This window comes from Drosophila hydei, unplaced genomic scaffold (assembly GCF_003285905.1).
Source record: "Drosophila hydei strain 15085-1641.00,03,60 unplaced genomic scaffold, DhydRS2 tig00008119-arrow-pilon, whole genome shotgun sequence".
NCBI classification, from domain to species: domain Eukaryota; kingdom Metazoa; phylum Arthropoda; class Insecta; order Diptera; family Drosophilidae; genus Drosophila; species Drosophila hydei.
In genome coordinates this window covers 2,781,898-2,843,012 of record NW_022045830.1, presented here as the reverse complement: position 1 = coordinate 2,843,012, position 61,115 = coordinate 2,781,898, and the positions used below count along the sequence as shown (strand labels likewise).

Genomic DNA, 61,115 nt, shown 5'->3' with positions numbered 1-61,115 from the left:
ACCAGCAGCAAAATCAATATGTTTATATTATTTGTATCGCTGCGGTGCCCATTAAAACATAAATAAAACTTGCAGCTAGCTGACTAACAGACTGCCTCGACGCTATCTTGCCTGTACATATGTAAATGATTAAGCTAAATAAATATGATTTAGAAGGTGCTGTTGCTGTGGCTGCAGCTGCTGCACGGCCCACGAACCCAACTACACAACTACCCAATATCTCGAAGTCCGCCTCTGTTTGCGCCCATTTGTGGCAGCCATCAGAAGCCACGTAGTTAAGCGTCCGGCAAACACAGATGATAAGCGCCGTACAGGAGGTGGGCAACGTGTTGAGTGATCCACCCCAGCAGCTAAATTTATAGCAGCAACTGTTGCCAAGCCTTGGCCAAGCGAGCTGTCCAATAATGATTCAATAGAAATGTTTTCTATGCAGTCAAATGGTTGGCTGAAACCTTTTACAATGACTCGAATTTGAAGAAACTGATGAGCTATGTGAAGCATGCTCACCAGAGAGCACTTAAGAATGATAAATGAAGGCTACAGCAATAACATATTTATATAAAATGTCTGCTGGAAGTTGGCATATTTTCAGTTAAGAACTTTAGCATTTCTAATCTATTTCATCAGTGAAAACATCTCCTGCTACACAGAGCTCATTCGGCTAGTTAATATAAAATATATATATCTTCAGACAGAAATTATCAGTTCAGTGAGAGAGTTCAGCTGCAGTCCTAAGGCAACATGTTTTAGCTAGTTCATCTTGCTGCTCATTTCTAGGCAATATAATTGGAGATAAGTAAATTAGCTGCGTAATGCTGTGGGCAGGGGGCAGGGAGTGTATATACTTTTGCCGTCGCGTTTACTTTGGTTACATAAACTTATAACGGGTCATTTAAATATGGTTAAATATAGTATATTAACGGCACACTTTACTTTTTAGTTGTCCCGTAATATAATGATAAAGACTGAAGTGACGTGATAAGATAGAGCGTCATTATATTAGCTAGATCGCTGTTGTGAGCTTGTCTCAGTTCTCAAGCATCAAGCGGCACAACATGGCTAGCTGCGACTTACCCAGCTGGTTGACCAAGGATTATATGCAAATTCGGCTGAAGGCTTTCCACAAGGATCCTCAGCTGAGTGTCCGCAAATTGTGGTCAAATGCAGCCACGGGCAAGGGCGAAAACTATGTGGGCGTGGTGACGCGCATTCATGCAGAATTCGAGCTGACCGGTGGTGCAGTGGAGCAGCGCACGTATTTGTTAAAGGAAGGCTGCCCAGACGATACTCCCCAGGCGAGCGTGTTTGCCGAATACGGCGTATATACGCGCGAGATGGATATATATGAGTTTATCCTGCCCAGGATGCAGCAGCTGCTGCGAGAGGTGGGCATCGAGGATAAGCTACACGCGGAGGCCGTGTGCATCGATAGGGAGCATGGCATCATGTTGCTGGAGGACCTAGCTCTGCTCAAGTATAAGAATGCGGATCGTGTGAAGCAGCTGGATTTGCCACACACTCAGCTGACTCTCCAAATGCTGGCCAAGTTTCATGCCTCATCCCTGATTCTCAGGCAACAGCATCCCGAGCTGTTTGCTCAGGGCTTTAATATCAGTTTCTTCAGTCGCGGACCCAAGGGTTATTCAAAGTTATTTACGACCCTCTTCAAGGGACTCATGCGTTACGTGAAGACGCAGCCCAAGCTATCAGCGGGCTACTATGACAAGCTGGAGCGTCTTTTGGCCAACCTCATGGAGTACGCCGCACGAGTGTTCGATGTGACAGACGAAGATTTCCAGGTATTAACCCATGGGGACTGTTGGACTACGAATATTATGTTCCAATACGATGCGAGAGGCCAGCCCATCACAGTGTTGCCCATAGACTTTCAGTTCAGCACCCTCACCTCTCCAGTCGTGGACCTGCACTACTTTTTCAGCACCTCGCTGCAAGAGGAGGTGCGGGCCAGAGAAACGGAGCTGGTTCAGTATTATTACTATGCCTTAAAACGTGCCTTGCAACAGTTTAACTATGAGGGCAAGGTGCCTAGCTTGCTGCAACTCCAACTGCAATTCGAGCGACGCAGATTTCTTTGTAAGTGCTCGATTGCTATTTAATATTTATGAATTGCTTTCTGATATCAGATCTTCTTGATGTATGCAGGCGTCATAATTGGTTTGGTCTTTCAACCTCTTATGATATATACCGGCAACGAGAGTCCCGACTTCTGTAAGCTGTACTTGGACACCCCGGAGGCCATTAGTTTTCAGGACTCGATATACGAGAGTGACAGAGCGCAGCGCATTGTAGAGCAATTGCTGCCCTTTTTCGATGCCAAGGGGCTGCTCGATGAGCAGTGAAAGCATTCATGTATTACTTTAACACTAATCCATATTAGTCAATGAAGGATTTTATGTAGATATTTTTATATAAATTCACAAATTTTATTTATTTATATACCTGTAATAAATGCTGTGAGCCATCAGAATAATAGGTTTTGCCTCACTGTGCTGACAGCTTTTCGGGCAGCTTCAACCCCTAGCTGCGATGATAAGAAAGCTCGCACAGCTGTTGGTCCAAAACAAACCCGAAAGCATTCGCCTTTAAGCAGACAGCGTGCGCGGCACGTTCAGTTGCAAGTTCGGGCTCACGCAGCGTATACGCAACGAGCAGCACTCGACGCTTCCAAATTGGTTTAGGGCCAACGCTATAAAAGTTAGGACTGTGCGCTAAAAGCCAACAGATGGTCGCCGGCTGTTCACCCGCCGAGTTATCGGGATCGACAAATCTCAACTGGAACGCTCTAAGTAATTAAAAGTGGAAATCAAAGCAAAACATATAAAAAAAATTGAAAAAATAATTCTAAATAAATATATTTTATAAATATTCAGAATGCTGAATATTTATACGAATAATGTTCGCAGTTGGAAAATGATTGTACAAATCAAGAAAAGGTAATCCACCGAAATGTGTGAAAATGTTTTTTGTTTGTTTTTGCATTCGCCGCCATTAAAAAATCGAAGGCGTGAAATTTTCAGAGAAGACCTCGAGTGGTACGCGGATATTTGCCAATAACAGTCCGGACGCCACTTTTCCAATTGTGAATTGTGAATTCTGTTTTGTGTACTCGAGTATCTATTCGAATTTGTATTCTGTTCTCTGCCCAAGTGCCAAATGTGTAATCAAAATGGGAATCGCTCGTAATGCGAAGCGACGTGTGCGGCAGGCAAACCTCATCATTGCGATTGTAACTATCTGTGCGCATTACACAAACTAGTGGAAATTGGCCCAAATATAAGAAAAGCTAATCTTGAAAGGAAATTGTAACTCAAGCGGAATAAAATTTGAGTGCCGGAATTTATGCAGAGTGCCAAATAATGGAAAACAAACTGTCTGCGGGTGGTTTTCTGCTCGGTTAATGTGGATTTGCGGAAATGAAGAGCGGAAATTCATTTAAGTGAGCTAAAAGCATTTCGCTTGAGAAAAATTATGAAAACTGAGAGAAACGTCAAGCATTAATGTTTTTCAATAAGAACTAATTGTGCAATAATATCTCTGTTCTGTACCCATTAAGCTAATGAAAAATGCCTGCTTTTAGCGGATGCCTAAAATCAACAATTAAAAAGTTTTCAAGATTTTCAAAGTTTATCAGAAAAATGTTTGCTTTTGCTTGAATTCCCTGAGGTAAAGAAACAAAAGTTATTTAAAATGTGCTAATGCCAGAGACATGTACCTGAAAATTTAGTTTTCTTTATAAAATATTCAACAAATACGTTGAGTTGAACAAAAATCGTTGTGAATGAGGCTGAGAGCAAGCCAAGCTCTTAAAGTGAACATTTCTGAGTACGAAAGTTTTGCCTTAAGGTAGCTTCTTATCATTTAACTGAAATCCAAGAGATAATTTGTGCAAAATATGGTTTAACGTAAAGACGTTAAATTTTTTTTAATTTTGGGCAATGACCATCTGCTGCTCATCCTTATGTCCGCCAGTTCGTCTCTCTGTTTCTATGAAAGCCATTAAACTAAATAAAATCTAAATAGAGTATCTAATATCTGATTTCTGAGATTTGTCCGTGTCGCTGAGCGTGTTAAAAATAATGAGTAAAATTCCAAAACATTATCTTCAACAGCTCTTAAGTTATGGCATTTATGTTGCAGGGTATAAAGTAATTAATTGCCAAAATAAATGGAAATTTTTTTTATTATTTGGAGAAAAGAGTACTTACTCGTGTGCTATCTACAACTATCACTACGCTATAAAGCTTCATCAGCATTTAAATTAGTATTTGGACCACCTCCATTAAGTGATATTTCGAATGCTCGTGTCACTCCCATTTGAAAATATTGATTCTTAAATAATTTGAGCTGTTTCTGAACCACGAATTAATATTATGCAGCTATCCACTGCAGTATTCTTGATAAAATACAGGCTTTTAATTAGAGTCAACAAAACAATGAAGCCCCTATCGAGCTTAAATCCCAAACTGGAATTTGAACATGGCAACTTAAGCTTTCTGCTAATTATAAATATTTGCTTTGATAGCTTTGCCACACTTGTGAAAGCACTTGCCCGTGCTGCTGATCTAAGAATGAGCGTTATGTGGACTTCCTCAATACACGTTAAAATGCTGGCATATTTCAATGATAGTTATCCCTAATGAAACTTCATTAAAAATTAATTTCGCAAATTGTAATAATATTTTAGCTTCCACAATTGCGTAGCTCAGGCACCGCTGCTAATAAATTAATATGAGCTCGCAGGAGTAGAACATGCTGCCATTAGTGCCTTAATTATATTAGGTGAGTGTTAATTTGAATGAGGATAGTAGATAGTGGATAGTGGATAGTGGATAAGGTAGTTTAGCTAAGTGCTGTCGCTGTTGTCGAGGTAATTGTATGCAAACAAGAAAAGTTAAAACTCAGCAAGAATTTCAATTCGTTTAGCGTCATTCAGCAGTCGCCAGTTGCCATTCGCCATACGCCAGGCAATGATGTAAGTATTTTCCATTTTATTTGACATGTCAAAGAAATGCATTTTCACAGTTTGTTAACTTGTCGCCTGCTGCTAACATGACAGCTTTATACAACGCAATAGAATATGTACTTATACATATATATATTTCTATGGCATTGCTAGAAAATAAAAATTAGAAGCTGAGAGTTGAATGCATACATATAATAATATATAGATCCCGGAGATCCCCTATGTGGAAGACCTCGGAAGTCTTAGAGCGAAATCCTCTTATTTGCTCGCAACATGCAGGGATTTATTTGAAATGTTTGGAATAACATCATTCGCAGCACAAGTGCCATTCTGTGCCTTGCAGTTGAAGTAAAATATGGCAGGACACGGATTAAGGCAAAAAGCCAAAAGGACAAACAACAACAGTAACAGCAGCAGCGACAGCTTCAGGCATAAGACACAAGTCCCTTGCGTGCATTTCACGTTGCAAGTTAAATGAATGTGTCCGGCCAGCAGCCAGAGACAAATGCTAGTGACAACAGCAAGTGCCACAACTGCTCAAGACAGTTACAGATAGTTGCAGCTAATAACGCATACTTAGTGGCAGTTGGCAGTATAAAGTAGACAGACTTCGAGAGAGAGAGAGAGATAGAGAGAATATATTATATCTGTAATTGCAATATAAATACTTGCCAAGAAGCCCTCCCGAATGAGATGTCAGCTGGAAATATAATTCAACTTTTGTTTTTCAACAGAAGGCGAAAACTTTTCGCTTACTTTGCAATTTATTTGCCTTTCTTGGTAGGGCATCCCAAAACATACTTGGCCATATGGCAGTTGGCATAATTTCATTGTACATTCATAGAGCCTCTGACAAGTTGACAGCTGGACAGCGGCACGTAGATGCTCATGGAAGCTGCTTTAAATTTAATTAATTAACTTCCAGTTGAGCTTCATTTAGTTAGACGTTAAAAACTCTTTTTCACAATTTTTTTGCGTTTTGCAACCACAAAATGGGATTTCACGTTGGGCCAAATCCAATTTGTCAATGCACATTGTTGGCCCAGTCGAAATTGAATTAATTGTTGGTAAAACATAAAAATCATTTTTACGACAATCTGAAAAGGATTTTCCCTAACAGGCAAACACGTTCGCAGCCAATTAATAAGTCGCGTCGATTCAAGTGCTCCAGCTACACGAATGAATGTATTACATTTCCCGCATCAAATTGGGACATTTCTCATGTTTAAGCCAACTGCTGGGCTCTAAAAGGCTGTAGAAATAGCATCGAAAACGAAACACCGCCCACGCACACTTGCCAGCATATCAGATAAATCACAAACGCCACTGAGCTAAAAATGGCAGGACCAGAAAGAAAAATGGGTTAACATTTTGTTTATTTTGCTTTTCTTTTTTTTTTTGAGGGTGCCTTATTTATTTGTATTTTTATTTCATTTATATATATTTTTTTTATTTTTATTTTTATTTCTATTTTTAATTTTTTTGTGACATTTAAAATCTTTATCTTTATCACGCAGCTTAACATGGAGTTGGTTGTGGCTGGGTGGAAATGCAAATAGAGCCACACAACGCGTCGGCAATGCTGACAGCTTGAGAATTATTCAAATTCATGACAAGTTCTATGAACTTGAGGCTACTTTACATAATTTCCTTGTCATCAACTTTGGAAAAAGTCATTTCGCAAAGGTCCCCACAAGCTACAGTTAAGCAAGAGCTAATGTAAAAAGCAGACTCAAAGATAGAAACTGAAACAAAATTTTAGAAAGAACTTGAAGCGCTTTTGCCGACATGAAAACTCAATTTCTATCCTGTCGCCCATCTATGCGATTCTCACGAAATGACTAACTGAGCCCCAAGAAAATACCCCTAAAAACAATTGGTCAAACTTTGTACCAAACTTTGTCATTCTACTGTTGTCTTGTTGAACATTCCTAACAATTGTAAATATTTTGTTCTTTTTATTTTCTTGCGAATCGTTTACAAAGCCCCAGACAGTAAAAATCTTTAATGAAAGTGAATCTATTGGTCAACTTTGTAGCCGCTGCAGAGGGCAAGAATTTGTCAATTGTGTTTTCTCTAGCGCACTTTAAAATTGCATTTTTTGAGCGACTTTTGTAGCAGCTGAGCCGAGGGAATGCGAATCAATATTTCTATTTGTAGAGCGCTGCAGATGAGCAGCGATTACAAACTGTACCCACATTAACTCTTTTGGGATGGCCGTGAGTCCCTCGAGTCAGGCGAAGCAACCAACCAACACTTGATTTATGGGCGGCACATTAATCGCATCAACCGATTGTGCTGCATACTTTGGGGAATCTGAATAATGCGTTGCTGTTTCGCAGCTCTCGGCTTATTGATGTTGATAAGTGCGCACTCATCTGGTGCATAAAATTACGCAATTATCTTAAGCAATTGTCTTCATTTATATCCCAAGTACAAATCGAATGTCTTCTAACTGACGGCCTGTCTGCGATAAAAATGAGAAGCGGCCTCATTGCGTATACGCAACACTTCAAATAACTCGAGTGCCGTCCGCATCTCCGTCACTTCACTTAACATTGTTTGTGTAGCACGAATGTTCGGCATAGCAACACATCAAAATGGAACTTTAATTTAAAACAGAGCTTTAGTTGGGCCGTCAGTGAGGGGGCCTCGCATAATTGATGACGCAAATGATGTAAATAGAGCTTCAACCATTTCATAGAAATCTAAAGCTAATTATAAAATTCACGCCCAACTAGGAAGCGGAAATAATGGCGATAAGTCGAGCATCCACGACTGCCAATGCTCTAACCTACAGAGAAATCAAATCGGCATATTTCGCTTGCAAACTATATGAAAGACATAGATATAATTTAATGGTTATGATTGTGATCATAGCTGAGAGATGTTTGCTTGACAGGGAAGCGTGGCAGGGTATTTGAAGTGCTGTCATATGTCACATATTTTCGATGCTGTTGTTTGCATAAATTTAATACAGATTACTGAACAGTGAGTGCTAGGTATAAGAGGGAAAAAATGTTTGCAGGCTTCATTTTTCCGCAAGGGAAACTTTTTTAATTAAAATCAGTTTTCTCTCTTGCTTTGTTGATATGTCTTAACTATAATTATAGATTGCCAAGCAGTTTGCTTGGCAATATAACAAGCGGCAAACGACGAGAAACCAAATGCTTTAGTTTTATTATTGTAAAATAATATGTCATAACTTAGCCTTAAGTCTTATTAAAAAACTAGCAAAGTTTTATAGACTAGCTAAGCTTTTGGTTTATCACCGTCAAGGCTCAATTCCTTTGGCTCATGTCAAAAAGCAATAGAGGCAAAAAGTTTTGGTATAAACCGAACGGCTGGCACTGCATATCCTTTTTGCTTTGGCTTCAGGGGGATGGCTGCATATTTTTAGTCAAACTCGTTGCCCCTGTTTTCGGGCGTGTGGCATGTGCGTTAGAGGCAGCACTTAAATCACGCTTAGCACACACGCAAAGCCTTGAGGAATGACCTTTTTTTTGGTGGGACTGACTAAAAGGCTGTTTGCTTTCTTCTTTTTCTTTCACAGATTATCGCCATGAATCGCAGTGAACTTGGCAGCCAAATCCTTAGCTCAGCCGAGTTGTTTAAAGTGCTTTCGAGCGACGTCAATTTTGATACGATTGGCGAAAGTCGACATTTGGTTAATTACCCTGGCTTTAATGCAGGCGTAGCTTACAGCAGGAGCAACAACTACGACAAACTTAACAACTACGACGACGACAGCATCAGCAGCAGCAACAACAATCAGCCCAACATGACTATGTTGCTGCTGAACAGCACAAATAACGGGAGCTATGTGCCCGCAGGAATGGACCCGGTGCTGATGGACCAATATCTGCACAACCGCTCCATCGGAAGCCCGTGGTACCACTTGCTAATCGCTATGTACGGTGTATTGATTGTATTCGGAGCCATGGGCAACATAATGGTGGTAATTGCAGTGCTGCGTAAACCAATCATGCGCACGGCCCGCAACCTCTTCATTCTCAATCTGGCCATTTCGGGTGAGTTGCCAATGTCGTGTGCGTGTGTGTGCGTGTGTGTTTGCTACGTGTTATGTAACTTAAAATTCACTTTTGCGATGGCGGCTCGTTGGACATTTGCAGACCTGCTCCTGTGCTTAGTTACCATGCCGCTGACACTGATGGAACTCCTTTCGAAGTTCTGGCCATACGGCTCCTGTGCCACGCTGTGCAAAACGATTGCCACGCTGCAGGCCCTGAGCATCTTCGTGTCCACCATATCCATAACAGCCATTGCCTTCGACAGATATCAGGTTAGTAGCTTTGTTGTACATTAACCATAATCATTGCCAAATGCTATGACAACATCCGAAAATCGATAGAGGGGACCTTGAAGTGTTTTGTCGTTTCTAATCAAAAGTCAAAGAGCGTGAAGGAAATTGTGTTTCGGGAGCAATGTGGCGAAAGGTTTAGCAAAGATAACTATAAAACTGATGGGGCCATCGTTAAGCCAGAAAACAACAGTTCCTGATAGCATTTTATCCCCTCCAAGTGGGCGGCAAAAGTTTAGACATTCCGATGTTAACTTGGACACAAGTTTCAAACTTTGCTTCCTGTTGCCTGTTTCCTTTTATCTTTGCCTAAGCACTTGCTTTTTATATTCCGTAAATATATAGATAAAACTTTTAAATATTATTTTTAGATCTTCGATTAGCGCTGAACAAAGCAGAATTATTTTAGCTTCAATACACGTGTCAGGCTATATGGGTTACTTGATGTTCATAGTTAGCTTTTAATTATGGAGTTAGGTGGGTCAAAGTGCTTTGGGGTCGATGTATAAGTGTTCATATCTATGAATTTCTCCCCTTTTACCACACTAATTCCTCACCCCTTGGCCAGGTAATTGTGTATCCTACGCGGGACAGCCTGCAGTTCGTGGGAGCTGTCACCATATTGGTCGGCATTTGGACCCTCGCACTGATACTGGCCTCGCCGCTGTTCATCTACAAGCAGCTGATAAACATGGACATGCCGCTGGTGCTGCAAAAGTTCGGTGTGCCACACAGGATATCGTACTGCATCGAGGACTGGCCGCTGAGCGATGGCCGCTTCTACTACTCGATCTTTTCGCTGTGCGTGCAGTATCTGGTGCCCATAGTGATTGTGTCGATTGCCTACTTTGGCATCTACAACAAGCTGAAGAGCCGCATCACCGTGGTCGCCGTGCAGTGCTCGTCGCAGCGGAAAACGGAGCGGGGCAGGCGTATGCAGCGCACAAATCGCCTGCTGATTAGCATCGCAATCATTTTTGGGGTCTCGTGGCTGCCGCTGAACTTCATCAATTTGTACGCGGACATGCAACGGCCGTCGGCCGTCACGCAGAGAATGCTAGTTGCGTATGCCATTTGCCACATGATTGGCATGAGCTCGGCCTGCTCGAATCCGCTGCTGTATGGATGGCTCAACGATAACTTCCGTAAAGAATTTCAAGAACTCTTGTGTCGTTGCTCTGAATCCACTAATGTTGCTCTCCATGGTCACACGACAGGCAGCAACGTCCAGGCAGCTGCGACGCGCCGACGCCGCAAACACGAAGCCGACCTGTCCAAGGGCGAGCTGCAGCTGCTGGGTAAGAGTGCCAAGCGGGGCATGGCGACCTCCGACGGCGACTGCCTCGGCGGTGTGAGCTTTGCGGCCACCGACTTTAACATACGAAATGGAACGCGCAGCGCCGTAACGGAATCTGTGGCACTCACTGAGAATCCCATGCCGTCGGAGCTGATCATCCTGGCGCCGCCGTAAACAGTCAACAAATCCGCATAATACTAACCCAAGTCAATCTCCGCCTAAGCAATCCGGTCTCTGTGTTTTGTCGTACGTATACATGTGTGCATATATGTATCTATAAATAAATATACGAAACACAGACCCTATTGCAGGCATGCCGGAGTTTCGAAGCTCCCAGATAATTGAATTTGCATGCAAGACGTTTCATAAACAAGAGCCGCAGGTTGCATGCATTTGCATTAGAGATTTTGTATCATTTTTCATTTATTAAGACGCAAGTAAACAAAAGTGCATCTGATGTGCTTTTCGTAGAGACCATTTCAATATTTGTGCACAATTACAGCTTAGCAACAAAACTAAAATGGCAATTTGCAGCGTTGAACTCAAGCTCACTGCATCTCACTCTCCCCTCTGGGCGGGCAATGCCAGCTGAACTATCCAGAACTCTAAGCGCCGGAGCCAAGGAGCCGTGCAGCAACTATAATCCCAATTCAAATTTAAATTTAAATTTAAATTTAAGCCTTGTATTTAAAATTAGCTTAAGAGACTTACGAATATTGTGTACGAATGTTGACTGATTGAAAGCAAAGCTGACCTACATTTAAGTCTAGGCGCGATAATTATGCGTAAGCGTATCTGGCAGCTATAAGATGTATTTATAGATACTATATAACTTCATATTGTACATACTTAAGTGTCATTCATCACGTAAGCACACAATACACTTAGGTTTCATCAAATACTGTGATTTAATTGAACGAGCCCTTCAATTAAATTTCGGGTAATTGATAAACACACAACTCCCTAGAGATGTAAGCATCGATAACTACATATGCGTAATATATAATAATAATAATAATAATAATAATAATAATAATAATAATAATAATAATATATATATAATATATATATAAACTAATGTATAGTATGAGTAAATATTCCACTTTGTTCCTATTTACGCTTTTCACTCTAAGGCTTTGTACGTATTTCGCTACTGAACTTATTTCCATGTGGTTTAAATTTATATAAATATATATATATTAATTCATAGTTAATATATCTTAACATCCAATGTGTCCATAGTTCTAACTTCGTGTCTGTTAAATTTAATCTCAGCGTAAGCTCAACCATAATGAATTCCGAGTATTTGCTGTATGGCAACGAATATTAGATAAATAAATGTTTTAATTAATATTTGTCCTTATTCTTTTTGGTAATGCAAAGATGAAAAATGCTGCTAAAGCTGCCTGCAACAGTTCCAATAGCTAAGCAGCTTAGGGTCGAGCGTGCTTAATGAACAGCTGCACTGCTAGCTTAACTCGTTAAGCATACATTCATCAAATGCTAGTTAGTCTAAAGTCTTCGAGAAGACTTTTATGGCTTGCGTAATGTGCTTAGCGTAAGTATTTCGATTTTGATCAACTTTGAATACATTTTTAAACATGCACCAAACTTGAAGCTGACAGGGAAAATATAAGCATTAAATGCCAATTAAATTCTTCTACGCAGAGTTCAGAGCACCTTTGAGAGTATACGCATGCTTGATTACAGCAATGTGTATATAACAAGAGTCTAAAGGTTGATGGCCCTAAAGCTGTTTGGAAAGACAATATGAAAACATAATATAAATACATATTTTATGAATTCGAGAAATGATAATAATATATAAAGAAAATATAGCTCGAGCATGTGTTGTACAATTTGCTAACATTTACAGACATCGCGCTGATTGCTTGATGCTAATTGGGAATATTATATGTTAGCTAGATATTTATGACTATGGACGCTTTTAGACATTCTTTTCTTATTAATTATTCTGGTCTTACTTTGATTTATTCAACATACATTACGTTGAGCTGCTTGGCTTGTCGTACACCTGGTGCACCTTTAACATTTGGCACTGGCTGGTGCCCTTTAAAGCTGTCGTTGGCCAGACTTGATATGGAGTCAAGCAGCCAAGTAGGAAAGCATAACGTTAAGAGCAATGGGCCATTAAATGGCGCAAATGTGGGCCCTCTGTGATAAATATAAATGCGAACGTATGAGAGTATATGGGACCTACATATGGATACTTATGTGACAGCCGAAATGAGAAAAGCGCTTCGAGACCGGGAGACAACTGGTTTTATGTTGCCTCACATCCGCATTTCCGCACTTTGGAGTTGAGGACAAATGTTAATGTCTGTTGCCAAATATGTATGTAAGTATATTGATAAGCCAGCCAGACAGAAGCTCATCAATCACAGTCGCCTCAGCTCAGGCATGTGGCTGAGCCCTTTGGATTGAAATTGGCCCAGGGCTCCGATTGAGCACTTTATAAGAAAGACTTCCAGTGGCAGTGGCGGCATTTTAATTGTAATATTGTGACAATTGCGTTAATTGTTGTGGCTGGAAAAGCGGCTTGCCGCCCAAGTTGAAGAGTCGTCATCATCATTAACAACGCATTTTTCTTAGCTGGTGAATAACACCCGTGCGACCCGAATGGGACGAGCGACACGCACCAACAAAAGGTGAGAGCTGCCCATATAATAATAACAATAATTTAATTAAATAATTTCGAGTTAGGGCATCGGAGCAGCAGACATGCCGCACTCTCTGCACTTGCAGTCATGTGAAAGTGTTTGTTTATGTGGAGGGCGTGGCCCGGTTTGGCTTAGCAAAATGATGTCACTAACGAGAGTTGTCAGCCATATGCTAAAAAGTGTCGGCAGACTCGAGAGATCTGTGGCCATGGTGCCATGGTGACAAGTGGAAAGTCGAAGCGGGAGAGCAAAGTTATTTAACTTTCTTCTTGGGCAAATTGCGTAACTCAATCTGACGGCCAAGGCATTCTAAAATTGACTAGACTGTGAGCCAACTGCCCTCAAGTGTCAAAGATAATAAACGCTTTGGCTAAGAGCTAAAAAGCAGTCCAATGATTTGTTGTGAAAATCAATTTGACAAAGCTGTCCAGCGGTTCGACTGAAGCGTGATCAAGTGATTAGCATATTTATGAGTAAAAGTGAAATTAATGAACAGAAATGCACAGAGACCGAAGGAAAAAATGGTTCGCTAATATTGACAGAATTCATTGCCAGCACCTAATACGACTTATTGCCAAGCCGTCGATGCATGCCAAAAGGTTGCCGGGCCACAGCATAAGAAAGAGACTCAAATCTGTCCCAGCTCATACTGAGTCATCGCCAGTTGCCACTTCAAAGCTCATAAGCATATGCCAGTTGCCGTGGATAAGCGTCTCGAGTGCTTTTTTTAGCCAACCTGCCGATTTGCCAACTGCCAATTGCCAGTTGCTCGCTGTCGGCTTTTGGCTAATACATGCTAAATGAGTTTCTGTCACTTTCTCAGCAGCTGGCCAATATTTGCACGTGCTAATGCCACAATTCATTTTCCTGCCCACATAGAATATGCCACAAACAAGAAAAACATTGCGAGGCCTTTGTTCATGTTTTCAGTTATTGAGAGCGAACTGTTATTGATTCTGCGGTTCCAAATACTAAGTAACTTTCATTTCGTTTTGCCATTTGATTTTGCAGCTTTTGAATTATTGTGGTCGAAGTTTAGGGCAGCAGGCCAACCGCCAGTCGGCTCCACTCAGTTTCTGGTCGTTGGGCACACAGCTCAATGGCCACGTTTGTCACCAGAAATTAATAACAATGTGCCGCTTAGTTGGACAATTCTGGGCGAAGACTTTCTCGTGCGTAAACCGGCCAAAGAAACTCGTTCGCCAGCCAATAAATAAATACTACACCCCACTGATTTATCAAAGTCTATGAACTAGTTAGTGAAACTCCGCAATTGATGGTTTAATGCATAGGACAACTTTTAAAATGCTGTCAACTACGAATGCTGACTAATGTCATTCAGCAGTTTTTCCACACTAAATATTTATAACAAATAAATATTTATTTCAATCTAAATGAAATGGATATTGAATTGATGCTTTCGTGTTTAGATTGCGTGCTTTGAATCGAAAGATATTTTGAAGGTGATTGATCGATGCAACATTTGAGCCTTAGACATTACATAGATTAACGTAAACCCAAAAATAAATCTCCTAATGAAATTATGCATATGCAGAGGATGTATTATATGATTGAAATTGTATTTAGCTTTGATCACATAAGTTCACTTTACAACACGACAAAATTATTAATCAAGAAAATAAATGAATAATAAAGGAAAATAAATAAATGTGTTATTCATCTATTTACGAGACTCTAAACTCTTTGTAAATGAAGAGCAAAATATATCATATCATATCAAATCAGAAAAAAGTGAGAAACTAAATTTAAAATGCAATAAGTGAGAAACTAAATTTAAAATGCAAATACGAGAGGGCTGCTTTGGTGATTCAATAATTTTTCCAAAAATTCGATTCGCAACTGATGATGTTTCTGCATTCATTTCCTATAGCGCTTCGATGCCTCTCTAATTTCCCATTAAGTAAATAGCTTTAGCAATGCACACGGCAATCACCTTTGTAAACATCATGAAAGTATCTTTTATAGCTTAGGGTGGTCTGAGAGATTCTAATTGATTGACTGTAATGGCTCGAAAAGCATTCGCTGAATGGCATCTTTTTGCATCTTTACGCTGGAGTTGCAGTTGCAGTTGCAGTTCGTTTTTTGCCCATGGAAAACGAAAGTCAACTTGACCGGCTGACAGGCTGACTTCGGCATTTCCGTTAATCTATGGGGCAGAGCTAAGGTACTTATTGTGCGCGATGATAAAGCACAATTCGAAAAGATTTATAATCTTCGGCGTTGCCGACATTGAAAAGCAACAGCCGCCCGGACACCACAGGGTTAAATGGAGTCTCAGTTTAGGTTTTCACACTCGCAATTTTCATTAGCATTTTAAATTTCCGTTTAAAAGAGAAAATTGTTGTCGCTGACACTTAGTCGCTGACTTTGTCACTCTGTTTACGACGGCAATGTCAGGTTTGAAGGAGATTGCTCTTAGTGGAGCGCCAGTAGCAGCTCCACTCACAGCGAACAGCTGTGCCTCTCTGCGGCGGCTAGACGTAAGGCGTTACGCTACGCTTACGTTACGTTACGGCAGCCAAACTGGTTGATCGCACCCGCCGCGTCCACATCACAGCCGTTGGCTTTCGCCCGACAGTCCAACTCTTGGCGAGCTGTAAGACAGTCGCAACACGCTGCCGGGTCGCGCACGAAATTTATGGAAATGAAAGCATCACTTTAGATAGCATCGACACGTTGTTCCGCGCTCTTATCGATTCAAATTAAGGAATGCTACATGAAATAGAAAATATATAAAAAAAAAATCTCGACAAATCATAGACATGTGCGCAAAGTGGGCAAAGTGAAAAGAGCCAAGACGCAACAATTGCATTGACAGTGTGTCCAAGAGTGATGAATCGAAGAGTTGGCGCAAAGTGAACGGGTTTTCGGTCGGTTTCGGTTAGTCGGTTAGTTAGTTGCTCGTTGCAGGCATTTCACCAACGCCGACTGCAACTCCAATTTCCGAACAAGCCAAACCAAAAGCCAAAAACGAAAGTTTCCACGAAATTCGTAAAGTCGAGCCAAATTCTTTGGCGGAATTCCGCAAAAGTTTGGCCAATCCCCGAGTAAGCACCGCTGTTCAAAACCGTAAAATGTGTAAAACAAATCAATTAACCGCAAGTTGCAACCAACTGAACTAATGCGCATTATCTAAGAGGTAAACTAATTAAAAAACTAAGCGGATTGAAAGTGAGTTTTTTTTGTCATTTTTCTGTAGCGGCGCTGAAAATTAATTCGGCTATATAATTACATGAGATTTGGCGGAGATCTAAGGCAAGCGTAAGCGTGACAAAAATAATAGCCCCGTCAATGGTTAACATTTCACTGTCGTCGAATTCACACCTCTCTCTCACACTCTCTCTCTATCTCTCTCTTTCGAGTGGACTTTGAATTGAAAGCGCGCGAGCGAGCTAGGGCTTGAGCTGAATTGTTAAAGAGCTTGTGTGTTATATAAGATTTAACAGCTGGCCTACCTCAATTAACAGAGAATCGAACCCGGTTACAATAACAATACCAACAACAACAATAACAACTGCAACAACAGCAACAACAAATTCATATGACACTTTCTATTCGAGTCAGTTGACTGTATGAGTCTGCGCCTACAAGAAAGTCCGCAACTTAATTTTATTTGTTTTCGCTTTGTTTCGTATTGGCTCTGGCTGTTTCCATCAATCAACTGCAAAATGTTAATAATTTCACAGACTGCTGCACCGAGAGCTCATCATTAATGCGGAGACTATTGATTACCGAACGTTAAGCAGCTGTAACTGAAACTGTCGCACTGTGGTGCTGGCCGGTGGTGCGTGTAAATGTGGTTGGGCCTGGTGAAATGTATCTGCAAGATACATTCAGTTCAGCATACACACAGCGTACTTTCATTTTGCTTACTTGCAGCAACTGGTAGCATAAGTGTCTGCTGCTGATTTCCAACTCTCGCTTTGAGGACGTGCAGCAACGGATGAGCAGCAACTTTCAAAGCTGCCACTGCAGTCGCAGTGCCGCCGGTTGACGAGAGCCATTTGCATCCGACAGATGGAGGCCATATGCACATTTGTCTGACAAATCTTCCACGCGGAAAGAGGCGCTCCTCCCCCTCCTCTTCCTCCTGCCCAAGGAATATGTTGACATGTAACTCCGAAATTGAGCTGTTGGGCATTGTAATTTGATGGCCGCAAATCATTCGCTGGGATTGCGTAATTTGTCAGCTAAGACAATTCAATTTGGATTTATGGGATGCCATTTAACGAGCGCACACGTTGCAGAGATGTAACTTTCGAAAGCATCAGCATCAAATGGCATTTCTGTTTCGTTTGGCCTTTTGCGACTGCAGTTAAAGTTATTTTTGGCCAAAAGCAAGGCCTACACCACGCATACAAATTACTCAATTTGATTGGCAGCCGACGCCCGAAAAGGTACAACCAAAAATGAAAAAAAAAACAATCAGTGCTTAATGGGCCCCGGCTGCAGGCGAAATTGGTAACTAATTGGCGAAAACAACATTTCACATTTGACGCACAGCGAAATTGCATTACACGCGCCAACAAGGCACGGCTCCACTCGGCTCGGCTCGGCTCAGGAAATTGATATGAATTGACATTCAAGCACGAGCCAAGAATAGACGAGAATTTTGTGTGGAGTAGAGCAGCAGCTAGGTGAATGCCAGGCCCGACCAGATTTAGCCATTAATCAGACTGCGGAGTATGACAGGAGCTCATTTAAGCCTAATTAAATTGACTTTTTACGTTGTTTTTTCTTTTTATGAGCGAACTTGGGGCAGACTTTAACTTTTGATTGATTGAAGTATTTCTTGGATGGATTTTACATTAAAGATAAATCCTTCTCTGCAGGAATTAAATATGAACAAAGCGAACATGTTATTAGAATAATTGCGAATAGGGATTTGATACAAATCATTTGTGTTGAATACTATGAAAATTGGCTCGTATTATTTAGTTGGCTTGTGTTTCCTTGGAATTGGAGTTAGGCCTACGAATTCAATTTATTTTCCGGCCCTGCAAATGACAAGTGAAATGATATGAGTACACAAAGCCAACTAGCATTAACCCCCAGCATTCCGCTTGCATTGCCATTTGGTATCAATAAAAGTATAAATGGGATATTTTGATTTGCGCTATGACTGTCAGATACACAACTAAAGCAAAGCTACTATTACTTAGTCAGGACAACTCTTTAATACTTAAGCGTATTTACATATATTATAACTGCTTATAGTAGATAATGAAATGTGTAGAGAAACTCTGTCAGGTCTCAAGAGTCCAGAGAGAGCTACCCGCTTTGACGTGGCCACAACTGCTGGGTATAGAATACAATTTGGCTTTTCCCCAGTTCTTGCGTCTGTTTGTGGCAAGTGATTCTGCTTAGATAGTTGATAACAGGTTCTCGACCACATTTGATCACTGCGGCTAACGGTTATGTCAGCCGTTTGGTCGAGGCAATTGCGGCGTCCAAAGTGTTTGTTTATGAACGCTTTTGACCGCTAACTGGAGGCCGTTTGTCAACTTGTTACACAAAACTTGTTGCTGTGGCTTAAGGCATTGTCTAACTTTTGTACTTTGTGCTATTACCATCAACAGTGAGTGCTCGAGCGTGTCGCAAATGCTGACAGCCAGCTTATTAACCCCACACACACACGTGTCTCTCTCTATCTCTCTCTACTGTCTGTTAGCCTTTTGTGCTTTTATATAAAGTTAATGACATTCATATGCAACAACTTGAACGCGACTTATGATCCAATTCCATCAATTTGCATTAAAGCAACGTAGCAGCGGCTGTCATAAGTTTCAAAAGTTTTGCGAATTAATTGAGAAACTTGCGTCTGCGACTAGAACAGAGTTTTGAGATGAGCCGAGCTGAGCTGGAAGCAGCAAAAGTAAAAGGCCACGAGGCCAGAGCTAAGCAGATTAAATGCTAAGTTGTCAGCCAACTGCACTGACTGAGCCAAACTTGCGCCACATATGGGGGCCAGAATATTAGAGCATGAAGCCAGGTGGAGCTAGATGAGAATAAAAAACTTGCAGCTGGGTTTGCTCCGATGCCCTACAGAGAGATGCAAACATCGTGATAAAGTCTCGTTAGTTGGTTCTGCCCGTCGACTTTTGGGTTTCATTTGAGCACTTTTATTCTGGCAGCTAATTTGCATGCAGACATCGCTAGACTATGTACCAATAGCTCGTGCAGACTATGAATAATTAAAGTTAAAACCCCTATGAAAGCAGATTTTTAAAATGTGAGGCAGCTCGAGCAGCAGCAGCAGCAGCTGTGGCAGCTAGAGCTACTGCAACTCCTGCGCTAAATGCGTATGTCAATGACAAATGATTGCAGCCAATGCCATTTATAAAAGCATCAATATCGTTTGCTTTTGCTTTGTTAGTACAGCGTGTTAATTAGTTTTACAACTGAAAACTGCTGCAAATGCAACAGAACAGTTTCAGTTGTTTATTAGGTGCACACTCGTCTTCTGCTTCTGCACTGCTGACTGTTAATATTTTATGGCTTCGAGCCGAAATTAGTCTCAGCTATAGCAAAGCTTTTGCTGTCAAATCACTAGAATAAACTAGTTAAATGCTCTGGGCGTTGCCTTTGTTCCGCTGCTGATTTTCATTTCAACAATTTCAATGTCTGCATCAGAAATGAGCCAAAAATAAAGCGCAAAGGCACTGCACACGTTGTGCAGCAAGTGTTAGTTGAATTATTTCAATAGACTCAACTATCTAGCTGGCAACTACGCATATTAAATGAAAATACAAGTTACATACAACTTGCCTGATGGCGAGTTCAAATGTTGATTAGCAATCGGTTGCCAGGCATTGTCCTTAAAGCGAGCAAATAGAATGCGCTCTCCGAGGCCCAGGAACTACCACTTCATATAATAGATTAATTATGATAGTGGCTACTGTCGCTCCCATTGCAATTATTATTGCCAATTATCAATCAGCCACATTTATGGTTTGCAGCTATGCGACAACTTGATACATTGGCCTGAGCTTCTTCATTATAGAGAGCTTGATTATTATAACAATTATTTGTTGATTTGATTTGCAATTGAATATATTTCATAACTCTCCATTGTACAACAGTTTGCCTGCATATGTGTAAGTATAGTTCGACACTGAGGTATATATTACACTTTTGTAATTATACTTTGTCACTTCATCAACTGAAACTGTGTGTCAAGCATAAAATAATATTAAATTTCATTAAATTTGGTTTGCCATGCGTTATTAATACACGAAGAGAAGTAAGATTTAATAGCTATGCCAAGATAAGCACACAGAATGTGTTTATTCAGTGTACATATTTCTTCATAAGGGGAAAGAGTTTTTACTCCTTACTTTTGTTGCTCTTTGAGATTGAATACCTCTTGATATTGATTCTGTAATACCTGTTTTTTCTCGAGCAGCGTTCATTATGCATCCAAGCAGCAGCTGCAGTAGAAATTGAAAGTGAAAATTCGACATGAAAATATCGTGAGCTGTGTTGATTTTTCGAACGCAGCTTCAGCTGAAATACTGAAATGTGGTGCAAATATAAACAAACTGTATACATTTTCACTTTTAAGACGCCTAGGGGGGCAAATGGGGGAATCTGGGTGCTAAAAACCGTCTCCGACAAAGACAAATAAAAAGTCCGCGACGTGCATTGCTTGCTTAACGCCTAACAAAACGCCGCTGGATGCGATCTGTGGTTGGGCGTAGGGGCGACAGAAAGAGTGTGAGAGAGAGCGAGTGGGAGAAGCTTGGGTAATAGACAAGCTGATTAACAAGCTGTTGGTTATGTGCTACGCTGACTGCTGCTGCTGCTGCTTCAGGTCGCATTCGGCGCGTCTGTCACGCACGTGCTGTAAAATGATTTATTCGCAAGCGAATCGCAGTTCTGGCCAATTGCTCAAACCACCCTCGCAGCGAAGTGAGAGAAATAACTTTAACGCCTTTGGCTTTCATTGCAGAGCGTAACGAACAGAACGTGCATCAGCGATCCAGCGAAACGGTGGTATGAAATTGATGCAGAAAATAAAAGGAAAACAAAACAAAACAGAAATATATAAAAACAAATTACAGCAGAGTGGTGCAGAGTGGTGCAGCAAAAGTTTAATGAAAATGCTAAGCAAGACGAGCGCTGTTGCCAGCCATCAGATCAAATTAAAAGCAAACACGCACAGAAAGCGACGATGCAGCCCGCTGCTGTTGCCACTGTTACCAATGCTGCTGCAACTGCTTTGCCAGCTGGGGCATGCCACGGTGTTGACACATGCCGGGTACAATAGAACATCAAGCAATGCTGGGCAGGCCTTCAGTCAGCCTTTGACAACGATGACGGGCGTGGCGCGCAACGATGACAACAGCTTTCGGCCCATCCTGCCCAGAGACATAAGCCCCGAGTTTATTTCGCGCAATGTGTTTACCAAGTCGGGGCAGTACCGTGTCTTTCAGCCGGTCGAAAGCGAGAGCGACTTGCGCCTGGCCGTGGCAATGCAGCGGAAGGATTACACGCAAGAGGATGCACCTGTCCAGTCGCGCAGTGTCCAGCCGGAGCCAAGGCCACAGCCAACTCAAAGGTCAACAACTACGACAACGACCACAAAGCCCTTTGAGAGAGCCAGCCAGCTAAACGAGAGCTCGACTGTGATGCAAAATGAGCTGCAGAGCCTGGAGGACTTGCTCATGGAATATGTACAGCAATTTTTCACCGAGGGCAAATACGAGCCGATGCCCGGACTTGTGTTTGCGCTCCAAAAGAATCACACAAAGGAGCATGTGGAAAAGCCTGTAAGGTTCGAACGAAGTGCTTTGGACTCGGCCAATGTGGAACTCAATGTTCCCCGCGCGCTGCAAAGTGCTCGGCTATTGTTTTTTGCAGGTAAGAAAAGACTTCAACAACGCAACTTTCGCTCAGTCGCTAACGAATTACCTTTACTGACAGGACTCAAGAAGATTATGTGGCCCTTGTACATGGTTTTGCAGATGCTAAAGAGTATACTGTTCGCCATGTTTCTGCCCACAATTATTGGCAGCGTGAGTCGTCTGATTGGCAAGGGTGAGTACCGAAACGAGTGTGTAGAATATGAGTAGCGGCGGGTATTATAGATTGAGCAGTTAAGGTTATATTAGATACTTATGCTTGCTCCGTATCAACACTAGAATGACACTGATAGCAGTGTATCTGCTAGTCGGTTACTGCCAACTTAATTTCTTTTAATTTCTACAACTGTTCGATTCATTAATAGGCATCACCTCGGGCTCGGCCAGCTCTGTGCCATTGTTTGTGCGTCCCATGGAGCCGCCGCAGGAGCTGGACTTTAGGGATAACAGCCTTAACTTTGAGGAGGACAACAAGTTTGCCATGGCTGATGATGGCAAGCCGAATGCAGGCTATGAGTACAATGCAGGTTTGTCCAATTGTCACACTAAATACGTTGGCCTATCTGACACCTTAGCTTTTGCAGAGGCCTCGCAGCAACAGGCGCAGTATGCGTCGTTCAATCCCAACTCGCTGAACTCGGCCACGCTCTCGAGGTACGGCGGCCAGCAGATGCAGGAGACGTATCTTAGTGCGCTGCAGAGCATTGGCGCTGCTTCCTTTAAGAACTCGCAGAGCCTCTCGGCCGGCTCCTCCAGCGGCATGGCGGCGCCCGGCATGGCCAAGAAGCCCGCCTCGCCCGCAAATATGAATACATTCCAGAGCTTTCAGAAGGTTCCAAACTCCTCGCTGCTCTTGTCCAACTATGATCCCTTCTACAGTCCCTTGCTGTCGCGCCTAGACTCGGTCTTTGCACAACTAAAGCTAAACTCGGAGAACGAGCATTGCCGCGAGAAGCTCATCTGCCTGATGTACGCCAATCCCGCAAAGTATGCTCCATACAGCAATCTTGTCTCGGCCCAGCTCAGTCGGTGAGTATTTCGGCGCACCCGAAATTATGCAATGAAGCGACAAGAAACGATGTGTGAAATTTGTTAAATATGTATGTATATTATTTTCTGATTCATTTGTCAGCGAGTTAAATGAATTGCGCAAGCCGACCTCCGATAACCCAGATATCCTGCGCTTCTTCAAGTATATGCGCGCGGCCAAGGATGGCCAGGACGGCGTCGACTGCGAGCAGTCGTTTGTGAAATGCAAAGAATTCAAGGATTTCGAAAATCCAGCAATGCTCTCCACTTACAACGACATCAACAAATTGGTCCAGGCTCGTAAATTGGCGTAGGACGACGCATGCCAAACGAGCGATGTGAGAGGTGAAAGCTCTCGCACCAGTCAAGACCTGGGCACATCAGGTGTTGATGCCTGTAGCTGTAATTATGCAAATTTAACTTTAGCCTAGCCATACATGAATGCATATGAGCGTCTATATATTATCTGTATATACTGCTATGCATAGCATATATATAAATATTTATGTAGCTTGAATATGTTGTCAGTAGACGATGGGTTGTGTGTTTCGGGGCTTTAATTAGTGTGCTGTAAATAGAGAATTTTTATGTTGAATAGTTTAATTAACACGCAAAGCAATTGCTGCTGTTACCTTTAGCCATTTAGTTGAGTTATTTAATGTATTTATTTAAACGGACTAATTTATTGAATATTATATTTAATTTATGTATTTATGTATTTAAATATTTATTTATTATTTATTTAATATTGTTATATCCACTTAGTCAGCCCGAATTGTTTAAAGCTGTTTAAGCTCCTAAATAAATCAATAAAGCTTAATCTGTATTATAAAGTTGACAACGAGATTTTCATTAAGCTACAGCTCAGGACTTCTCTCAGAGGCTTAAAAAAAGCAGAAAAATATGCGAAATGTGAGTATTACCAGAATATTTTACGAAAAAATTGCAAAATAATTATCAAACAAAAATGTTAATCTCTCTCTACATGAATATTTTCGTTTGTAATTATTTCATATCAAATATCTGACGAAGAGATTCTTCTATTTTGGAAAATTCTACCCGCATGTGTAAGAGACAAAAAGGGTTGGCAAATGATTTGAAACTTTTTTGTTTGTCATTCGCTCTACATCAAAGTTATACTTTTGCGCTAAAAACTAGTTTTCAAAGCTGCTCGCAGCAAGTCCAAAAATAAATGAATAACAACGATTTTTGGAAAAGTGTTGTGAAAAAAACTAATTTGTTTAACAATCTGCCAGTCTGCCCCAAAAGTCATTTTAATTAACTCATCCCTCGCCATGTACGTTTCTGTAACTGTATCTTTGGCTGTAAGTATGTATGTGTATTACATTAGTGTGTGTATGTATGCGAAAACCAAGTTAAATTTGTTTTTATGTTAGCATCTCTAACTGCGCTGCGAGCAAATTAGATAATCGAATCTTCTATGCCTGCTGAATTCACATTAAATAGATTTCAGTTGTCCAGGCTCACACTGAACGTGTGTTATTTACCAATTGATTAAGTTGCTATTGACTAAAAATATTTCCGATACTTCAGCTCTACCTCTCTCTTTCTCTACAACTTGCTCTCTTTAAGATTCGCGTTTATATAACAAAAAAAGATATGTATATATACATATAAAGAAATATATATTATGCTACATTCAACATATTTTTGCGGTTTTCTTTTGTAGCTTAATTTTTGCTCTTTATACAGTCGTATGTGCTTGACAGCTGATTTCCGCTTCAAAGGTTTTACTGGCCGAGCTGAAAGGGTGAACTAACATGCAATGTGAATACAGAAATGTACATACAATTATACCCTATACTTAAGAAATGATGCATGATAAGTGAGAATGGCTGAACACTTCATTCTTTGCAAGCATTTACAGTGGCGTCCATTTTAGCATGTCTGCTCGTGTTTCTGATCTCTGATACTGTCAAAGCTTTCGAATTAATAAACTGATACTTTTCCATTGAATTCATATGAAATCTGAATTAACTGAAGCGAATAATATATTTAAAGGTACAATTTACATGATTTTTCATGGCCGGGTAGACAGATCTGCCACTTAAGTATGTATTCTTTAATATTTGTCAGTTGATTTCCTTTATTGCAAGTACAAGTTGCCAGAGAATCGGCTAATTGGATTGCAATTGGAGCTGCGCGACATGGCAGCTGCCACAACTGTCCAATCCACATCACGATTGTCGCAGGCCCCCATTTTGGGATTCGAGCTAGTTCGAGTTGCGTTTGCGTCCAAATGGTAATTACACCTCTGGCTAGTCTGCTGTGTCGTGTAAGTGTAATTTTCTGCGCACAACTCCCTCGTTGACGGGTGGCACACAGAATGGCACATGGAAGTGGCAACCGATGTGGGAATTTCCCAATTTAATCTGAGCTTTGGCTTCTCGGGGGATTTCCTAAAAAAAAATAAAATAAAAACAAAATCAAAAGTCGCACACACAGCAGCCAAAACGAAAACCCAAAAACAGAAAATAAAGATTGGCCGTTGCAGTTTCAGCTGCATGCAGGTAAATTCCCACTTTTTGTGCGGCTGCTGGCAGTTTGTTCACATTTTGGCATGACTTTAAATAAAGCGCTGGCCCCTATTTTCGAGGGCAGGAACGAGTCGCAACCAGTTGATTCGAACAGTAAAAGTGATTATTACCTGTGCTCAGCGTTACATAATCTGCGGCTCTGGCTGTGACGTACGTTTTCCCGCTGATCCGCATGGTGAGTCATCGGCTCTTTAAATTAAACTCGAATTCAACCCAAGGCCTCAACGTGCGCCACAATAATTTTGGGGATTTCTCAAGGCGGTCGCGTCGCGCGGCCAGCCGGACGACGAAGTCGTTGACGCCGCAGCCTACAGACCTACATCGCTTAGCCAACCCCAACCTACCGCAAGTGCGAGCGTGTTGACGTCTCTTTAACATCATCATGAATGGTCGCTTGATCGGGCGAGTGGCTCTCAGCTATCCGCATTGTAGATTTGCGCTGGCGTCTGGGCTTCACCTCTGCTCTGGCCCATTGTTTAGTTGTGTTTGTGCTTGTGCTTGTGCGTTGGCTTGCGGCACAAAAAAAAAGCAACGTTTTTGCTTGCACCTCTTTCTCGACACTTCTCGCATTTCATATAAAATCTTTGCCGAGCAGCGACAGCAGCACAGTCGCTTCAGAGCCAGCCAAAACACCAGGTCTGAAGACTTAAGTAAGCCGTTAAGGATAAAGCCAACGAACCCAAGTGTTTATAGGAAGCAGCACAAGGTAAATAAGACCACAGCGAAAAGCAAAACAAAAGTGAAGTGAAATGAAGTGCGACGTGTTATGCAACATGCAAAAAAAAAGAAAGAAAAGTGACATGGAAAAAGCCATAAAGTAAATATTAAGAGTGTGTGCTGTCAAAGGCGATACAGAAACATTCACATACATCTCAGTGTTCGAGCTGAACGCATGATTGCAAATAAATTGAGCAATGTCTGTCATTTGCATATCTTTTGGCAACGCTGATGCCTCGAACATTTCATTGACCTTCAATAGTTAATGCTAATTTGAAAGCCAAACAAGTGGAGGCATCGCAATATTTGGTTTCAATTTTGCAATGATTTATAGAAACAAGTTCGAAGCTTGTGCGAAAAGCACTTAATTTTCATTTAAAGGCAACATCAATTCATTTACACAAAATACACTCTAAATCAAATGCAGACTTACTACCCTACCCCAATGAGGGTCATTAGCGTGGTCATAAAGCGAAAATCGCCTGCATACTTTGCGGCTGCTGCAGAATATTTGAAGTTTCGTTAAAAGTTTCCGGTCCGTTGCCTACTTTTGTGCGCGCTCCCATTTACGCTGCCATAAATATTGCCCTTTGCCATAATGTCCGCGCGTTGCACAGTTTTCGGCGTTTCAAGCACCAAATTCAGTTCAATCGCGCTCTTTTGTGCTCCGTTGCATTGATTAAACTGCAAATTTCGTTCCTCCCGAAAGGTATCACGTTACGCTACTTTCGCCCCCGCATTCTGCCATAGTAGAAAATCGATCGGTTCGCTGTCAAATGAGTGAAAAGCACGAGAGCAATAGCTACAGCAGTTTTGTGAACTCAGCACAAAATGTAATTCATGCTTTATACTATGGTTTTTGCCGTCAACATTTCTGCTTAATTTTCAATCCTACATGGATCAAAGCGCAATTTATTTATATATCCCTTATTGAGTTTTGGTTTTGCTTTATACTTCCCATTACATTATCTACGTCCAATTAAATTTTTTGCACACTGCTCAGGGATATGACCTGAGCTTACATAACTGGTTGAGAATTTATGAATAGTTTATTCAAGACAGAAAGAATAATATAGTATTTAGTGAATTTTACACACAGCTGAAAAGCAGGGAATTATTTTTGCTTTAATTGAAACGACCTTAATGGAAATTCTTAAATAAATTATATAAAATAAATTATTTAAACTTAAATGTATTATTATGTATTTGGTAATTTGAAATATATATTATAATATATATTTTCTCAAGCTGTAAATTTGGTCAAGTTTTGAAGGGTATTGAGATTTCGCTAACTCCCAACTGCATTTCCTGTTCATACTCGATTAGCCTTGCTCTTTGTAAATTTAACACAATTTCAATTACGTGCAGTTGCTTTAGCCACCTCATTGCGGACAAAGGGTTAAGTGGCCACAAAAATAACCCACAAAAAGGCGAACTCAACCACAAATATATAAAAAAAAACCGGTTTGATTGCATTTCACTTTGGGCATCGAGCAGAGTTCAAAATTTTGGTTTGTGTTCGGCGCCAAAGCCGCAGAAAGCTCGCCCGTCTATCGGTTTGAGCAAACACCACGAGCACTGTTAGCTGTAAGCGCTGCGGTTAGCTGGAAAGTGAGAGTTATTACGTGTGCGCAAATAACTGCAGATGTTGAGCCCCAACAGACTGCCAAAAGCTTCGGCAATGGCCGTGACAAACGCGATTCACCGGCCGCTTCTCCAAAGTGTGTCAGTTATGAGTCGAGCCCACGCCAGTTAAAAGCCAATCAGCTCGGCCAATAAACAAACAATGAGCCAAGCATAAAAGTTGCCAAAAAAAAGACCTAAGCACACACACACACATACACACACGCGCACACACACTTATAATTCATAACTGGTGCCTCAAGCCGAGCTGAGCACCGCTTGCTGCACGGAGCTTCAGAGCCGTTAAACCAATCGCAGAGAAAACATCGATTGACCGGTCCAAAGTCAATTGGCCGAAAAGTGTTTTTCCTTACTTTTTTGTGTTTCGTGCTTTTATGCGTTTTTTATGGACAATTCGGCTAACGCGCCTGAAATTTTCTCTCTTTTAGCCATGACAATGAGAGCGCTCGCCTTGCTGACCATCGTGTCTTGCTGCGGCATTGGCCTCGTGGCCGCCGAGGGGCTGCGTCTGCCCGACCAGCAGTCGTCGAACAACATACAACAGATCTATGCGCCGCAGCCGCAACAACTGCAACAGCAGCAGACGCTGCAATTCCAGCAGCAGCCACAGCAGGTGGCCCAGCCGGGCGAGGAGCGTGGTCGCTCCTCAATATTGAGCATCTTCGGCTTGGGCAATGACAACGATCCATATCTGGCGCGTACCAACAGCAACTGCCTGAGCGGTGATCTATCCGAGTGCTTCAAGACGCAGGCGCTCAACACATTCGATGAGATTTTCTACAAGGATCAGTATCGGTAGGACTGCCCTTTTATTATTGTATCTATTCGTACTCACTTTTCACGTGACCTTCACAGTCTCTCGGACTTTGCGCGTGTCGTGCGTCTGCCTGAGACGCAACAGCGCTCGTTGCTGCAGGAGCCCTTCGAGTATTCCGAGGAGCCGCGCTCTGAGGACGATGACTGGAATCTGCTGGTGAAATATGCCCTACGCCGCGCCGAACGGTAAGTTCTAATGGGCAGACAATTAGTCAAATGATTTCAAGTTTTGCGGCGCGTGCTGCAGCTGAATTAATGTGGGTCCCAACACTTTTAATTGACTCGCCAAAAACTTTTAAAAAATTCAGTCGCTTATGCATAAAATATGTTTCCGCCTTTGTTTGACAACTTCCTTTTCGCTGTGCCGCAGATTCATCAAGTCCACTGCGTTGGAAGTGGAGTGGCCCGAGGAGCTAACCGAGGCAGGTCGCTATGAGGCGCGCTTCATAGGCAATGACATTGACGACGAACTGGATGTCATTGAGAACAAGCGTGCCGGACACTTTTGTAAGTGACTCCGTCTCTCAGTCAGCTCTTGGCGTAGACTGACATTGCCTTTTCCTTTTCGCAGCTCGCAAGAAGTTGAAGAAGATGATTATTCCCCTGCTGCTGGTGCTGAAGATCTTCAAGCTGAAGCTGCTGCTCTTCCTGCCCTTCATTCTGGGCATTGCGGGTCTGAAGAAGATTCTGGGCTTGGCTGCCATCATTTTGCCAGGTCTGTTTGCCTATTTCAAGCTCTGCCGCCCGCCAGGTGGTGTTGGTGGTGCCTTTGGCGGTGGCCTGTCTGGCCTTTTTGGCAGCAAACCCACTTTCCCCGAATACACGCCCCAAGGCGTGGGCGCTGCCACCTACTACCATCATCATGAGCATTATGAGGGCGGCCACGGGGGCGGTGCACCCGGCGGCTACTACCGCCCAGAGCCATCGTTTGCCAAGCCCTACAGCGACTACTACAGCAAGAGCTACCAGGGCCAGGAGCAGATCCAGGGCCAGGTGGGCGGCAACTCCATTAGTTTTGGCGATGCCCAGCAAGCCGCTTACAATGGCTACTACGGCCGCAACACCGGCAAGGATATTGCTGCCGAGCCGCAGGCGACGCAACAGAAGAGCTAAAGGATGTTCCAGTCTAGACCAGGTCTCTTTGTTATTTATTTTTGTGCCCTGGGCGTTGCATTCCTATAAGAATATTTATTACGCTAACTGTAAATAAAAGTCCAATATTAAGTTCAAAGCAAATGCCTCTCGAGTGGGTGGGACTGGCGCTGCGCCAATCGAAGGGGTGTGCTAATTAGCGATAGAAAATTTCACATTTCAATGTTTCTCCAAATGTGCGCGTGTAAATACGTGTGTCTGCCTGCCTCGCTGTTTGCTCGCATTGGCTGCCTTTGAAGCTGCCACAAATAAAATGCAGCATTTAATTAAGGCAATGAAATACCAAGGCGAGAAATTGACGGCCAGCGCAAAGGAAAAGTGGCCTGGCGTGTTTAATCTTGCTTTTCTTTAACGAGGGTCGCCACAAACATTCGCCTCAAGATGCCACAACAAAAAGAGAAACCACCACACGTTGGCATTTTCTCCAGTAAATTTGCCCGAAGGATCAGCAGCCTTAAAGACAGTTCAAAACAAACAACTTAATTTGATTACCACAGATATTTATAGTTGACCCATATTTATAGAGCAATGAACAGATTCAATTTCAATTGGTTCGTTAATCTTTTTAATTTTAAAGCAAAATAAACTTGAATTCAGTCTTTGCTTGTTCATCATTTATATATGAGCGTAGTCAGCCTTAGATAGATATAGTTTATTTCTACTTTCTTATTTATCTATTATTTATTTATTAGAATATTTCTGATACCAGAACTCACTTTTAAACCGGATTACCGCACTCCTCTATAATTATAAAACGCACTGCTTTTATTTTACATTGAAAAACAATTCCAAATTGGAAGCCAAATGCATCGAAGGCTCAGGCAATTTGTGTGGTTCAGTCTAATATAATTTCATTAAAATGACAAAAACACAAAATATTTTTTGTTTGCTTTGAAACTGTTTAAAATCAATAAAACAAAGTTTGCCATACGCTGGGCTGCAAAAATGTGCTTAAATGTTATTGTGCTACGACTTAAAGTTACTGTACGACAGGTGGCTATGAAGCGCTTTTATGAATTGCTGTCAATTATATTAATTATCAAGCTGCTCACGTATTGCTGAATGAAACCTCGCTTGGCGTGGTCTTGACCATGGTGTTGGCAGTTCAAAGTCAATGCCAAAACCGCGAAGTTGGCCATATTCCGCGCCTTCTCTGACCATTCTGCCAGCGCTGTCTGTCCTGGCCGCCTGGTGACAACACTGGCGAAGCGTCGACAGCGCCGGTTCAGGCGAGTGGACCACATTTTTCGAAAGAAAGCGGCAGCACTTGAGAAATTGTTATGAGTTTGCCAATGGCCGTCGGCAGCCGGGTGGCAAGGAGCAGCAGTGGGAGGGGCAGGGGCTAACTGACTCGGACGGACACAATGTTTTTGATTTTGGTGCGGTTTGATTTGGGACCACGCAGCAGCAGCAGTAGCAGTAGCACAACGGTTTATGGTCAGATCGTGTAGCGGTTTCTGCGCCCCACTGCCAACCACTTTCGTCGTGGCGTGCCACATTTTGTGGAGCGGCCGTTTTGCGGCTCATGTTAGCCTACTTTGGCTGCCTCTTAGCTCTCTTCTGGTAGCTGTTGTTGGTTGTCGGCCAATTTGCAATGTGTGCAATAATTCGGCCAGCGTATGACAGTCAAATTGATTCAATTTGTGGCCCAAACACGAACCCTTAACGCAGCCAGTCAGCCACCAAAGCAATAAATTATGCTCCACTTTGGTGTGTAAAAGTTGAGGTAAAAGCGAACTTGGATTGGTCGCCTGAACTGTGGGTTAATGAAGTGCCTTAGCTGCTGTCAATGCTGCTGCTGCGGAGCTTCGAACTCGATAATAAATATCTGCCGTAGGACGTGTTAAGCCACAATTCAGCTGATAATCGCAGCTACTTCAGCTTGACTTTCCCTTTGAGTTATGAGCACATATCTGTGAGCAAAGTCTCAATCACATGTGGCCTGGCTCTTAATTGATGCAAACTAAATTGTTTTTACGTTGCCATGCAACATGCCACAGAGTCCCCAGCCACAGCACCTCTTGTATTGCCGAGGGTCTGTGGGAAAATTGGCCTGTTTGTTGTTGGGAATTGGGTCTGTTGTTTACTTTCAGTCGCATTGTTTTGGCAAAGCCAACTAAAGAAAACAAAAACAAAGTCAGCAAACGCAGCAGAACATCAGCAAAGTCAATTTGCCAACTGAGAGCTTGGCCGTGGGCCCATAGACAACGGCAGCTCAGAATTTCCTTAAACTGGCTAAACAAGTCCCAGTTTCATTTGCGGCGTTTGTTGTCAGCTCGGGACAGACACACACACATACATACAGAGACACATAGACACATACAGTTAGCCTGCGACTAGTTTGACGCTGCAAAAACAAACGTCGACGTCGACGTCGACGGCGACGCAGGCATCGGCCTGCATTGTGTTTGCGTCGCTTTTGGCCGCTTTTCATATAAAATCGAAATCGCTGGCGGAAAATTCGCATTAGGTTTTCTTATAAGACGACGATGTCAACAGTAAACGCCGAACAGTCGACGTGACATTCGAGCAGAGCGTAGACGCTTCCGTCAAGTGTTGTGCGTGTGTGTGTATCTCTCTATATATGTGTGTGTGTGTATGTGTATACAAAGGACATTTATGAAACACACAGTCGTACAGTGTATACAGTGAAATAACAGAAATAAGACAACAAAGCAGCTAACTAAGCAAGTGCCACAGCAACAACTACAACAAGATGCAAACATTTACTTTCTACACGCTGCTGGGCATGGGGCTTGTCCTTGCCACGGCACGTGCCACGCCCACCCTGAGCGGAAGTGACAACTCGGTAAGGTTAAAAAAAAGTTTTGCGCTTTCCCCATAAACGAAAAAGAAGCAAAGTAAATGCCAGCGATAAGAGTGAAAAATCGCTGTCCAATTCAAGCTTTGCGAATATCCTGGCTTGAGCTGATAGTCCAACCATTTGGTCCCAAAATCTTATCAATTTCCAAACATGGCCGCAGGACTGCAGCGCATTACTGTCAAACCTTTGTTTGCACTCGACCAAGAAATGGGTCAAATAATTATTGCCTGGTTTATCGGCCGGCAGCAGCTGCCGCCTAGCTGTAGCCTTAAGCTAATGGCATTACTACTTCTTTTCAGATAAGCGGAGACAATGTTAGCAAGGAGGAGGAGCAGGCCATGATTAAGCTGAACGAGAAGTGCATTCAGAATGATAATCACTCGTGCAGTATGCTTAAGGCGGCTATCTTTCTGGATCGCCTCTTTAAGAAGTCCACCATTGACTTGAGCGACAACTTCCGCGTCTCGCGCAACAGGTGAGTGACGTAGCCAAGAGCTCGCCACACTAAGCTCTCTACATTTTATTGTGTGCTCTAACTAGAGCCATGCCTGATGTGCCAGACGACAGCGAGGATGAGCTGCTGCTGGCCCGTGCCATGGACTCGGACGAGGAGTCGTACGGCCTGCTTATAGCTAACAAGCTGTGGCGCTTTGTTCGCTCTCGCACACTGCGCTACAAGTTCTCGGACAATGCGGACTTTGTGCTGAACAGCGGTCCCAAGGGCAGCCTCAACATTGGCGTCTCGGTGCGTCCCATCGAGGCGCTGGAGGAGGGTCGCGGCAAAATGAAGAACATGGGCCCGGTGCTTATGATGATGGCGGCCAAAACGGGCATGGTGGGCGCCATCCTGCTGAAGGGTCTCTTCCTGCTCGCCGGCAAAGCGCTGATTGTATCGAAAATTGCGCTGCTGCTGGCCGTGATCATATCACTGAAGAAGTTGCTCTCGCAGAAGAAGACCATTGTAGAGGTGCCGTCGCATCATGACAGCTACAGCTCTGGCTGGTCGCGTGCGCTCGATGGCTTCGTGGAGGGCTTGGCCCAGGTGCCGGCGCACATTATGGCCCAAGAAGCGCAGGAGACGGCCTACAGTGCGCAGCAGCCCGCCAAGGTGCCGCAATGAGAAAATGTTAAAAAACAATTAAGAAACAAATAATTGCACTACCAAAAATGCGAAGCTTTTCATTAATGTTGCATTTATAAAGTGGGGGCCGCGCTTTTCTCATTATAGTTTTAATCACGTTTTCTCTTTTCACGTTACTATCTCGCTCTCACGTTCTCTCAATCTTTCTCTCTTGCTGTTTGTAATTTCTTTTTGATTGCATTTTAATTACTTCAACTTCATTTTCTTTCACTCTACTTGTACTTTATTTTTATATATATATATTTATTTATTTATTTATTTATTTAACTGATATGCTAATTCAATATTCCACATTAAATAAAATACACAGAATTACAATTTTCGAGACAATTTGCGCTCTTTCGTTTTAATAAATTATCTTTTTTTTTAAGTTTTTGTAGCATTTTTTGTTGCTAGTTTCTGGTATTTTTAACTAAGTGTGTGTGTGTTAGACCTAACTCTAGACTATAAACAATTTGATAAATAAACATAAATAGCAATAAATAAATAATTAATGTTAATTAAGCAGCGTAGAGCACTCCTCGTTTGCCGGGCATCAGATGTTCATTTGTTATGGCAGCAGAACCTCCTCACCTTCTCCTTTTCACTGTCGTCTCACGGTCTTTGGTAGCGGTAGAGGCCAAAAGCTGCACGGATTGGCTCAAGCCTGGCCCCTACGAACGGTAGAAGGGCATCTGTGGCTGCATGTAGTTGTAGATGAGGGGGCGTCTTGCCGGCGTGGCTGCAACGAATACACTTATCAGTACCTACGCTCGCTGCTTGTTTTAATAAATAGCTCATCAAAGTACGCAATAAGTTCGCAATCAGTAGCCAAACTTTCGACTCTCCTTTTGATAGCCCGCTTGTGTGCTTGCTTTACGTGCAGCCGCAAAGTATGCAGCGATTTAATATATGTCCAGAGAGAGTTTAGTTTGTGTGTATGTGTATGTGTGAGAGAGATAGTTTGAGTGGCTGTGTGTGAGTGTTTCTTTTAATTGCGGTTTTGTTGAATTAAGTGGAAACAAAATGCCAGCAGCATTGACTTTAGGGCCACTTAGCTTAGATTAAACTGAAACTTTCTGCAAACAGTGATACGACTTATTAGAAAACTTTGCAACGTGCTCCACTTGACAGCCTGTCCGCTCACAGTTTTGCAATTTAATAAGCAATAGGTAGTGCATATTCCAATATAGTGCCAACTCAACGAGCGAGCAACAAGTCTGCGGGCACATACAATATTTCAGCCACAAATTGGCTTAAAATGGTCTCAAAGCAAATGCAAACAGCGTCGTGCAGCACACAGTTTGTCAAGGGTATTTTTGGAATTTCGAGAGAGGATTTTACTGGCATTGGGTGGCAGTTGGAAAATTAGTTACATTTGCTTTCACATTGCCAAATTTGACTCAAGTGAAATATGAAATGGCTTTAGGTGTAGAAGCAGTCTAGATTGTGCCTTCGTGATAGAGGAAGCTGATGAAATAGATGCTTGCATTAGCTCACAAGCAGCATAAGCCTTAAGAAAATTATTTTGCGACTATGAGTTAGGAATTATAATAAAAAAATGTGTAATATATAATACGAAAGAATTTCTATAAGGTATGAGATACATATTCCTTAATTACGATCCTATTCCTATTAAATGTCTACTTATATTTTCTTTATATATTTTATATATAGCTTTCTATCGCCTAGATTATATTATAGCTGCTAGATGAAGAAATAAACAAAAATAAATGCTCTCGAAGAATCTTTCGCTTCAGGCTAATGTTTAAAAGTGCACAGGTCGCAAATTGAACAGGTCAGACGATAGAATAATAATATCTCACTCCAATATGTTCCTTATGCTTTTAGTATCAGTGCTTATAGAGAGAAGATACACAAGTTAAGAGTTGTAAATATTTGAAAGGCTTAAAGATTTGAAAGCATCTACCAAAGGCATTTCATTTCCTGAAAGCCATAAGATTTGTTTAAGGAAGCCAACCCAAAGCCTCAGAGCCCGTTCGAAATCAAATCAAAATCTAAGATATATACACTACTCAGAAATCATCGTCATCCTCATCATCAGCTGCCTCAACGCTCGCCTCGGCCACGGATGTGGCCATGGCGAGCACGTTGGCATCGATCTGGGCAGAGCTGCGCCAGCGTTGACCTGGCGAACTAGCAGAGCGCAGAGGCCACATAGAGTGGGCTATCTGAAACAAGGGTAAGACTGTTTTATGACGCCGCACGCAATGCACTTACTCTTCGCTTTCCAAGAGTCCTCACGTTTGATCTTATGCCCCAGCCCGCCATACGCGCCAAGGGCGGCCAGCGGGTTGGTGTTGTTGCTGCCATCGCCTGAGACCTGCGACTGCACATGACTCTCAGCGCCCATGCTCTCCAGGCCCGGATGGCCTGGGTGTGGCATCTGGCCACCGCCGGCAACAGCCAGCTGGTGCAGTGCACCGGGGAACATCTCTGGCGAGATGTCCGCGGAGTGCATGGGATAGTCCATGCCATAGGGCATCATGTAGGGCGTGTGCTCAGGGAACTGGTACATCATTCTGCAAATGGAGATTAGATGTGCTCTGGCGCAGATGATGTTGACTTACTTTTCACTGGCATTGTCCATTAGTTTCTTGATCAGCACAATGGCTGCCACGACAAAGGCTATTTTTGATAGGATTAGAGCCTTGAGGGTCAGCAGACCCACCGCCTTGGCTGCCACCATGGTCCAGCCAAAGGTTGTGGCGGCCAGATACATGGGTATGTACATTTGGAATTGCTTCTTATCCTGATGCTGGTGTCGACGACGTCCACCGAGCAGGCCACCACCGCCGCTGTCGCCACCACCGCCCAGAAGGCCGCCGCCGCCTCCGCCGCCGAGCAGTCCGCCGCCCCCACCGCCGTTGCCTTGCAGACGTCCTGTTATGTACAAATTTATGAAAGCAGGACACGTTTTAAGCTTTATGGCTTTAATGTAGCACGATGTGTGTATGTGTGGGTAGTGGGTGGCTGTTGGATAATAGTAGTTTGGACTGGATTGAATTGTAGCGTTCTGATATGATTGATGTTTTCAACGAGCATCACACCTAATGAATATAAATAATGGCTGCTAGAGCAGCAGGCCTACTAGCCACTGGGCCATTTATATGCGCCAGAGGTCCTGCCAAGGTTAGGCATTTGACAGATGTTGCCCCAAGGTACAAACAAGTCTGTCGCATTAAGTCAACTGGCAGCTGACTGTGAGCTGCATAACAACTACTCCGAAATACACAGAAGTAAATGTACTCCAATTGAATAGCATATGTTTTCAGATGCCGAATGAAATTAAGTGACCGCACGGCCTGCCAATTAGGTGCAGATCAATCAAGCGAGCCAAGGGCCATTACCTGTGCCACTCGACGCCTTCTTCAGCAGCGCCACTTCAATGTAGTCGCTGTCATCCTCGGCCCGCTGCACACTGAACACCATCGGCCCCACAGGCACACGAATTGCATTGCCGCTGACGAAATCCATGAAGCTGGACATACCGCGACCAGTGCCCCACTTGTGCTTGTGCGCCTCATCCAGAGGTGGCAGCTTAACCAAGTCGAAGAGACCCAGTTTAATCGTCTCCCCACGACGATACGAGGACATAATGCCATTGGCCACGCTATGCAGGCAGCTGGCATTGTTGGCGCACTTCCAGCTTAGTTTATCCAGCAGATCCGTATTCTCTGCGCTCGGTTCGACATTATGCATTTGCGTAGACGTCGCCTCTGGCTCGGTGCCCACCGAATTGCCCGTACGCGCTCCACTGCGTTTGTGGATTGCCGCAGAGCTTGGCGGCGCGCACAGAAGCGCCACCAACGCGCAGCTGGCAGCGATGTAGTGCAACATTATTTTGCGTAAATTTATTGATACAATGGTCTTTATCTAATCCAACAGTTATTCAGCACAGTACAGCGCAGCACGCAAATATCAAGAGACACTACCACAGCACAGGATTAGGACGAGGACGAGCACGAGTACGCGGCGTATCCTTCATATGGATATTCTTCAGCGTAGTTGGCAGCAGCTGCAGCGCGTTGCAACACGCCGCTATAAACACTAATTACTTGCTGTTGCATGCAACTCAGTTTTATTGTTAGCCGCAGCCACTGCAGCGGCAGCAGCAGCATCCACGGACCAGCGACGTCGGCGTCGGCATCTCTGCTATGCCTAGGCATATTATGCTGTGAACCACTTTGCTACAGTTTTGATTTCAAGACAAGCAGCTGAGTGTCGGCCATCGCTCACCGGGCGGCAACATCCAATTGCAGCAGCCAGACATGCCATGCACCGTGGTGCAACACCGATAGAACACAGCGAAATCTCATAGCTGCACAACAGAGCGTAGAATTAGCAATTGAGAACATTTTTTTGTATTGTATTAATAAAAAAACTGAATAAATTACGTAAGATAACTTCAATAAATAACTGCATTTATATAAATACTAATTTACAACAGGTCGTATGAGTAATACTATAAGTTTATCAATTAAAATTAAATAAAATAATCAATGTTAATAAATTAATAATTAGTTATTATACAATATCTTTTTTTTAGGGCTATGGACAATAGCAAACTGCTAAGCGGAGCACGGAGTTATAGATTGTGTAATTATAGGAAAGGTTTCAGGAAATATTTGATATATTTTATGTCAAGTTGCGCTGAGCTAGGTTTAGAAAGAGCTGGCATCTGATGACTAATGAGTTAAAACTATAAATATTTATAAATATAATTAGTCTAAAGTAATTAGTGAGTAATAATTTAAAGCTAAGCCTGAAGAATTGCATAAAAAAATACTAAACGAGTGGTATTTTAATACTATATATATATTAAATATATATAAATTAATTATATATATAAATTAAATATATTAAATATCATTTTATATTAAATGTATATTGAAATGTGTATTAAAATGTATTTTGGTATTTTGGAATTATAAAGTAGATAGAGCTAATGTTGCCCATTTCATAAAAGATCGTGCCACCAACTCGAAGTGACAAATCAGTCGATTGGTTGTAAAAATTAATTTATATATATTTGTATAATGTATTCATATATATCAAAAATCTAATAATCAATGATAAATAATAGCAAATGTTATCATATTACCATGTAGCAAATCAACTCAAATTGTTCCACTGTGCAGCTGCTGCATCACTGACAGTTACTAAGTTTTGTTCGCCTTCTTTTGCCACATGTTGCATGCGACGCTGTGATCTCTGCTGGAGTTTGACACTGTCAAAGGTGCAAGGGCTAAACTAATTGCTAGCACTTGCAATAACTGCACGACAAATGCGAGCCATCCTGTTGCAGTCACCTGTTCGCGTCCCCACCACATTAGCCATGCAGTGCTCTAATGTGGTTAATTTTCTGCTCATTAATTTGCGAGTAATTTGCGCAAAACAATCTTGCAGGCAAAAGTAAAAGCAAACAATGCCAGCGCGGGCAATTAAGACAACGCCAGACAGTGTGGGACGGGGGCGGGGTCGGTGGGGTAGGCTGTGCAGCGCCACATGCTGTGTGACCACGCCTCGGCGCCGCGATTGGGAGTCGGGAGCAGTCAACAAGTGTAACAAAATTGCCAACAGATGCATATAAATAAATAATAAATAATAAAAGAAAAGTGAAACGAACTATTAGCTCTCGTTTTTCATAAGTAGCCGCTGGAACCACATTCAGCAGCACTCAGCGGCTCAGTTACATTCTGTTGCACATGTGGCCAGGCTGGGCGCGAGGGGCGCAGGCGGCCCGAAGAGCGTCAGCACTTGGCGCTGCATCTTGCATTTGGCTAATAACGAATTCACTTAGGCAGTCACGCAGGCTACTCGACTGCTCGATATAATTGCTGCAGATTTTGGCGCTTGCCACTGGCTGTTTGCCTCGTGCTGCTTGCCGCTTGCTGCTTGCTGCTTGTTGCACTGTAATTTTAAAGACTTTGGCAATGGCAATCAGACCTCAACCGTTTTAAGCTGCGGCACCATTTTGCACCTGGCCAACTATCGGCTGCTTTATCTGTGCAACATAATAGCCATAATCCAGACGCAGCAGCCAAGCCGATGGAATGAATGACAGGTTGCCTGCTGGCAGTTGCCATTTGACGCATGCTGCATGCCTTGAGGCAACCTGACACCCAATCTACGCACTATTCTTCTCTTCGATTTCAATGCCAGCGCAGCTACGTGCTGGCACAAAAGCGCAAGTAATGCGAAGAGTTTGCCGTGGTTTCATTTAACAAGAAAGCGACTGCCTCTGCTCCCAATTGCAACCATGTCCAGGTACCAGTCCAGTTCACTCCGCTCCATTCCATTCCATTCCAATCGCAGCCAGTCCAGTTCAGTCCACCGGCCGTGACCGTGCACGGCACGTCATCCAATGCTCTGGTAGGGAAAGTGACGCCGTTCGGCATGCTGTTGCGGGCGTTGGCATTGCCACTGCACAGAAAGTGGTAATCCGATGCCAATCCATGTTGCGACAATCTATTGTGTCAGCTGTGCGTGTGTGTGGGCCATGTGTGCCTCTTAAGTTTAATGATCCTTGACTTGCAACACATGCCGCACCGGATCCACTTAAATTCAGGCCACAGCCACACCTTTAGCAACAATATTGACTTTAATGTCTGCACCGAGGGCAAAGGACTCGCTGCTCGCGGGCAGGCTGCAGCTGCTAGTTAGTCGTGAAAGTTTTTCAATTGCACTTAACGAAATTGCGTTTCATAATTTATATGAAAAATAAATTATTTACTCTAAAAGTTATTTGCTGCCAACGGCAATTGTCAAAAGCAGCAGTATGCCGTATTTGCTATTTGTTTGAAGTCCCATACAAAAGCTGGCGATTAAGCAAAAGCGGGCTTAGGCAACTATTGAGCGGGTATCTTAGCTTGTGAAAGTCGTACAAAACTGACCCAAGCTGTATCCACTCCAATTCTGTTCATTTTATATGTCTAACTAAATAGAACTAAGTAGATATTTAGAGGTACTGAAAATGTCCCAATCACTTAAGACTCAAATAGAATTTTTTATAAATTTATGCACGGATAGATTGCAACGACACCGAAGCCTACTTGCAAGAGGTCTAATCCCTGTCAGACCCCTAAGACGACTTAAACGCCAAGGCTTTGCCAAAACGATGGGAATGCTGTAAACTATCTCCTTTTAATTCCTCATAATGTGACTGTGGTTTGGCTCTAATTCCATATATTTACATGTGTTGTTAAGGTACTAAATTTGATTGTAAAGGTTCTACACTTAATAATAATAAAATACTAAAATTCTTTCATAATCTTTTATAAATCAACATTCTCTCATACTCTTTTAAAATTACTGTAAATACTGATTTTCTTTATTTGAATTATTTTCTTATATAATTTCAATCCAACTCAACAGGGTAACACTAAGTTGCCTATACCCCAAATTATTTTGTTTGTAACTTATTTTATTTGTCGCGGACTGTTTTTGATTGTTGTTCATACAAAGTTTTCAATTTTTTGCTAAGGTTGATTTGGCGTCCTTTTTGGCCGCCGCCTGAGGCTAGACCAAACAAAATCACAAGCGAAAAGTGAAAACTGAATTATTTATGTATCGCTTAAATAGTGCTTCAATTATTAAAGAGTTTTCTGGCGTAAAACAACGAAATGTTCTCGTTCGATACTGTTGCATGTCTGCATGTCTTCGGCGGGACAACTGAATGGCCTAGAGACATGCAAAAAAAGGAGAGGAAAAAATAGCAATTGCCAATTAAATTAATGTAATATATTTGTAGTTTTTTGTATATATTTATATATTTTTTCATTTCTTTTTCGCAGTGCGATTGTTGATTTTTTCTTTAATTGTTTGCAGTCTGACAGACGTTGCGGCGAGGCGAGTCGAGCAGTTAAATGTTGTTATGTTGTTGTTATATTTGTTTTATTTTCTCTGGCACAAATTTCGCTGCTGTTGAGCTTTCGTGTGGTGCTGGCTTGTTGTTTGTATTCTGCAGTTGGTAGATCGATTGCCTGCGCCCAGCGATTCGTTTAATTTATTTTAATCTAATTGTTTTCTAATTAAAATGACTCGCTCGTTTTCATTAGATTTCACCAGCACCAGCAGCTGCTCCCACTGTACCAGCCCCAAATTCAATTTGCGATCCTACTTGCCACAATTACTTAAATTACTTTACAGTTGGGACCAAACAGTAACCGAGCCGCCGGCTCTGTCTGTGTTTGAACTCCGCCATCAAATAGGCGGTTCCACAACTACATGTATAATTAAAACGTATGTGGCATGCTAATCCAATACCAACTGTGGTTTCATTACAATGCGTTGCACACTTTCGGGCGCTTATTCGTTTGTGGCAGCCTTTGCGGCGCGCTTCACATCAAAATGCAGCTGAATGTTGTTTCATTTGTTAGACTTTAGTTTACATTGCTGGATTTAACAGACCCAGCTTCAGTCAAGGATTTATTATGAATTCTGTCTGATTGAGCCAAGTATACTTGGGCAAAGACAACGTTCATAAAAATATAAACAGACAAATAAAAAACAATTTGAATTTGCTTCTCAGTTTCTTAAGCAACTAAACAATAAGACTTAAGAATAATGCACTAGGGAAATAAAAGATCTCAATACCAAAATATATTCAAAGCAACTTTAAGGAATGGAAGAAGATAAGAAACTTGTTTACCAACTTTTTTCTTTTGTCGATTGTATCAAAAGTGAAAACGGACTTTAATAGCAAACAAAGACATTAAAAGAAAGAGTCATACAAAGGCCGAAACTAAGGACGACGCTTTGATAATAAGCTGCCAGCGAACAATAAGACGAGATTTAGCCGATTTTTGACTGCGGGCCAAGACTTTTGTATGCGAGTTTAAAAATGCAATCAAAGTGAAGAATGCAAAGAAGACATTGACCAGACAATTTTTATTACAGAAAGTCAAACTTTCTGGAAAATTAAATTCAATTTCAGAAATGAACAAGGCCAAGAAAAACGAATGCGAAAGGAATCGGAATGCGACCCTTTGCCGTCAAAGTATGCGAGACAATTACGAAAGACAGTCAGTTGACTTGACCCGCCCTAAGTCAACACAACAAAAAAAAAAAAACAACTGAAAACTCAATACTTCTAAATTATGATAGGGTATCCTTAGGTCGAGAAGGTTACAATGGAAAGCACTAGAAGTAAGGAAAATACACAAAATTTGTTTTGAAATATATTGTAGAGTATTTCAGTAGAGCGTGCATAATAAGCAAAAATGTATTTGTATATCAAAGTATAGGGTATCTGGTTGTACAACAGATCAATAAGCTGAGTACATAATTAATAGTTCAGCAGGTCAAATTAAAGAAAACAGAAAAACTTAGGGAAGCTCCCAAAGCACTCTAAGGCTTTTCTCCGAAACATGATAAAGGGTATGCCCCTGGAGGGTGCATAGAAGATGAGTTGTAAACACTAAAGTTCGTTAACAATTCTTTTCCTTAAAAGAAGTCTCTGCTAGTCAAGAAAACCTCATGTAATACAATTGTAGAAGTTAAAGTTCACTATATAAAAAAGATTCTATTAAAAATATTAAAGATGGGTAAAAGAATTATTGGTATAGGGTATCATGAAGTCAATTTAATTTGATAATCAATTAAACGAAATACGGAGTATCTTCTAGTCCAGCCAACCACTTTGACAACTCTTTCATTGAAGGAAGTGAAGCATGATTAATACTGAAAGGAGTTCAGAACAACAATTGTAACAGTACAAAACTATTATTGTCGATTCATCCAGTCTCTCTAATAGGGTGTTTCACCATGATGGATGGTCCATTGATTGCATTGAAACCCCCACCCACCCACGTTGCAGTAGACTAGTTGCACTGGCACTCAATCAGTAGGAGATTCAATGCACAGCTCATTGAAACTGGAGCCACGAAAACTTCAATAGAAATGACGATGATTACGATGATGATGATGGTGCACAACAATCAATTATAACAAGTTGCCGATACAGATCTAAGCAGCAGCAACAACAACAATTAAATCTGTAACAATGTGCTGTGAATGAATTCACAATAGTCGCACACTCAAATGAAACGAATCGGACTTTTGGTCCGTCGAACGCTTTCCATGCAGCAGAGCAACGGGTTCCGCCGATGGACACCAAATGCTGTTGCTGCTGCTGCTGCTGTTGCCCCTCGATGATCTGCTGCTGGGTAGATGAGTGGCTGGTAGATACTTTCTTTTTATTGCCGTCAACGTCAACAAAAAAAAGCCAAACGTAACGAGTTCAGATCAATTTTGGTTGACTTCACATGCGGCGAGGCTCGAGCGCAGTTCAATAACGTTTCGACTTGACTTGTTTTTATTGCGGATACAATACGTATATATATATATGTACTTTTTTTTGAGTAGCTACAAATTTCCCGTAATATAAAGCATGTGTGTGTATGTGTGTGTGAACAACAATATGTTAAATATAAAAATTAATACATCGAGAGTGAAAGTTATTGCTTTTTGTGAATAGCTACGTCGATCATCATTCGATGCTGCCGACGATCGTCATCATAATAATGATGATAATGATGCTGATTTCTTTTGATGGAATATTGTAGCTGGAGTCACGTCAATTTGATTAATACATTGTGCACTATTACAAAATAGTCGAAAGGTGTTAGTCAGCTTACGAAACGCATGCGATAGATCCGAAGAAGCTTATCGCAGTACAGGGCGGACAGCTCAGCCATGGGGAGCACTGGACGGCGCACTATGGCGAAATAAAAATAAAATTACTTTGTGATTAAACTAAAAGCTACCCTTAGTAGCTTTTGCAGTTGTTCAAATTTTCTCTTAGAACCTTGTTCCCTCTCTATTTATTGCAGCTCTGCACTTGTTTTAAATACACATGAGCTAAAATCGATACTTATCGAAATTATGAATATAATCGATCATTTAATATGTAACTTGATCACGGACTTCTAATTGTATGTACTACTAGGTTACAATTCCAATTTTAAATAGCTTTCACTCAAACTTTAAACGAAAACCAATACAGCTATCGACAGATGCATAAGACTGCTAAGGTTTAGTAAAAGCATTAAAGACTCCTTCTGACTGTTGCATAGATTGGCATGAAACCATGAGGCCCCACTTTGTACATGCAGTTGCAAGAGGTTCAGGGTATAAAAGAGGTCGCCATGGGTTCAAATTTGCTTTTGGTTTATGTAAAAAAAACAAAACAAAACAAAAACTATTAAACAGCTTAAAGACGTTTTTCGAGACGCATTCGACAAAGCAATCAAAATTTGAGCTAACTTTCGCTTTTCTAGCCGGGCATGGGGACACGCATGTTACAGAGGGCTAATAGAGCTGTTTAGGCCCAGTTGGTAGACAATTGTGTGAACCACATTGTAATCTGTAAGGTGTGCGTTAGGAACAAACCTGTAGCACTTTGAGTAGCACTAATTAGTATAATTTCGAGATCTTGAGAGTGGGGAGCTATGCTTTAAATTCATTTTATTTTTTTCTGAGGCTTCGGGCCATGCGAAGTGGCCGACGCAGCGAAGCGAAACACACGACCAACTGTCTGGCCAACTGACCGTTGAAAATTGAAAATTGCAGCGGCCACTGAAGAAGAAAATTGCAATGCAAACGCGAAAAACGCAACGCAAACAGAAAGCATTTAAACTTAAATATATTTTCGAAGCTATTGTTTTATGTTATTTTTAGCTTCTGTTTCGATTCAATTGTGACAATTCGCTTGAATGCCTTGGCCTGGCCTTGGGAAAGCGCCTCAGAATAGTTAGCTATAAAATATGACCATGGCATTGTCAAGGCCTTTAGTTGATACGCAAACGACACTCGAGCGACATGTGTCCTCCACTCTACTCCACGCCACTGTGCCTGCTCTGCCTGCTGTGCCTGGCCAGCGCCCAGCTGGACAACTGCAGCAAGGATCCCGCCACGCTGCTCTGTCGCGGCGAGCGCGCCATGCGGAATGTGCTGCGGAATCTGAGCAAGAGTGAAAAGCCCCTGGTGATAATGCGTGGTCTGGAGATAGTGCCACTGCCCAATGAGGTGGAGGCGCCACCGACGGCAGCCACCGATGCGGATGCGGATGCCACATTGCTGGACAGCCTGTCGACGTATCTACGCACGCACGAGCTCAACCTGAAGCTGGCCGACTTGCTGGACGAGTCCAGTCCCAGTGGCGCAACAGTGGCAGGTGGGTGGGCTGTACGTAAAGTGGGGCAAATGATTTGCATTTTCTGTTCAATTTGCCGGAAAAGTTGGTAATGGGATTATGACACTTGTTGCCATTAAGTTTTCGGTATTTCCTCAAAACCGTGCCACAAAAATTTGTCCAAAAAGTTGCAGAAGTGTTTACCAACTTAAGAACTAACTTTCATCCACTTGCTGTGGGTGTTATTAAATATTCCAAGCGCCGCAGTAAAATCAGTTCATAGAATACATATATTTCAACTGTCAGCTGAGTGAAGCTCTGCTCCGAGACATAAAGTGGGATAACTGATAAAAAGTTTTTTTTAACGGATCGGAATTCACTATATATTCATATGAGGAAAAGTTCAGTTTCAGCTCTTAAAGTCCCAAGGCGTAAGTAATCGATGAGACTCTGCACTATGTTTCATTTTTTCAATTCCCATTTACATCAGTAACTGGATCCTTTAGTATCCTGGCCATACTAAATATGGCAGACAATAGGCAGTTATTTCTCACAGAGCCAAGGTCTAGACGCGAAACACGCAGAGTTATGCTTTGTCATCGACTCGGACTCATAAATTCCAATGTTATTTCAATTTTTTTTCTTTCGATTACGCAGAGGCACGCAAAAAGGACAAAGGACAGGGCCTGCTGCTGGCCATGGCACTGATGTTTGGCAAAATGATGGCTGTGCTGGGCCTGGGCGGCATCGGAGCTCTGGCCATGAAGGCGTTGGGCGTGGCCATGGTAGCACTCATGATGGCCGGCATTCTGGGGCTCAAAGCAGCCTCCCAGCAGGGTCACGAGAGCAGCCACAGCATCTCCTATGTTACCGGCGAGGGCCATCATCACAAGCGACGCCGTCGTGCCACAAACATTGTCCAAGAGCAGCAGCAGCAGCATCGTTTGGCTTACAGGGCTTGGCAGCGCTGAGCTTCAAATGAATGTGCATCAGTATTTGTTTTGTATTTGTAGCTTTAACTAATTTATATCGATTTAATTTATTATTTAATTTATGTGCATCAAATGGGGAACCTCTTTTAATTACTCTAAGCAGGGGCAATCGCCAGCTGCCACTGAATGCGCTGCCTGTTGGTTCTTTGTTTAACACTCGTTGCTGCCACTGTCGCAACATGGCTTTGTCTTGTTTACTTCAGCTGCGACTGCGGCTGCTGCGGCTGCGGCTGCTGCTGCTCTTCGCTTTATGAAATTGGTGAAAGTTTATTTTAGTTCAGCTCGCATTGTGTTGCCAGCAGCAACAACTACATTCAGCAGTCAACCTATTCACAGCAGCCACACTTCAACTCTGGCTGTGCTTGCCTTAACACCCTTTCGCGAGGTATAATCATTTTGTCTGCTGGTTGAACTTTGCATTTATAAATTGCTGTATGACATTCCCGGTCCAATTCTTAGATTGATCCTGTTGCTAGTATCCTAAAAAAGAAATGAGGCATTACAGCTAAAAAGAGATAGCTTCTGTTAGAAAAAGACTTTTCCTCAGACGGCGCCTAATTCATTTTCCATCTTGTGTTTATCAATGAATAGAAGATTTTTAAAATTATTCCTCAAAATTCAAGTATTCCATATTTAGCCCCTTCGCGCAGTTAGATCGTAGGCTTTCATTATGCCAGCTAGGCTTCATGCCAGAATTTTTATACCTCTCGCTTCTACTCTCTACTCTCCTCCAATAAGTTTTAATTTCTTAGAGCATTCAATAGTCGGCATGCCACTTGAAACGCTTCTTTTTGTCATGTTTATTGTTTGTCTTTTTGTCATTAATTTGTCAGTTAGTCTTTGTATGATGTGTTATCTGTTTTAGCTGCAACAGATGCGCATGCCATAACAAGGTTTTAGCTGCATTCTGGGCGGCGTCTCAGATTTCATCTGGATTTGGATTTCTGGTGAATTTGGTTAATTCGATTTGCATACAGGCCGGGTTGGCCGGGCAACTTTCACTCTATTTTGGCAGCGCAACGGTTCTTTTTGGAGATCACCAGCGGCAGCAACGGCAGCAGCACAACCACAGCAACAACAACAACTGTCTGCCACGGGCAACAACAGCAACAACAAAAAATCAACAAATTACTACCATGAGAGAGACCTACATTTATTTTGGCCACGCTGCGTTCTGTTACACAATATCAATTAAAGTCAGGCCGGGCCGGGCCGGTCCGGTCCGGTCTGGTCCGGGCCGGGCTGGGCTGGGCTGGGGCACTTGAAAAACCCGTTAAGCTCACAGCAGGGATATCTTTAAGAGCGCAACATGCTCTACCTCGCACCACGAACCTTGGCACTGGCTGTGGCTCAGACTGTGGCTTCAAGCGCGGCTTCAACTGTGGCCGCTGTTAACTTTCCCTTTTAAACGGCTTTTAACGCGTTCGCATTTCGAGCCAAGTCGAGTTCGACTTTGGCCAGGCGTCGGCTGCAGTTTAGCGTCTCCGTCGCATAATTAAATTATAAAATAAGTTCATAAAAAGTGAATTTGTTTGTTTATAACATTTGTATCTATATATAAATATGATGTGATATGATAGACATATATACATATATGATATACGATTACGCGGTAGCTGCTGTCGCTTTTATGGAAGTTCCCGCTTCGACCAAGACGTCAAGTGAAATGAAATCCAAATTGATTTTCTAAATTTCGGTTTTTTGATTTTTTATTGCACATAATCTGCCAGCCAAACACAGTTGACAATTAAAATACAAGAGTCTCTCAACAGATGAAGGCAACGTGTCTGAATGCGGCTGCTGCCTCAGCCACTGTCTCTGCCTCTGCCTCTGCCTCTGCCTCTACCGTTGCTCTGCTCTTGTCTCTGTCTCTGCTACTGCTGCTGTTGCCGGTGCTGCTGCTGCATAAATGAAAGTTCATAAAGAAATTAGCTGATTAATCGTCGTTCGATGAGCTTGGAAAATGACCGAGAGCCGAACCGTCCAAGCTAACTGAAAGTGTCACGCAGCCTACATTTCAGACGCAGCTTCCACAAATTTCACTTTTCAATGATGACCCCCTCCTGCTGCCACAAGCTAACCCCCGTCCTACTGCTCAGCCCACCTGCTGATGAACAGCTGTAGCGGCTGAGCTGCTGCTGCTGCTGCCCGTTTCACATGTAAATTAATTTTTAACCCAAATACCGCAAATTCTTTATACGGAACGTCGCTGAACGTCTGTTGTCACAGCATCAGGTCGGTCAGTTTTGTTGTCTTTTTAGCCTTTATAAATATTTTTTTATTATTATGCAAATTTACTTACAATTCAAACGAACGCAAAAGGCGAATAAGATTAAAGTTTACCAACCAAGTTTATGGCTTGTGAAATTTTCTTCTTTAATTACATATTTATAAGGCATATAGTTGCTTTGATGTGGTTTTTTTTGGTCCGTAATGGGATTTTAATGAAAATATTCCTTACTTTGTTTCGCCTGAACCAATTTAGTTTGCAGTATAAACATTGCCTTTGCTACAAATATTTTTGTTCGATATGCTAAAGGCTATTGAGTTTACTTTATATGATAACCAGTTAAGGAAAAAAAGAAATTATTTTGCATATTTGTTTTTGATCAAATTGAAAATTTTTTCGAATTACTAAAAATATTGTTCTGCCATTTAGTTGGTAGCTAAGTTGCAGCATAGGTTATATTAGAAGGCTGGTATATGTTTGGGGTATAAAATATTAGATAGGTACAGAACATATATCTATATTTCATTCTGCAACTTCAATAAAAGAGCATTTAATTTTTAATTAATTTTTAAACCTATAAACTTTGCTTTTGCTTTTTATATAAATTTCTATCAAATTCTAAATATAAAATCTGAACTTTTTTATATAATTCATAGTGTTTTGTAGAACTCCGCAAGTCCCTTATTGCATCATATTCCATTTCACTTTCCATTATTGAATAGTTCCGCAATGGAAGCATCAACAATAGCTTTGGACGCGATTTCAGCTAAAAATTTTGGATTTTTTTTGTTTTGTGGGGCATCTGAATGCAAATTGTATCTTTGTGTGTTTTTAGTATCTGTATCTGTTGTTTGGTATTGTGTATCCGATGCTATGGCTGCTGTATATGGCTTACTTCTGACCACGACTTTCTCCGAGAAATTGTTGTTATTTATTCATTAAATTTTTGCTTCTGCTATTGTTGCTGCTCCTCGCTCTTGTTGCTTTGCTTCTTCTTTTTCTTCTTTTTTGGTTACTCTTGTTGTTGTTCTGGTAGCCGTGTTTATTATTATTGTTGTTGTTGTTGTTGCTGTTGTTATTTATATAAACACACCTACATGGCGCAAAAGAAATATTTTTTGCATGAGGCCTCAATAACAAATGGCACAAAAATTTAATGCAAAACCAACAAGAAATCAGAAATATTTCTGCCGTCTGGACACTCACACACACATACGCACAATGTGGCAATTGATTGGCAAAATACTGAAGAAAGATGTCAGTAATGAGAAATTGTGATACCGATTGGATCGCACCTGAAACTATTTACCTGCCCTTGTCTTTCGCTGCCGCTGTCGCTGCTTCAGTTTCGGCCGTTGTCGCTGCCGCAGCCGCTGTCATTTGGCCAACACACGGTACATTAACGGTACCGTTAGCTTAACAGCCTCTTGCCCCCGCCGATAAACATCGACGCCAACTGAAACGAAAATCTTTTCTAATTAGTCGCAAGAGTTTACTAATGCAAAGATTTTCCCCGTTTCTAACAGTCGCTTTTGTTGCTTATGCAAATTAAGCAAACAACACAAAAAGCCAAATGTAAAAAAAAAACTTTCTCATCCAAAAACACATTTTAACTTTAATTTAATTCAAATACTTTGTTGAAACAGCAAGAGCCAAAAACTGTAAAATACAAAAAAAAAATAAAAAATAACCATCGAACCACGTCGTTCCGTCACCTGACAAATGACTCTGCGGTCCAAAACGAAGCCAAGCGAAATGAAAGTGAGAACAGCGAAGAGAGTACACCAGTAAAGATGCTATCCAGGCCCCTATCCATAAATAACTAGCTTAACTATTCAGATACTATCAGCATATATCACAAATGAGAAATTAAGTGTCACATATTTTCATCTGATTCACAATAACTGCACATGCATATATATATATATATATATATATATATATTTATATATGTGTATATATATTAATAAAAATTAAAAAGCTAAAAGCTTTCTCACTTGACAATTGATGTCGATATTAAAAAATATCAGATACTTAACGTATTTTAAAGAAAAAATAAAAAATGTTAAAAAACTTTTTTTTTATTATTTATTTTTCTTTAGTGGTCTTTATTTCATAGAAGGGAATTGCTAATTTGTACAAAGAAATTAATTCAATTCAGTTAGTCAGTTATTCCGTTATATATTTGATAGCTTTAATTTATACAATATTTTATTTTAAATAAAATAATTTTTATAAAAAACTATAGCATTTGTTTAAGTACATTTTATAAATGCTGTCAGCAATTGTTTTCATGTTGCCCACAGCAGAAAACTTCAATAAGAAATTTTAAGTAGCCCCAGAGAAGCACTTTGCATTGGCAAACAGACTCTTATGTTCATCAAGAATGTAGTTCGAAAATGAAAAAGCAAAATATCTGCTTTTCAACGTACCACAGGAGCGTCCTTAACAGATTACGAATTCCTTTTTGGCAAGACTCCAGAGATACTTAACTTGCAATGAAGAGCGCCTCTACCATAAAATTAAAAGGAATCTTTAGTTTGAAGCAAATTGTCATACAGGTAAAATACATAAATAAACACACAAGAAGGAAAGACATTTAGCTGCAATTATATATATTTTTTTTTAGATTTTTAAATAGACTCTAATTAAGCATAGCATGCTAGCCAGTTTGCTTTTAACTATTTTTATACTCATTCACGATGGGAAAGAGTATATTGCTTTTGTGCAATATTCATCTTGTCTCCTTCAATTTGTTTGCTTTTGAAGCTGTAGACTTGAAACTGAGAATATATGCTCGTGGACACGCGCTTCTTATAAAGTGTTAATACTTTCATGATACAAAAACTGTGTGGAAAGTGAATGAGTATTATGTAGTCGATAGCGTCCGACTGCAACCTTCGTATAATAAAATCAACTCTTTTTAATAGGATTCATATTTCAAATTTTAATCCATAGAAAACATAACCATACATTCAAGTGAAGCATACTGAAACAGTATGCACTTGCATGCCAAGTGTGTGGAAAGCAGAGATGAAATAAACAATAAATTTGAACAAATAAAAATTAGTCAAAGTGAAAAGACAAAAGATTTTGTTATTTCATCGAAGAGATAAATTAATCAATTAAATAAGAAAATATTTTGAGCTCAGCAATTGGCTGGCATTTCGTATGACAGATATGTTAGGCATATGAATAAATGCATTTTATAATTCAGGATTTAACGATAAAGAATGATCTCTCAAATTCATTTGCAAAATGGCTTTTATTTTAATATCCTTTCGACTGATAAATGACTGAAACTGTGAATCGAAAAATAGCTGCGGCTACCAAATGTGTGAGTGTGCGCGAGTATGTGTGTGTGCTTATGTGTGTGTGTGTGCATGTATGCGTGTGCGTGTAATAGCTGATGTAATGTGCTGCTGCAGACAGAAAATTTATGGCCATTTCTTGTTGAGCGTTAAGCCATTTGGCAATATGTTTGCTTTGCACTGCATTGGCCATTGGACGGACATTGGCCATTGGGCACTTGCCGCAGTAGTGAAGCCCGTGTGGCAGCTGTCGAGCGGACGGCAACGCCTTTTGCAACTGCGGCGAAATTCATTCATAAAGTGACGCTCGACACTTGGCCGGCTGCTTTTCGCATGAATGGCCCTGGCTTAAAGCTTACGGCTTATGGCTGATGGCTTTAACTGTTGGCCATGTTGGCACATGGCAGATTGATGGCGTTCAGTGCGTGGACCAACATAATTTAGAGTAAACGGATGTGCAGGTGTTAGTGTGTGTGTGTGTGTGTGGAACTTTGTGTGTGGCTGAACTCATTTGCATTTGAATGTGTGTCGAGATTGCAGACCGGTGAAAATCGAAATTTCAACATGGTAGATGAACCGATTTGCGTTGCTTTTCTCCCCAGCGGCAGAGCGCAGTGCCGGTGCTGCGCCCCGTTTTTAATGTGTCTTTGGTTACGAAATGTGTTTCAGGTATTTGTCGAGCAATTTGAGAGTTTTGTACACTGTTTTTACCGTTACACCAATTGACGTCACACACTTATTGCAACGAAAGCTGATTAAATTGTGGTAACGCATTACGAATTACTCATACGCCCTGTGGCCGGCCACTCATCGAATATGCCGCATAATGACAATGATTCAGTCGTCCGTTTCATAAGTCACAGATCCGCCTGACAGTTGATAGTGCCTAAGGGTGTCGCATATCTCAACACGCATTCACCTTGAAATGGAAATGGAAATGGAAATGGAGGACGGTGCAAAAAAGTATAGGCCCCAACAATAGTTGACTCTTAGTTTTTTTTATTTTCTGCTAAACGGCGTGCTCAGAGCGTGAATATGGCTTTGACGGCAGGCCACGCAACCCATACATCATCCATCTCTAGCTCCATTGCCAACGCCATCGCCGTCTCGCTAGACCATCATCATTTATCGCACATCTCGGACGGACGGAGCTCATATCCGTTTTTGTTTGCTTTTCGTGTAATTTCTCTTTCATTTCACTTGAGCAATTGAAGCGCGCGCTTATTTGCACTTTTGCTGAGCTCAAATTGTTGACTAATGTGTCACAATTGCAAAGTCAGTCGCCGCTTTTTTCCTATTTAATTGTTAGCTAAGTGAGGCAGAGGCGACGGGGCGAGTGTGGCGATTTTCACCTGCCCTTAGCAGAACGTGCTTATCACTTGATTGCTTTTCACTCTTTATGACCTGACCCTTTGCAAACGTACATATATAATTACTATTTGATCTAGGCCACACCCACTAACCCCTAGCACTCAGTGTGCTGAATTTAATTATATCATTTTGTGATACAAATCGTAGTTTTATGTTACATAATAATAATAATAATAATAATAATAATAAGAGCAGCCAGCCACAACAACTATGAAGTCACGAATATGAAAAGTAATTTCAAGGCGCGCACATGCGATAAGCACAAAAAATGTAAACCACACGCCCACCTGACCTGCTGCCCCGGGGCAGATGAGTCCAGCTGAAGAGGGGCAAGGTGCAGAGGCAGTGGCAGGGTCAGTTGGAGAAGGGGCACGGAGCAAGGGGCAGCTGAGTAACAGTAGTATGAAAATACATTATAATACACACAACTTTCATTTCTTGCGGCCAAAATCAGCCGAAAGCAACAACAAAAAGCGTTCAAAATGAACAAAGGTTGAAGAAGAATATGGCACACTAGTTGCGACTGCTACATATGTTGGGGGGGAGAGTTTAGGAGCGGGGCTGGAGGGTTGAGCTGCGCACCTGTTTATCACCTCATGTGTTGTAATCTGTGTAGCTTCAACTGCAACAACAACAGTTTACGCGAAAAGCAATAACAATAACAATAACTCAACGAAGAATGCTACAGCCAACGTACTCTCTGCCTACGTATATGTGTGAGTGTGTGTGAGAGAGGGAGAGAGCGAGAAATAACGGAGGCTGCAGGCATGCTTATGCGTGTGTGTGTGTGAGCGAGGCAGCCCTGGCCAACGACAGACAACCTTGGCGCTTGCTCATGTACGCTCTTCTGCCTGCCTGCAGACGCAACTTTCTCGCGCGCTCACACTCTGCGCCGACGCCGCGACGCTGCGTCAAGCCCTTGCGCAGTCGCCTTCGCTGTTGACTTTCTTTAATGCGGAAGCAGCGGCAGCAGCAGCAACAACAGCATACAAAAGCGCGTGAGCATTTTGCGTTGGCGTCGCTGCTCACCTAATGTGTCTTCTAAGAGCTGAGATGCTGTTGCTGTTGCTGCTGCTGCTGCGTCGCTCTCTCGCGGCCCGCACGTGTAGGGAGCGGCTATGCGGCCCTCTTATACATATTTGCGTCTGCGCTGTCGGCGTCGCTGCTTGAGCCCAATGCTGGGTCGCTCTCCTCTCTCCGTCCGTGAGTGTGTGTGTGTGCACTTTTTACATAATTTTACGTTATGCCGCGGCGAGGCGTCCGTTAGGTTGAAAACTCTTTAAAAACAGCCTGACAGAGTCGAAAAGTTATCAAACCGCAGCTTGTTCCATTCGAATGAACACACCAGTGAATTCGGTGGTGCTTAAGAAATTCAGTTTAGTTCAAAACAAAAAATATACAACCATGAAGTTCTTCGTTGCCACCGCTTGTGTCCTGCTTTTGGCATCCGGCATCTCGGCCGATCCTGTTAAGGCGGCAGCCGCCACCGACGAACAGCCCGGCGCATTTGCAAAATGCCTGGAAGCTGATTCCATCTCGTGTCTGCAGCTCACGGTACGGATTAACTAACAAGGATTAAACATATTACACAAGAACTTGAACAAAAAATAAATTATATATATATAATCATCAATCAAAGTGAAAGTGAAAATGATATCATCGGCAAGATTGATCAATGAACCTGCAAGTGAAAGTCTTCTAAAGACATGCAAAAATACAAACATATATATACATATATTTGTTACATAACAAGTGCAAAGGATGCGCTGGCAAAAGTGAAAGTGCGCCAATCACACTCATTTGGAATATGAGCAATAATTGTTAATAATTGCCAAATATTTAGTCGTAGTTTGTGAACCAATTGAACAACCCTCGCTAATTTGTGCTTCCCCTCTCTCTCTCTCTCTCTCTCTCTTCGTGTCTCTCTTTCTCTCTGCAGCTCTTCCGCAAGGCCAAGTCCATCTTTGAAAATCCCCAAATCGAACTCTTCGGCGGTGTCTCTCTGGTCAAGGCCAATGAAGGACGCCAGGGCAAATCGTTGGACAACTCCCTTGCCGTTGAGGCCGCACCCACTGTCGAGGCACGCACCGCCGAGATGGGCAACTATTTCATGGACAATGCCAAGAGCTTCTTGTCCGAGCGCTCTCTGAACTTCAACTTTGCCAATGCCGCCCGCAGCGTTGCCCGTGCCATTCCCGATGACATCAAGGCCGATCTCCGTGAGCTGGTTGTTGAGTCGCGTACCCGCAAGAAGAAGCTGTTGAAGAAGTTCCTGCCCATCCTTCTGGGTGTTGGTGCTAAGGTTGCCGTGCTCGCCGTTGGCGCCATCTTTGGTCTGCTCTTCATGGCCAAGAAGGCTCTGATTGTTTCCGTGATTGCCTTCTTCCTGGCTCTGGCTGCTGGTGCCTCAAGCGGTCTAGGTCGCCTGGGCGGCTCTGGCGGCGGCGGCGGTGGTCTGCTCGGCGGTCTGGGTGGTCTGTTCGGTGGCAAGAACTCCGGCTCCGCTGCTGTCAGCTCCGGTGGCTGGTCCTCAGGCGGCGGTGCTTCCAGCGGTGGCTGGTCCTCGGGCGGCAACTCCGGCTGGGACTCGCACGGTGCCTACAGCGCACCAGTCGCCCAGACCATCGCCTACCAGGGCTACAAGCAGGCCAGGCGGTAAATAAACCATGGTCACAAGAAGGAAAATTCGCTAACGAAACTGCTCAAAAAACAAACTGATGACCATTAATGTCTATATTTATATTTATTTATAAATTATTTATTTTAATTTATTTACCTAAAAACGTGAACGAGAGCAGGGCCGGCATGGCCCTCAACCAATTAAGTGCCTTCCACATGTAATCTCTCAGAGACGAGAGACAGTCGAACAACAACTCCATACACACACACAACAACATGAATAAGAACAACATCAACAACAACAACAACACTTAACTTCACTTTTCATCTTTACACACAAACAACAACAGCCAACACCCAGCTTCTACACCGCCCAACCTAATTTCACTCTGCACTCAAGACACTATATCATACTATCTTAACTGTATTTTCACGGCTGTGCTTTGATTTATGTGCACAAAATGCTTTGAACTAGTCGCGCCCATAAATCAAAGGCAGTCGCCTAAGCTAACTGTCGCTGTTTGCTATCTATCATCAATCTGTCTATCTATCTATCTATCTATCTATCTATCTACTTCTCTGTATCTCAATCTGTACCTGTATCTGTAACTATCTGTCTATCTCTCTATCTGTATCTGTATCTCATACTCAAACTGTGTTTTCCTGCTCTTACCGAAAAGGAAAATCTTAACAAATGCTGCTACATCAAAGAATCAAATAATAATTCCGAAAAATATCAACAAACTGGAAAATATCTTTCATTTAACAATGCCCCTTTCTGACTATTCGCCCATTCAACTTAAATTGCAGGCATCACTCATACGCATCATTGTCTGCTAACAATTTGCATTTGCTTGGGCCTCCACTTTCATTTCATTTCGTTTCATTTCATTCTTTGTTATCAGCCCCAAAAACCAACAAAGATGCTTTCTACAAATTTCACCCACTTAAATGTATAAATATATATATATATATTTGTGAATCTTCATTTTCATTGCACTTTCCTCGACCGTCTCTCCATCTCTCTCTCTCTTAATCGTTGCCAGAATACAACAAAGCAATTTGCTAAAAAATAAAACAAACATTTCGGGGCTCACTCAATAGGCGTTAGCCGAACGGGGGCAGCTACAATGCAACAACTACAACAACAGCCACAACAATAGACGCATATTTTGCACCTGTCGGTCTTTTATATTCTCGCCCAAGCATTGTTGTCTGCTGCTAAACAACAATTTGAAGAAAGTTCCCAAAATAAAATAAAAAAAAAGTAAGTGAAGAAGCATCAAGCGGTTCGAGCAACTTTGGTTAACTGCAACTGGCAACTGGCAACGGCAACAGTTAGGGCCAACTGCTGCTGCTGTTAGTACTGGGCGCTTTACTTATGAATATGACCCAGTTAAGAGGCTGCGCACTTGGCCCATGGCTGATGTCCGATGGCTGACGGCTGATGGCTGATGGCTGATGGCTGATGGCTGATGTCTAAACGCTGATGCTGTGAGCTTGCCATTGCCCTCAACGGCTGATTTACGTGCCGTTTACCGACAGTCGCCTCTTAACTTGGCTTTCTTCCGACAAATGCCGGCAATTAATGTGTCGCCGACTCTGCGTCTGCCTTTTGAGCATTTAGCGATTCTTTTCCCCTCTCTCGCTCTCCCTCCCTCTCTCTCTGTTTCTTGCTGATCATTTGGGCCATCTTATCGCTAGCTGTTATATTTGCGTAGCATTTAACAATTTTTTTTACAATTTGCTGCTGCCGTTTGTCGCGCTATTTCTTCCAGTTAACTGCGTGACTTTGTTCGAGTGAAACTTGTGCTGTTGCCACGCCTCAAATCGATTGACATTGTGGGACAAGTTAACGGCGTCATTTACCATTGTCAGCATCATACAACCACAGAGCCATTCTGGAGTGTTCGACGTCTGCTGCAGCTGCTGAGGCAATTGAAAGTGAAAGTGTGTCCAAAAAGGCAATTCCAATAACCTCTTGAAAAAAGGAAAACTATTTATATAAATTATGAATAAACATAAAAAAATCATATATACATCAAAATAATAGTTTTTTTTTTCAATAAGTATTCTGTCATTATTCCCACAGTAGAAGAGCTCATTGTTTCATTTATATCGACTTACCTGTCATAGCTGCTTAACCCATTCTCAATGTGTTTAGGGTTTTAACTATTGCACAATTTGAATATGAACTATCAAAAGTTATCAAGCAACCGAAAAACTAATCAAACTTAATTTATGATTATTTTTATTGTTTTTATTGATTTGCTCTATAGAATGCCTCCACTTCAATTTGCTTGAATTATATTTTTAATTGATTTGTTAAATATTTTATATACTAAAATTGAATCAATTTTGAATTGGTTTAATTGATACAAATTGCTTTTAAATATGTTGTCAATCCTCGGGCGCACAAAACCTGTAGCCACATATCGCATATTAAAGCACACAAAGAAGCTGGCAAATTTCCAGCTAAGCCTTAAAGCACGCTTCACAAAGGGTGCTTCAGCCAAGACACAGCTTAAAGCTTAGCAAATATTTAAAGCACAACTGAGCGCGGCTTTCACCAGGCTTCGCTCGGCGGGCAGCTAAAAAGTAGACCACGATTTGTTGCGGTCTACGTTAACAGACGCACCGCATAAACCGCTGTTAACTAGTTTTTATGTGGTGGCTTCAGGTGGTGGTTTAAGTCGCAGCTGCCAGCACTTCTGCTGCTGCGGCTGCTGGGCTAAAAAGCTTTCGACCAAAAAATGGTTTGAGGCTCAACGTTTGGAATGCGCTGCACGTGCGACTTTGTTATGGCCTTTTATGGTCTAAACAACTGCACAAAGGCAGTAATAAACCACAGCCGAAGAGTGCTACAGTTGCTGTTGTGGTTGACGTTGTTATTGTTGCTGTCGTTGCTGTTGCTGTTGGGTGTTGTTGCTGGTGTTGCTGCTACTCAGTGCCCCGTGCGCTTTTCCGGTTTGCGGTTAGTGCTTGGGCATGGGTCAATGCACACTTTACGGATTTGGCTTTGAAATGCTGGCCATTTCACTGCACAGGCAGCCAGGTGCTGCAGCGGCAGAGGCAGCAGCAGCGTGTGTGAAAGTGTTGCAATATGCGCCGACTATTAGCCAGCCAGCATTAATTGAATATGCTCCAGGTGACATTGAATAATACGAGCAGCGATAATTCAATATTTGTACAAATACAAATAGTGCGTAGTGCAGTGTAAAGAGCAGCTGTTCGGACAACACTCGACATACACACACACACGCGCACACACACAGTTAAAGAGTTCGTTGTGCGTCGATAGATGTGTGAAAGTTGTCAGTTTGGCACTTTTATTGTCAACAAATTAACGAATGTACAAAACGCATAAATGAACGTATATAGCTGCTAATGATCAATAGTGATCACTCGGATCATAATGATTGCACTGATCATAATGTCGTTGACAATGACAATGAGCAACTGTCCAGCTGTGTTTCGATCTCCGTCGGCAGAGCGCGCCATAAAAGAGCCCGCTGAGCTAGCGGCTCATTTGGCCAACAAAAGAACAAACGCAACTTTGTTAACAACAAACCGAAAGTGAAATGCCACTTTTGATATGTCTTCGAGTGTGTGTGTGAATGCTGATCATAAAGATAACGACAATTTTTTTAATGAAATGAAATGCCTTGAAAGTGAAACCTGTGCAATTAAAAGCAGAGCGGCCAGCTGCCACGCCCAGCTGCTTGCCAGCTTGCCCACTACTTTTGTCGTTGGCTTTCGCTTCTTCATTTCGCAGCTCGGCTGACATTACACAATGTGGGCATGGCTGCACAATAGGGCGTCAGAGATTTGCATTTCTGCGCTGGGTCGCTTCAAGTTTTCTTGGAATCTCCAAATGCGACGAAACTAAACGAAATGAGCGACTTCTAGATACTCTTTAATGTAGGTTTGACATGGGTAAAAGCTGAATTATTTATAAGAAAATGAGATTAGATAAATGAACGACTAGTAGATACTCTGTGGCATGAGCTTAGTGAACTGAATTGATAAAACTAGAAGATCAACTTGCAGATGCCCCAGATATATAGACGGTAAGATGACTAATTATGTATGCGATAAGTAGATACTCTGTAAAATAATAAGAGGTTCAGAAATGGGAACTTAGTAGAACATATTACTAGCAGATATTCTCTAGTATATGTAACATATACAAGCACATACCCCGTAATTATTTAAAAATATAATATGAAATAAGCATTATAATCTACTTAATATTACTTTCAAGATTGCTGATGCAAACATTTTAGTATCTAAAGCCTAAGAATCCCAACAAGTCCCAAGCTTTATATATTATCCACCCTTTTACATGCACTTTCTGACAAAAGGGTATTCAAAAACAGAGTCGAATCTGAAACTCGAAAAAATGAT

General features: G+C 42.0%; 8 protein-coding genes across 11 annotated transcripts; 7 read left to right on the top strand and 1 right to left on the bottom strand.

Annotated features, from left to right (window-relative positions):
• Positions 1–1,022: 1,022 nt before the first annotated feature.
• Positions 1,023–2,497, top strand: LOC111594527. Its single transcript, XM_023307860.2, has 2 exons — positions 1,023–2,094; positions 2,164–2,497. Exons 1-2 carry the CDS (start codon positions 1,056–1,058, stop codon positions 2,358–2,360), a joined length of 1,236 nt encoding a protein of 411 aa, XP_023163628.2. The 5' UTR covers positions 1,023–1,055; the 3' UTR covers positions 2,361–2,497.
• A 6,322-nt stretch (positions 2,498–8,819) lies between these two features.
• Positions 8,820–11,106, top strand: LOC111594597 (neuropeptide F receptor). Its single transcript, XM_023307962.2, has 3 exons — positions 8,820–9,015; positions 9,118–9,287; positions 9,874–11,106. Exons 1-3 carry the CDS (start codon positions 8,820–8,822, stop codon positions 10,774–10,776), a joined length of 1,269 nt encoding a protein of 422 aa, XP_023163730.1. The 3' UTR covers positions 10,777–11,106.
• Positions 11,107–15,904: 4,798 nt separating this feature from the next.
• Positions 15,905–23,662, top strand: LOC111594596. 3 transcript variants are annotated; one of them, XM_030224804.1, is made up of 6 exons: positions 15,905–16,443; positions 21,256–22,166; positions 22,230–22,343; positions 22,534–22,695; positions 22,753–23,197; positions 23,301–23,662. In XM_030224804.1, exons 2-6 carry the CDS (start codon positions 21,302–21,304, stop codon positions 23,509–23,511), a joined length of 1,797 nt encoding a protein of 598 aa, XP_030080664.1. In that variant the 5' UTR covers positions 15,905–16,443; positions 21,256–21,301; the 3' UTR covers positions 23,512–23,662. The 3 variants fall into 3 exon arrangements, with proteins under 3 accessions (XP_030080664.1, XP_030080663.1, XP_023163727.2); XM_030224803.1 differs by having other exon boundaries at positions 15,905–16,475; positions 23,301–23,511; XM_023307959.2 differs by lacking the exon at positions 15,905–16,443 and adding an exon at positions 21,038–21,049 and having other exon boundaries at positions 23,301–23,511.
• Positions 23,663–28,483: 4,821 nt separating this feature from the next.
• LOC111594561 lies at positions 28,484–30,100 on the top strand. The gene is made up of 4 exons (XM_023307918.2): positions 28,484–28,911; positions 28,972–29,118; positions 29,303–29,439; positions 29,504–30,100. The coding sequence occupies exons 1-4, from the start codon at positions 28,502–28,504 to the stop codon at positions 30,043–30,045; spliced, it is 1,236 nt and encodes a 411-aa protein (XP_023163686.1). The 5' UTR covers positions 28,484–28,501; the 3' UTR covers positions 30,046–30,100.
• Positions 30,101–32,800: 2,700 nt separating this feature from the next.
• Positions 32,801–34,028, top strand: LOC111594444. The gene is made up of 3 exons (XM_023307731.2): positions 32,801–32,893; positions 33,208–33,383; positions 33,449–34,028. Exons 1-3 carry the CDS (start codon positions 32,801–32,803, stop codon positions 34,026–34,028), a joined length of 849 nt encoding a protein of 282 aa, XP_023163499.2.
• A 674-nt stretch (positions 34,029–34,702) lies between these two features.
• LOC111594607 lies at positions 34,703–37,889 on the bottom strand. Of its 2 annotated transcripts, none has more exons than XM_023307982.2 (4): positions 37,400–37,889; positions 36,620–36,932; positions 36,264–36,571; positions 34,703–34,770 (listed from the first exon to the last, which is right to left on the bottom strand). In XM_023307982.2, the coding sequence occupies exons 1-4, from the start codon at positions 37,887–37,889 to the stop codon at positions 34,703–34,705; spliced, it is 1,179 nt and encodes a 392-aa protein (XP_023163750.2). The 2 variants fall into 2 exon arrangements, with proteins under 2 accessions (XP_023163750.2, XP_023163751.2); XM_023307983.2 differs by having other exon boundaries at positions 36,270–36,571.
• A 7,983-nt stretch (positions 37,890–45,872) lies between these two features.
• On the top strand, positions 45,873–47,156 carry LOC111594443. Its single transcript, XM_023307730.1, has 2 exons — positions 45,873–46,212; positions 46,843–47,156. The coding sequence occupies exons 1-2, from the start codon at positions 45,873–45,875 to the stop codon at positions 47,154–47,156; spliced, it is 654 nt and encodes a 217-aa protein (XP_023163498.1).
• An 8,268-nt stretch (positions 47,157–55,424) lies between these two features.
• On the top strand, positions 55,425–56,748 carry LOC111594602 (keratin, type II cytoskeletal 1). The gene is made up of 2 exons (XM_023307966.2): positions 55,425–55,643; positions 56,029–56,748. Exons 1-2 carry the CDS (start codon positions 55,425–55,427, stop codon positions 56,746–56,748), a joined length of 939 nt encoding a protein of 312 aa, XP_023163734.2.
• Positions 56,749–61,115: the final 4,367 nt, after the last annotated feature.

Excerpts from the sequence above, each read along its gene's own strand:
- LOC111594444 (XM_023307731.2), top strand. The coding sequence starts at position 32,801 with ATGCAAACATTTACTTTCTACACGCTGCTGGGCATGGGGCTTGTCCTT. Across the intron at positions 32,894-33,207 it reads TGAGCGGAAGTGACAACTCG|ATAAGCGGAGACAATGTTAG; the intron begins GTAAGGTTAAAA and ends ACTTCTTTTCAG. Across the intron at positions 33,384-33,448 it reads TTCCGCGTCTCGCGCAACAG|AGCCATGCCTGATGTGCCAG; the intron begins GTGAGTGACGTA and ends TGCTCTAACTAG.
- LOC111594527 (XM_023307860.2), top strand. The coding sequence starts at position 1,056 with ATGGCTAGCTGCGACTTACCCAGCTGGTTGACCAAGGATTATATGCAA. Across the intron at positions 2,095-2,163 it reads CGAGCGACGCAGATTTCTTT|GCGTCATAATTGGTTTGGTC; the intron begins GTAAGTGCTCGA and ends TGATGTATGCAG.
- LOC111594561 (XM_023307918.2), top strand. The coding sequence starts at position 28,502 with ATGGACAATTCGGCTAACGCGCCTGAAATTTTCTCTCTTTTAGCCATG. Across the intron at positions 28,912-28,971 it reads TTCTACAAGGATCAGTATCG|TCTCTCGGACTTTGCGCGTG; the intron begins GTAGGACTGCCC and ends TGACCTTCACAG. Across the intron at positions 29,440-29,503 it reads CAAGCGTGCCGGACACTTTT|CTCGCAAGAAGTTGAAGAAG; the intron begins GTAAGTGACTCC and ends TCCTTTTCGCAG.
- LOC111594607 (XM_023307982.2), bottom strand. The coding sequence starts at position 37,889 with ATGTTGCACTACATCGCTGCCAGCTGCGCGTTGGTGGCGCTTCTGTGC. Across the intron at positions 36,933-37,399 it reads GAAGGCGTCGAGTGGCACAG|GACGTCTGCAAGGCAACGGC; the intron begins GTAATGGCCCTT and ends TGTACATAACAG. Across the intron at positions 36,572-36,619 it reads ATGGACAATGCCAGTGAAAA|AATGATGTACCAGTTCCCTG; the intron begins GTAAGTCAACAT and ends CTCCATTTGCAG.
- LOC111594596 (XM_030224804.1), top strand. The coding sequence starts at position 21,302 with ATGAAATTGATGCAGAAAATAAAAGGAAAACAAAACAAAACAGAAATA. Across the intron at positions 22,696-22,752 it reads AGGCTATGAGTACAATGCAG|AGGCCTCGCAGCAACAGGCG; the intron begins GTTTGTCCAATT and ends TAGCTTTTGCAG. Across the intron at positions 23,198-23,300 it reads GTCTCGGCCCAGCTCAGTCG|CGAGTTAAATGAATTGCGCA; the intron begins GTGAGTATTTCG and ends TTCATTTGTCAG.
- LOC111594602 (XM_023307966.2), top strand. The coding sequence starts at position 55,425 with ATGAACACACCAGTGAATTCGGTGGTGCTTAAGAAATTCAGTTTAGTT. Across the intron at positions 55,644-56,028 it reads TCTCGTGTCTGCAGCTCACG|CTCTTCCGCAAGGCCAAGTC; the intron begins GTACGGATTAAC and ends TTCTCTCTGCAG.
- LOC111594443 (XM_023307730.1), top strand. The coding sequence starts at position 45,873 with ATGTGTCCTCCACTCTACTCCACGCCACTGTGCCTGCTCTGCCTGCTG. Across the intron at positions 46,213-46,842 it reads GGACGAGTCCAGTCCCAGTG|AGGCACGCAAAAAGGACAAA; the intron begins GCGCAACAGTGG and ends TCGATTACGCAG.
- LOC111594597 (XM_023307962.2), top strand. The coding sequence starts at position 8,820 with ATGGACCCGGTGCTGATGGACCAATATCTGCACAACCGCTCCATCGGA. Across the intron at positions 9,016-9,117 it reads TCTCAATCTGGCCATTTCGG|ACCTGCTCCTGTGCTTAGTT; the intron begins GTGAGTTGCCAA and ends GGACATTTGCAG. Across the intron at positions 9,288-9,873 it reads TTGCCTTCGACAGATATCAG|GTAATTGTGTATCCTACGCG; the intron begins GTTAGTAGCTTT and ends CCCCTTGGCCAG.